We start from the raw sequence: 72,089 nt of genomic DNA, 5'->3' as shown, positions 1-72,089 counted from the left end.
TAAACTCAAAGAATCAATTTAACAAGATCATGCAAGCGAAAGACGGTGCCCAAAAGAAATATTGCAATAAAGTGATTATAAAAGCATGGGTCACAACACTTGGCATGGGATGCAAGAGGAAGTAAAGCATGCAATAAGGCATGAGAAGAATGATCTCAAGCATCCATAACAAAAAGCAAGTCATGTTCAATGAGTATCTAATTGGTAGGTAATAAGCAAAGTGCACTCAATACATTTATAAGAAAGCAAGTGAATAAGGAGAAGCACCAAATTGAAAGTACATGATAAAAATAAACCAAAACGGCATTCATGCATTTCCTCAAATACTTGGCGTGCAATTATCAAGCAATGGGCAATTATGAGATACTCAACCAATTTGGAGCCCAAAATGAAACATCAATCATCACATAAGCATCACATATTGACAAAGATAAGAGAAGATGACAAAAGATCTATTAAGGCAAATTAAGCTCAAATTCACATCCATGGAAAAATAAGGAAAAGTAAGCAAATAAAAAGTAAGTAGTATAATCATGCAACTAAAAAGAGAGACTAAGTAAATCAACAAGAACAAGAAGAATCTAACTAGAAGAAGAAATTATGCAAAGAAAGTAGTAGATGAGATGTGGAAGAAGTAGAACCTTGAGAAGTGGAAAAGAACAAGGTAGAATTTTCTTTTGTGAAGATGAGAAAGAAATAGAAGAGATGTAGTGCCACCAGAAGAGGTGGTGGTCGCCGGTGAATGGCCGGAGACGGTGGTGAAGTATGGAGGAAGAAAAGGAATAGAAGAGTGGTGATGGAGAAAGAAGAAGAAAAAAGAAGAAAAGAGATGAGAAAGGGGGGTAGAATAGGGCGCGCCAGTTTTTAAACTGGTTCGCGCGACTGACGCGCGCGTGCACAGTGCACTAGCGCGTCGGTGAAGGTTGAGCAAGGGACGCGTACGCGTCAATGGCGCTGACGCGCGAGATCAGTTGTGCCCCTGGCATGGAGTTGGCACAAAGTAGGCCCAACTCTCGGGTGAGTTGTACCAAGGTGGTCATGCAGCACAGGCGCATGGACGCGCACCTTGCGCAGACGCGTGCCTGAGTGGGTTGGTGACCGGCGCGGGCGCGCGCAGTGCACGGACGCGTCGGTGTGGGTACAAGTGTGGCATAAGTGTGGCACAACTCTCTAGTTTTTGTACCAGAGAGGTCAGATTGCACCATCGGCGTGCGCGCGCACAGTGCGCTTGCGCGTCAATGGCTAAATTACAAAGGGTGTGTACGCGGCAAGCACGCGGACGCGTGGGTGCCTGGCGTGAGATGGGCACAAAGTGGGCATGACTCTCGGGTGTTTGGCCCAGGAGTATAAAATCCACCACCGGCGCGCGCGCGCAAGGTGCGCTGGCGCGTCAGTGCCCTTTTTTCCTTTTTCCTCCTTTTTTTTTCATAGCAAAAGCTATTCTAACACATTCTTGGTAGGTGTTTAAGTTAGCAGTTAAAGAGAACACTTCACAATTTCATGCATTATTCAAAATATGGCATTCTCTCTACTTCAACAATTCATCCATACCAAAATGGTGAGAACTCTATGAACATCCTATCTATTCAACAGGAACAATAAAGGCTAGAAATCCTCTGTAATCAACAACATCAAAAAATCACAAAATTCACAAAAAAATCTAGAGCTAAAAGCAATAATGTACACAAGGAAGATCTTACCACGGTGGGGTGCCTCCCACCAAGCACTTTTCTTTAACGTCCTTAAGTTGGACGGTCCTTTGCTTAAGCTTCCTCTCTCTTTGGTGCATCCTCCAATAAGAACACCTCTAGCTCTTTTGGAAGCTTGTAGCCATGGTACTTCTTCACTCTATGTCCATTCACCTTGAAAGTTGCTTCACTTTTAGGATCAAACAACTCCACCACTCCATAGGGCTTTATCTCCTTCACCTTGAAAGGTCCTTCCCATCTAGAGCGGAGCTTGCCAGGCATGAATCGAAGCCTCGAGTTGTAGAAGAGAACCTCATCACCTTCTTGAAAGTCCTTCTTCCGGATGTGATGGTCATGAAATGCTTTAGTCTTTTTTTTGTAGATCCAGGCATTCTCATATGATTCGTTCCTCAAACACTCAAGCTCCTCTAGCTGTAATTTCCTAGCTTCACCCGCCTTGGTCAAATCCATGTTGTTCTACTGCTTTACCGTCTAATAGGCTCTATGCTCAATTTTCACCGGAAGGTGGCATGCCTTACCATAGACAATCCGGAAGGGACTCATCCCTAACGGAGTCTTGTAGGCCGTTCTATACGCCCAGAGTGCTTCTCCTAACCGGAGGCTCCAATCCTTCCTTTGTGGATTGACCACCTTCTCCAAGATTCTCTTAATCTCCCGGTTGGACACTTCCGCTTGTCCGTTGGTTTGTGGGTGATAAGCAATAGCAACCTTATGCAACACTCCATAGCGCTTGAGCAATGCCTCTACTTTCCTGTTACAAAAGTGGGATCCTTAGTCGCTTACGATTGCTCGTGGTAACCCATAACAGCATACAATATTATTCCTAACAAAAGAAATGACAGTATTGGCGTCGTCAAGGCGGGTAGGTATTGCTTCTACCCACTTTGACACGTAGTTAACCGCTAACAGAATATACAGATACACACTGGAGTTGGGAAACGGTCCCATAAATTCAATGCCCCATACATCAAATATCTCACAGAATAACATAGGTTGCTGAGGCATTTCATTCCTTTGGGATGTGTTTCCCGACTTTTGACACTGATGGCAAGACACACAGAACCAGTTAGCATCCTTGAATAAGGTTGGCCACCAGAATCCACAATCCAACATCTTTTTAGCGGTCCTTTGTGGGCCAAAGTGACCACCACATTCGGACGAATGGCAAGCTTCAAGAATGGGTTGGATTTCAGACTCTGGGACACATCTTCAAATTACTTGGTCCATTCCCCTCTTCCACAAATGAGGGTCATCCCAAATATAGTATTTGGAATCACTCCTCAACTTATCCCTTTGGTGTTTAGAAAAGTTGGGAGGGAAGAGTTTTGCAACCAAGTAGTTCGCCATTGGGGCAAATCAAGGAAAACTATCCGTTACAGCATGCAAACTATCCAATGGGAATGAGTCATTGATCGGAAATGGGTCAAATTTTAAATTCTCAATGCGGCTTAAATGATCTGCAACCAGGTTTTCAGATCCACTCCGGTCCCTAATCTCAATGTCGAATTCTTGAAAAAGCAAGATCCAACGTATGAGTCTAGGCTTTAACTCATTCTTTGTCAATAAGTACTTTAAAGCTGCATGATCTGTGTATACCACTATCTTTGATCCTACCAAAAAAGATCTGAATTTATCTAAAGCATGAACAATAGCTAGGAATTCTTTTTCAGTAGTGGTATAGTTGGATTGTGCTGCATCTAGTGTTTTAGAAGAGTAAGCAATGACATAAGAGAGTTTACCATCGTCCTGTGCAAGTGCGGCACCTACAGCATGGTTTGACACATCGCACATTATCTCGAATGGCAACGTTCAGTTGGGGCCTCGCACAATCGGTGCTGTGGTCAAAACTCTCCTTAGCTCTTCAAAAGCTTTCACACATTCACTGTCAAACTCAAAGTCCATATCTTTTTGGAGTAGGTGCGACAATGGCAAAGCAATCTTGCTGAAATCTTTGATAAAGCGCCTATAGAATCCTACATGTCCTAAAAACGAGCGAACCTCCCACACAGATGAGGGGTGAGGTAAAGTGGTGATAACATTGACCTTGGCTGGGTCTACAAAAATGCCTTCATGAGATACTACATGTCCCAACACTATACTTTTTCTTACCATAAAGTGACACTTTTCAAAATTCAAGACAAGGTTAGTGTCAATACATCTAGCTAAGACCTTGGCCAAGTTATCTAAGCAACAATTAAATGAAGTTCCATAAACACTGAAGTCATCCATAAAGACTTCCAGACAATTCTCCATTAGATCGGAAAAGACACTCGACATACACCGCTGAAAAGTAGCAGGTGCATTACATAGTCCAAATGGCATCCTTTTATAGGCAAAGGTGCCAAACGGACAAGTGAATGTGGTCTTTTCCTGATCTTCAGGAGCAATGTGAATCTGGAAGTAACCAGTGAATCCATCAAGAAAACAATAATGGGATTTACCCGCCAAACGGTCCAACATCTGATCGATAAAGGGCAAAGGGTAGTGGTCCTTTCTTGTAGCGGCGTTCAATCTTCTATAATCAATGCACACTCGCCACGCATTTTGTACTCTCTTGGTGACCACTTCACCATCATCCTTTTTAACCGCAGTGATGCCCGATTTCTTGGAAATAACCTGGACCGGGCTCACCCATTCACTGTCAGAAATTGGGTATATGATACCCGCATCAAGTAACCTAGTGACCTCCTTCTTTACCACATCGAGGATAGTTGGGTTGAGCCTTCTTTGCGGTTGCCTAACCGGTCTAGCTCCCTCTTAGAGAAATATACGATGCATGCACTTGCGAGGATCAATCCCCACAATATCGGCTAGGCTCCATCTAATTGCTTTCTTATACCTTCTTAGAACATCTAGGAGCTTTTCTTCTTCTTCACTCGAAAGCTCAGTAGCGATAATCACCTGAAACTTTTGGTTGTCCTCTAAGAAAGCATACTTCAAATGAGGTGGAAGAGGCTTCAATTCACTCTTTGCCTCAAGTTGAGGTTCCTTTTCATCAAGCTCACGGAGTTTATTCTCAACAACTTTCTCATGTTCATCCTCTTGGTCATCCGTCTCTTCAACAATAGGGTAGCATAGCTTGTTGTGGTCTTCTTCTTGCACTTCAACTACCACTTCATCAATTACATCACATCAGAGAATGGAATGCTCTTTGGGATGATGCTTCATGGCTTCTTCCAAATTGAACTTGATAGTCTTGTCTCCACCTCAAAAGAATATATGCCGGTGAAGGCATCTAACTTAAATTTAGAGGTCTTGAGGATGGGTCCACCAAGTAAGACGGAGGATGAGCTTCTATTTTCTGTTGGAGGCATTTCAAGGATGTAAAAGTCAACCGAAAAAACCAAATCCTCGATCGCCACAAGTACATCTTCGGCTATTCCTATCACCGTGATCATGCTTTTATCAGCTAAGGCAAACCTCGCCGCCGACTTTTTAATGGAGCTAAATTCAACCGCACAAAGATAGAAAGCGGCATGATGCTTACACAAGCTCCCAAGTCACACATACAATCATGAAAAGTGCACCCACCAATACAACAAGACACCAAACAAGGTCCAGGGTCACCACATTTCTTTGGAATAGGTTCCATCAAGGAAGAAATTGAACTACCCAAGGATAATGTCTCCAATTCTCCTATCATATCCTTGTGTGTACACAAGTCTTACAAAAATTTTGCATACTTTGAAATTTATTGGATAGCATCAAGAAGTAGTATGGTTACCTCAACCTTCTTGAACACTTGAAGCATGTTCAAATCAAATTCCAGCATTTTCTTTGCTTTCTTCACCATGGAAGGGAATGGAATAGGAATGGACTCATCCACTATAGCTTTCCTCTTGGGTTTCTTGAGGCTTACTCCTTCTTTCTCATGCCTTTTGTCTACCACCTCTTCTTCATGTGGAGCTTCAACAACCACTTCTTCCTCATGAATGTCTTCCATGACCCTTGGAGGTATCTCCTCCAATGTAGTCCCCGACCGTAGAGTGATGGCGTTGAGACCGCCCTTTGGGTTTAGTTGGGGTTGGGATGGAAGGTTAGAAGAGCTTGAGGGATGGTTGGTGTTGTTGTTAGGGGTTGAGGGTTGGTTTGACATGGCCATCTTTGAGAGCATGTTGGTGAGGTTAGCCAATTGAGCGCCCAAGGCATCAAATTGAGCCTTATTGCTCTCGTCCCGTTTCTCCATGGAGGCTCTAAGCTCATCAACTTAATTATTGAAAAATGGAGGAGTTTAGTTGGATTGTTGTCTATGGTGTGGTGCTTGGTACTTGGTGTAGTTGTTTTGGTTTTGGTTGGAGTGACCTTGGTTGGCTTGGTAGTTGGTGTTGTTATGGTGATATTGGGATGAAGATTGGTTGTTGTTATGATGAGAAGAAGAGTTGTTCCATTTTTAATTTTGATTGCTCCCTTGTGCATTATCCCTCCACCCTTGATGTTGATTACCACCATGAGGGTAATTGTTTTGACCTTGAGGAGGATAGGGTGGACGGTTGTTGTAATTCACATTGGCCACTACAAGAGCATGTTCCTCTTGAATTTGATGGCATTGATCGGTGTAATATGTGGTGCTAGAGCACAAACCATAAATCCTAGGAGGGCCTTCAAGTTGAGCAACTAGAGGTGGGGCTTAGACGGCTTGGATGGAGTAGTATTCCTTTTGGTCCTTTTGTATTTGCGTGAGGATGGTGGTCATATCCCCAAGTGCTTTGGTTAGGCTTGATTCAGAAGGGGATGGTTCTACCACACCTTTGAGAGGATTACTTCTCACCCTTGTATGTTGTGTAGCCTCGGCAACATCCTTTATCAAATTCCAAGCTTCTCCCTCCGTCTTGTTTTTCGAAAGAGAACCACCACTAGAAGCGGTGAGCAATCTTTTATCTTCCACACAAAGACCTCCGGTGAAGTAGCTAATGAGCAAGTAAGTGTTCATTTCATGAGTGGACAAGATTCTAATAGCCTCTTGAACCGAGACCAATACTCATACAAACTCTCTTGGTCTTTTTGCATTATACCCGAAATCTCCTTTCGGATGTAGTCGGTCTTCTCCGGTGGGAAGAATTTATCTAGAAACTCTCTTCTCAAGAAATCTCAATTAGTTGCAATCTCATCCGGTAGCGAATAAAAACATGTCTTTGCTTGCTGATGTGTATTTTTGGAAAACGAATTCCCAAACACACAAATCTAACCGGCAAGTATACCGGGTCGCATCAAGTAGTAAAACTCACTTAGAGTGAGGTCGATCCCACAGGGATTGATGGATCAAGCAACTTTAGTGAGTGATTAGTTTAGTCAAGCTATCATTGAGTGAATTGTGTGAATTTGTAGCCAACAGAATGTAAATGACAAGGAATTTAAAATTGCAGAAAGTAAATTGGACAAAAACTTAAAGAGCAAGAAATGTAAATTGGCAAAATCTTAAATGACAAGAAATATAAATTGCATGAAATGTAAATGGGAGTGGGTGCTGGAAATTAAATAAAGCAATAGATCAAGGCTTAGAGCAACTGCAGAAAGCTTAAATTGCTGGAAAGTAAACTGAGAGCAATGTAAATAGAGAAGCAAAATTGCAGTGAATCAGAATTTTGAGCAATTGCAGAGGAATTTAAAATTGTGCAGGAAATGTAAATGAGATTTGCAGCAAGCTTAATGTAAATTAAATTGAGGAACCAAACAGAAAGTGAAATGCAGCTCAATTGCAATAACTAAAGGAAAGTTGAAGATCTCGGGGGTTGGATGAGACTAGAGACCAAGTCTAGATCTCAATTCTTTCCTTGATCCAACAGAGAATAATTGCAGAAGAAAATAGAGAGGAAAGCAGTAAGACAATTTAGATCCAAATCACAATTCCTTGAAATTATGCAGACGAGTAAACAGAGAGAATTCTCAAGGTGAGATTAAAACAGAATTTCTTCAATTCTCAACCCAAGATTCAAAACAAAAATGAAAACTAAGAGAGGGAACTCTCAAATCCTAATGCTCCCTAGTGCTCTCTGATGGAGCTCGCCTCCTTCTAAAAATGAAAATGATGCCTTATATAGGTAAAATGAAAATGAAAATGAAATTGAAAACAAATTAAATTTCAAAAATGAAAAATCCTAATCTAACCGATCTTTGTGCCTATAAGTGATGTCAATTAGGCTTTGCTTGCTTTGGAGTGGAATTGGGTTGAAGATGGATTCGGATGGCCTTGGTCTTGAGGAGAAATCTGCGTGCAAATTGGATTGTTGAGCAATTCACGTTTGAGTCAACGTTTGAGGCAAACGTTGACTCAAACGTCTTCGTGAAACCCATTATGCAGATGGCCTTTCTCAAGTAGCTCTTCTAGCCAACGTTTGGCCTAACGTTTGAGGCAAATGTTGGCGCAAACGTGGCTCATTTAAATCATCAATCAGGGGTGCTCTTCCATGCTCAAAGGTGGCCAACGTTTGACCTCACGTTTTAGGCAAACGTTGGCGCAAACGTTGGGAACATTGCCAGTTTTGGAGGCTCGAACGTGCAGTCCACCCCATACTATTATATATCGTTGGAAAGTCCTGAATGTATACATTCCAATGCCATTATAAGCGCATCATTTGGAGCTCCACAGCTCGAGTTATACTCCATCGAAGGTGCAGAGGTCAGCTGGCCTTACTACAGGTTGGTGTCATGTCTGTTTATGCACTTTTCGAGGCAGTTTTCTCCCTCAATTTTTATGTCCACCATGTAGTGCCATATATGCTTGGAAAGCTCTTGATTCCTACTTTCCAATGGTTTTGGAATAACCTCATTTGGAGCTCTGTAGCTCAAGTTATTCTTGTTGGAAGTATACCCCTTCAGGCTGTGGGGAGCAACGTTTCTAGCAAACGTTGGCGCAAACGTTATTTGCCACTTGCATTAAACATTTTCATGCATGCATGCATATGGCATTGATGCATGTGCCAAGGCTTCATGGTCATGGGCCACGCTTTTAAAGGCGTGGCCTAAGGTTCCAAAGCGTGCTCAATCTTCAAAGCGTGCCCAAAATTCCTCTTTTCTTCTTTTTAGCTTATTTTATGCCCTTTTTGCTTCTTTTTCTTCTTATTTCCTACAAAATTTATCAAATCAAAAGATCAAGGAAATATACCATTTAAGCCCAAAAGAATGTAATAATTAAGCACTAATTATCAATTTCTTGCATGAAAAAGCATAGAAAAATATGACATGGTGACATGTCATCACTTGCCCTTCAAGAGAGAAAGGAACGGTAAAAACCACGATAGCCACCTCATCGGTTCCATGCCTTCGAGCCGTAGAACAAGGAACTTGAAAATCCTTTAGATTTTGGATGGGGTCTTGACCCGGCAACCCATGATATTTAGGAAGTAGATGTATCAAGCTACTCTTCAACTCAAAGTTTGGATCAAGGTTAGGATACCTTACTTGCAACGGTTGAAGTATGATATCCGGAGCTCCTTGCTCATGCAAAGTGATCCGACGTGGCTCCGTCATGTGTGGCTCACCTGTAGGATGCAAAGATGTATTATTAGTGCCAGCAGAAGAATAGGAAGTAGCGGACTCCAAGTCACTCTCGGTACCGCCTAGTGATTCGGTATGTTCCTCAAGAGAGGCCGAAGTACTAGCCGTATAATCCAACCGCCGTCTAGCTTGCCGAGTGTGTAACAAAGTTCTTTCAATCTCAGGGTCAAACTCGGCTAAGCTAGAATTCGGTTGAGACTGAGTCATCAAACTTGAGAGTCATAACACACAAACAAAAGAAATTTAAACTAAAGCTAAGTATTGAAAGAAAGTAAACTATCTACAATATTCACATATTCACATAACCAATATCAAGGCATATGTTGTAACCATTTCCCGGAAATGACGCCAAAAATTTGATGCGACTCGGGGGTTGCGTCGGTAAAGATTTTCTCAATAAAGTCGCGTTGCAAGTATAGCTCTACCAACAACAATCCTCGAGTATCAAATTTAGAAAGGGATTTGGTTGTCACAAGTTTAACCTCAATAGAAATAACCGAAGTATTCAAACCTCGGGTCGTCTCACAAGGAATGGGCAAACATGTGCTTCAACATTGGTTAGAAATCCGGGGTTGTGAGTCATGAGCAAGAAATTAAACTATGAATCTTAACAAGCAAGTAATCTTAAATTGCAAGAAACTAATTCAAATAACTAAGCAAGATGTGAGCAATTCTAAACTAATGAGATAACATCCAATGTAATTCTACACCAAACTAAACAATTAACGATAACTAAGACAAAGCAATCAAGAATTTTGGGTTTTCAAATAGGAATGATAAAAGCAACTCTTGGCTAGGCATGGGAATTGGGGTCACTATCCTTGTCTAATAACCATATCTTGACAATTATGAGGAACCAAACTCATTAAGTCTACTTCTAAACTTGAAGTACGTTAAATGGTTTGGTCAACATCAACCCATACGGTCTAACCTACCTACTAATTGACTTAGTAGTAGGTTAGTGTCAATGGCTATCAAATTAACCACTAAGGGTTCAAATCATCACATCTATTAGACCCAATGACTCAAGTTTACCCAATTCCCCTAGCCTAGGCCAAGAGTAAAGAGAACTACTCCATAATCAAAGTAAATAATTGATCAAACACATGGTAAGCATTAACAGAAGACATGTTCAAATCGTAATAAAATTGAAATCAACAAGTACCCACTAACAATTATCAACATACAATCATTCAAACAACACAATTAATCATAGAAATCATCAATGTAACATCAACAAGTCAAGATTCACAACATTCATGAAATGGGTATAAAATGACAATTGACAAGAATTCATAAAACTAACACAAGATCAAAGCAAATTATACTAAGGGATTCAAATTAAGCAATTAAAACTAGTAATTAACAAGATCCAATTCAAAATTCAACAAGGGAAGATCAAATTAAAGCTAGATCTAGAGAGGAACAAGGGTTTCTCTCTCTAGAAGAACAAAGAACCAAAAACTAGCTAAAAATTGTGTCTAAGTGTAAAATGAATGATCCCCCCCTTTCCCCCTAGCATCCTTGGGTCTTTTCCATGAAGAAACATCTTGAATTTGGGCCTGATGAGCCTCAGAAATCGCCAAGCACGATTTTCTTTAATGAGGTCACGTGCAGCTTTCCGCGCGTGCGTGCCATGCGTGCGTGCGCGCCGATTGCTTTTGTGATCCACGCGTGCGCGTCAGTGGATATTCTTTGGCCCGCACGGATGCGTCCATCCTTGCGCGTCGCTCCCAGCTATCCTCATCCACGCGTGCGCGTGGAGTGCACGTGCGCGCCACTGTTGAGTTTTCCAAAATCCAAATCTTCATGTTCCTTCCTCTTGTGTATACTTTCTTTCTCTCTTCTAGGCCATTCCTACCCTATTAATTCTGAAATCACTCAACAAATACATCACGGCATCGAATGGCAATAAAAGTGGATCAAAATATAGCATTTCTACGGCAAAATAAGCATGTTTTTCATCATGGAGCGATATTAGGAAGGGAACACAAAACCATGCATTTCTTGTGAATAAGTGTCAAAAATATTGACAAACCCCCCCCCCCAAATTCTACACAATATAAACCACAAAATTGGGGTTTATCACCTCGAACTAGAAAATGTAGAGATAGCATTTTTGTTGTGGTAGGCAAGTTTAGTAAAATGGCTCATTTCATTGCATGCCATAAAACTGATGATGCAACAAATATTCCTGATCTGTTCTTTAGAGAGGTTGTGTGGACATAAAATTTTTGAGTCATTTTTGGAAAGTATTATGGGGTAAATTGGGCAAAAAATTATTATACTCTACTACTTGTCATCCTCAGACTGATGGTCAAACTGAAATAGTAAATAGAATATTAGAGACCTTATTACGTGTTGTTGTTGGTAAGAATCTGAAAACTTGGGAAGCTTATTTCCCTTTTATTGAGTTTGCTTATAATACAACAATTCATTCTTCTACAACTTTTTTCCCTTTTGAACTTGTGTATAGTTTTAATCCTTTAACTGTTTTGAATTTATTACATTTGTCTTTGAGTGATCCTGTTAGTTTAGATGCTGATGAGCGGATATTTTATACGCTTTTTGGCATCATTTTCATATAGTTTTTAGTATGTTTTGTTTAAGTTTTATTAAGTTTTTATAGGTTTTAGTGTAAAATTCACATTTTTGGATTCTACTTTGAGTTTGTGTATTTTTGTGCAATTTTAGGTATTTTCTGACTGAAATTAAGGAGTTGGGGCAAAAGTCTGATTCAAAGATAGAGAAAGTGCTACAAATGCTGTCCGGATCTGATCTCCTTGCACTCGAAAGAGCTTTTCTGGAGCTACAGAGGTCCAAATGGAGCATTATCAACGGCTCTAGAAATCTAACATTCAGGGCTTTCTAGAAATATATAAAAGTTCATACTTTGCTTCAGAATTGAAGGCCCAAAACTGGCGTTCAACGCCAGCCTCCTACCTATTCTAGCGTCTAACACCCAAAAAAGACCCCCTAGCCAGCGTTCAACGCCCTAGAGGCCTCCTAGCACGTGGATATCAATCAAGCTCAATTCAAACACTCACCAAGTGGGCCCCAGAAGTGGATTTTAGCACTAAAAGACTGTTTTAACCTTCCTATGTAATCCTTAGTCATTAGCTTAGTATTTATTTGAGAACTTTTACAGTTTTAAGAGGAGGACTAGTCATATTTTGTTTTACACATTGTATTTTCTATCAGTATGAGTTTCTAAACCTCCTAGGTTGAAGGGAGGAGCTCTGCTGAGTTTTATGGATTAATAAGGTACTACTGTTCTATTTCAATTCGTCTTTGATTCTCTATTCTAAGATGTATTTTCGTTCTTCATCAATATGAATGTGTTGAACCGCACAAGGTTATCTCATTCTACATGGGTTTAGAGTGAGTCTTTCATCGGACAATGATGAACCACCAGCTTGATTATACATCTCTTAGACAGCTAATCCACGACTTCGTTGGGGACTTCTTGAAACATCAGTTCAGCCGAGGTATGGGGAGATTAGAGTCTTTGTGGTAGAGGCTAGAACCAAAGGCGCAGCATCCTCTAATCTGGAAGATTCGACCTTGTCTGTGACATTTTGAGTAGGATCACCAAGGAGAATGAACTGCAAGAGCTTCACCTTCAATCAAACTGGATTTGCACTAACCTTGGGGTTCAGATCTGGTGGAGTATTAGCGATCTCTTAAAAAAGACGTTAATCACATACAGCCTGTCATAGAAGAAATCATCCACAGTTGAAAAAGATAGTAAGACCGAAATTAATCCAGAAGAACAAAGCATCTCCAATCCTTAACCATCTTCTTATCACTGGTTATAATCAAACATAGTAATTCCATCTTATTCCAATTTTATGAGTTTAAACAAATCCAACAACTCTTCTATCCGCCTGACTAAGATCTACAAGATTCAAGATTACCATAGCTTGCTTCAAATCACAATCCTCATGGGATCGACCTTGACTCACTCAGGTATTACTTGGACAACCCAGTGCACTTGCTGGTTCAATAGTGTGAAGTGTAATTCTGCGCTACCAAGTTTTTGTCGTCGTTGCCAGGGATTGTTCAAGTTTGGACAACTAACGGATTATCTTGTTGCTTAGATTAGGTAATTTTCTTTTCTTTATAGGTTTAGTTTTATTCTATCTGAGTCTTTTATTTTCTTTTCAAAAATTTTTCAAAAACCTTTTCTTTATTTTATTTAATCTTTGTTTTTAATTTGAGTCTTTTGTTTTTTTCTTGTTGAATTTTCGAATTTCTTTGTGTCTTTTTCTAAATATTTTCAAAAATAGTCTCTTTTGTTTGAATCTTGTGTCAATCTTTAAGTTTGGTGTCTTCTTGTGTCTTTTCTTTAAATTTTTGAAAATTGTGTCTTTAGTTTTCAAAATTTTTAAGTTTGGTATCTTTTGCATGTTCTTGTTTTCTTTAAATTTTTTTATTTTTGTTCTTGGTGTTCTTCTTGATCTTCAAAGTGTTCTTGTTCTTCTTCTTATTTTGATCTTAAAATTTTTAAGTTTGGTGTCTCTTTGTGTTTTTCTTTGCAATTTTCGCACACTAGGTGTTCTTAGATCTAAAAATTTTAAGTTTGGTGTCTTTTTATTGTTTTTCTCTTTCTTCATTAAATTAAAAAATAAAAAAATAAAATATATTTTCTTATCTTTATCTCAATTTTCGAAAATTACAACAAGTTTTTCAAATTTTAATTTCAAAATCATTATCTTATCTTATCTCAGTTTTAAATTTCAAAATTCAAATCTTTTCAAAATCAAATCTTTTCAAAAATCATATCTTTTTCAAATCTTTATCTTATCTTGTTTCAAATTCAAAATTTAAAAATTTAAAATTCAAAATTCAAAAATCTTATCTTATCTTATTTCAAATTCAAAATTTAGAATTCAATTTCAAAATTTAAAATTTAAAATTTCAAATTTTAAAATCAAATCTTTTTCAAAAATCAAATTTCAAATCTTATCTTCTTCAAACTTCTTTTCAAATATTTTCTTGTAAAATTTGATTCTTTCTTATCTTATCTTCTTTTAAAATTTAAATTTCAAATCTTTTTAAATTAGAAACTAACTTTTTTATTTTGATTTCAAATCTTTTTATTAATTTAAAACTTATCCTTTCTTAACTTCCTTATCTTATCTTTCTTACCTAACTTATTTTATCTATAATTTAAAATCTTTTCTATCTTATCTTTCTTACCTAACTTATCTTCTTCTAAATTTAAAATCTTCTTCTATCTTATCTTATCTTCTTCTAAATCTTTTCTAAATTGGACAACTGACGAATTATCTTGTTGCTTAGATTGGGTAAATTTCCTTTTCTTTACAGGTTTAGTTTTATTTTATTTGAGTCTTTTATTTTCTATAAAAAAAAATAGTTTTCAAAAACCTTTTCTTTTCTTTATTTAATCTTTGTGTGTTGGTTTGAGTCTTTTGTTCTTGTTCTTGTTGTTGTTCGAATTTCTTTAAGTCTCTTTCTAAAAATTTTCAAAAATAGTGACTTTTATTTGAGTTTGTGTCAATTTTTATGTTTGGTGTCTTCTTGTGTCTTTTCTTTATAATTTTCAAAAATTGTGTCTTTAGTTTTCAAAATTTTTAAGTTTGGTGTCTTTTGTATGTTCTTGTTTTCTTTGAATTCTTTGAGTTTTGTTCTCGGTGTTCTTCTTGATCTTCAAAGTATTCTTATTTTTCTTCTTGTTTTGATCTTAAAATTTTTAAGTTTGGTGTCTCTTTGTGTTTTTATTTGCAATTTTCGCACACTAGGTGTCCTTAGATCTTAAAATTTTAAGTTATGTGTCTTTTTGCAGTTTTTCTCTTTCTTCATTAAATTCAAAAATAAAAGAATTATCTTCTTTATCTTTATTTTAATTAATTTTCAAAAATTTCAAATAAAATTTCAGATTTTTATTTCAAATTATTATCTTATCTTATCTTAATTTCAAATTTCAAATTCAAAAGTCAAAAATTTAAAATTCACTTTTCAAAATCTTATGTTATCTTATTTCAAATTTCAAAATCAAATCTTTTTCAAAAATCAAATTTCAAATCTTATCTTCTTCAACTTCTGTTCAAATCTTTTCTTTTAAAATTTGATTCTTTCTTATCTTATTTTTCTTTTAAAATTTAAATTTCAAATCTTTTTAAATTAGAAACTAACTTTTTTATTTTGATTTCAAATCTTTTTTATTTAAAACTTATCTTTTCTTAACTTCCTTATCTTAGCTTTCTTACCTAACTTATCTTATCTTTAATTTAAAATCTTTTCTATCGTATCTTCTTCTAAATTTTAAAATTAAATCTTTTTCAAATTTTTTCAATTCTTATCTTATCTTGTTGACTTTTTCAAATATTTTCAAAATCAAATCTTTTCTAATCTTCTATCTTATCTTGTTTTCAAATCCTTCTTAATTAGTTACTTGTTTTCTCTCTCTTCTTTTTCAAAACTTCCTAACTAATTCCTCTCTCTCTTCTAATTTTCGAAATTTCTTCTTATATTTCTCTCTCTTCTTTTTCGAAATTCGTCAATTAATTTTCAAATATTTTTAGTTAATTTACCTTTAATTTCGAATTTAATAAATAAATAAAACAAAAACAAAAATATTTTAATTCTTGCTTTTCTTTTACTTTTAATTTTCGAATTCTTCTTCTCTTTATTCGAATTATTCTTCTCCTTCTTCTATCTTTATTCTTCTTTCCTTTCTTCTTCACATTTCACAGGGAGTTCTTTGTTCTTGAACATAGAGCTCCCATTCTTCTTCTTTCTTTTTTTTCTTTTTCTTGTTTATGACCAAGAACAGAGATAAAGAGCCTATCTTTAAACCTAATCCTGATCCTGAGAAAACACTAAGGAGGCGTTTATAACAAGCTAAAGTACAACACTCCGGAAGAAACCTCTCAAAAAATTTCAAACAGGAAGTTGACAACATGGCAGTCGAGCCTAATCATGGAAGAGATGCAAGAAAGGTTCTTGGTGACTTCACCATGCCTACCTCTGATTTCTATGGCAGAAGCATCTCTGTACCTGCTATTGGAGTTAACAGCTTTGAGCTTAAGCCTCAGTTAGTCTCTCTTCTGTAACAGAATTGCAAGTTCCATGGACTTCCACTGGAAGATCCATACCAATTCCTGTCAGAATTCTTACAAATCTGTGACACTGTTAAGACCAATGGAGTGGATCCTGAGGTCTACAGACTTATGCTCTTTCCCTTTGCTGTTAGAGACAGAGCTAAAATATGGTTGGATTCTCAACCTAAAGAGAGCCTAGACTCTTGGGAGAAGCTGGGCAATACTTTCTTGGCCAAATTTTTTCCTCCTCAAAGGATGAGCAAAATCAGAGTGGAAGTTTAAACCTTCAGACAAAAAGAAGGTGAATCCCTTTATCAAGCTTGGGAAAGATATAAGTAATTGATCAGGAGGTGTCCTCCTGACATGCTCTCAGAATAGTCTATCTTAGGAATTTTCTATGATGGTCTGTCTGAGATGTCAAAAATATCATTGGACAGCTCTATAGGTAGATCACTCCACTTGAAGAAAATGCCTGCAGAAGCAAGAGAACTCATTGAGATGGTTGCAAACAACCAATTCATGTACACCTCCGAGAGAAACCCTGTGAATAGTGGGGTCCCTCAGAAGAAAGGAGTTCTTGAAGTTGACACTCTAAATGCCATATTGCCTCAGAACAAGATCTTGACCCAGTAGGTCAATATGATCTCTCAGCATTTGAAAGGAATGCAAGCTGCAGCTGGCAGCACTCAGGAAGCTTCCTCTGAGGTAAAAGCGTATGATCCTGATCGACCCACCATGCAGGAGGTGAATTACATGGGAGAACCCTATCGAAACACCTACAACCCCTCATGGAGGAATCATCCTAACCTTTCATGGAAGGATCAACAGAAGCCTCAGCAAGGCTTCAATAATAATCAAGGTGGAAGGAACCAAAATAGGTTCAACAATAGGCCACCATTCCCATCTTCTCAAGGGAATATGGAGACAACTAAGCAGAACCTTTCTGACTTAGCCATTCTAGTCTCCAGCCTCTCTAAGACCACTCATAGTTTCATAACTGAAACAAGGTCCTCCATCAGAAATTTGGAGGTACAAATTGGTCAACTGAGCAAGAGAATCCCTGAGACTCCTCCTAACACTCTTCCTAGTAACACTGAAGTAAACCCAAGAGAAGAGTGCAAGGCCATCACCACTGAGGATGAGGCCGAATCTGGAGAGAATGGGATGGCATTGAATGCCAGTGAGGAAGACCTCACTGGGTGTTCAACACCCAAACTGGCCAAGAGCCTAGCGCTGAACGGCTGAAGAGAGAACTTTTGCGTGGTCTAGAAATTCGCAGATAAATCCTCGTTGCAAGTATAGCTTCTAAACCAACAAAAATCCTTTCTTAGAAACGTTTTGGTTGTCACAAGTAACAAACCCCTTTAAAATTGATAACCGAAGTATTTAAACCTCGGGTCGTCTTCTCAAGGAATTACAGGGAGGTATGTTCTTATTATTGGTTATGAGTTTTGTTAATTGGGGGTTTTTGAAATAAGGAGCAAGTAATTTAAATGACAAGAAAAATAAATTAATAATAATAAAATCTCTTGGCAAGGTATTAGAATTTGGAATTTCTATCCTAGTTATCCTTATCAGGTGTGATGAGAATTGGGTTTTAATCCCACTTAGTTAAGTCAAGTGGACTAATTAGCTTGATCCTCAAGTCCTAGTCAATCACCGTGGGAAGACTAGCTTTAGAGCGATCTAGATCAATTAGTAATCTGCCAACTTCGACCACTGCTGAGTTTGACAACTCAAGTGTTACCAATTACTTAACCAAAACCAAAAGGAAGAAAATATCTAAATTAAATTAAAAGTATTCATAAATAGAATAAAACGATCATAAACTGAAATACCTCAAATAATATTAATTAAGAAAATCATAACATGAATGTAGCATAAGCTAAATTGGAAAGATAAATATCAATTAAAGTAATAAAATAAAAGTAAAAAAATAAATTAAAGGAACATTGAACCTTTGATGAAGAAGAAATTATCCTAAATCCTAAAACTAAATCCTAAGAGAGAGGAGAGAACCTCTTTCTCTAAAAACTACATCTAAATTCTGAAAAGTGAATAATTGGAGACTCTCTTTGAATGGATGCATTCCCCCACTTTATAACCTCTAATCTGTGCCTTCTGGACTTGGATCTGGGCCAAAAAGGTTTCAAAAATCGCTGGGAGCATTTTCTGTAATTTCTGGTGCATGATGTCTCTCACGCGTCCGCGTGGGTCACGCGGTCGCGTCATTTGGAGTTTTCCTTATCACGCGTTTGCTTCGCTCATGCGTCCGTGTCATCTGTGTTCTACTCATGGCGCGCGTCCGCATCAGTCACGCATTCGCGTCACTGTCTTTTCGCGCTAGGCATGCGGCCGCGTCGTCCATGCATTCGCGTTGCTGCCAGTTTCTTCAAAAACTCCATTTTGTGATTTCCTTCCATTTTTGTATGTTTTCTTTCCATCCTTTAAGTCATTCCTGCCTTAGAAGATCTGAAACTTCTCAACACACAAATCACGGCATCGAATGGTAATAAAGGGTAATTAAAATAAATAATTTCAAAGCATAGGAAACATGTATTTCACATATATCACATAATAAGGAAGGGAAAGTAAAACCATGCAATTTACATGAATAAGTGAGTGAAGGATTGAATAAATCACCTAAATTGAGCACAATATATATCATAAAATATGGGTTTATCAACCTCCCCACACTTAAACAATAGCATGTCCTCGTGCTAAGTCCAAGATAAAGAGTAAGGTAAGGTTAAAGTGGTGGAATCACATGCAATGCAATCTATCCTAAATGCAACTACCTAAATGAATCATGCAATTCTAATTGTTATTCACTTGTATATAAAACTTACATGTAGTAATTAATTCACATTCTCAAGGAATCATATATGCATAGCCAACCTTAGATAATGTTAAAGCACTTTTACAATTGAGATGGGTAAAAATATTTTTCAAACTTGCAAGACAATTAACAATTTAAGCAGAGATATATGGTGATGAGCTATTGAACCCTCACTGGATTTTGTGTTTACTCTCTAGTCACTCAGTGTTTATTGGGTTAATCACTCTATTCTTCTTTTTATCCTTACTTTTTATAACTTTGTTCTTTATCTAACCAATCAACAATTATAGAATACAGACATACAAAAATCATGAGGTCTATTTCAAGGTTGTAATGGGGCCAAGGTAAAGGTAAGGGTATTTGTATAAGGCTAAGTGAGCTAATAAGTGATCCTTGATTAGTCTAAGATCTCACCTAACTTACATATTTTGCAATTCAAAGTTTCTTAACCTATTTGCCCAACTTTTCTCACTTTGTACTGCAAGCTCATGCATTAACTTTAATTTTATCCCATGTGCATTGATTCTTTTTTATTTTGCAGTTGGGAAATTTTTTGTGTCCCCTTCGAAAATAAAATAATTTTTTTTAATGCACATGGTAATTCAATTGTTTTGATTTCACATGAGCATGCTTTCCAAATTTCTGAAATAATTAATTAATTTTTTTTAATTCCTACTTTGTTTCTATCATCCCATGTTCCCATAAAATACCCTACACTTAAATAATACACAATTTCTATCTTAAGCTAACCAAGGATTCAACTTGGGATTTTTATTTTGTTTTTCTGCTTAAGGCTAGTAATGTGGTTTATAGAACAAGATGGGATTAAAAAGCTCAAGGGGGGCTAACAAGGGTAATGTAAAAGGTAGGCTAATTTGGGATAAGTGAGGAAAATTCAAATGATGGCCTCAATCATCTCTTAGTATGCATCTATATTCTAAATTGGACATATAGATTAAAACAAAGCAAAGAACATCAGAATAAAAAGAAGGGCGAAACACACAGGAATAAAAATTATGGTTTGAATGTAACCATACAATTAAGCTCAAAACTCACAGGTTGTGTATTTTCTAGCTCAAAAATCATATATCAGTTATACATGTCATGCAAGTTGAATTTAAGAGTTCCCATTATTCTCAATGTAAAAATTTTTTGGGTGGCTTTAAAGTTTTAGTGTTCCTCCTTGATGAAATGTTGTTAACTAACTAACATGTTATGTTCTATATACAAGGTGTGTGGATTGTTTTTGATTATGTTAAAGTCTCTAGTTTACTTCCTTTTTATTTTCAATTTAAACCAAACTATCATATGCTAAAAGGGGTAAACTATACTAATTAATCCACATATTCTATAACTAATAAGTTTAGAATTACAACTAAACTAAATGGCAAAAATATAAACTTAAAGTGCAAAATGCAGAAATAAAAGTAAAAACACATGAAAAGAACAATGTATAAGTACTAAAAGATAAAAATAGAAATAAAGATAAAAATACAGAAAAATAACCAAAAAAAAATAAAAGAGTCTGTAGTGGTTCACCAAAAAGATACGCCAGAGATGGCGACTCCCCACACTTAAAATAAAGCATCGTCCTCGATGCTCACTCAAGTCGGGTGTGAATGAGTGTCATCACTGGAAGGATGGGCTGCTGGAGTCTCGGTGGTGGCCTGAGGATCTGCAGACTGGATAAGGGTAGGAGGATCTGTCTGCTGCAGCGGAGGCTCTGACTGAATAGGAATCTCGGGATCTGCGGCCTGTATCTGGTGTGGCTCCTCCTGCTGTGGCGCAGCCTGCTCCGGGCCTGCCTGCTCAGCCTGGGCATGTGTCTCCTCCTCATGAACACTCGCCTCCGCCTCAGATGTGTCAGAAGGGGTGTCAGGCTCGGAGGGGATGTCGCCGCCGGATCGGATCATCAACTTGAGGTGCTCATAGCGTCGCTTGTTGCGACGCTCCATACGGTCCAAGCAAGCGAAGAGTCGATGCACCAAATGGTAAATAGGCTCAGGAGTAGGTGGAGGTGCAGTGGGTGGGGCTGGTGCAGCAGTGGAAGAAGAGGGGGCAGCTGAAGGCGTGACTGTCTCAGCAGAAACGGTGAGGAATGGAGGTGTATAGCCTAAAGCCCAAAACTTCCTGCTGTGAGGGATAATCTTCTTGCAGTCCACAACAGGTGGCTTCTCATCAACATCCTCCCAAGGCACGTCAGCTCGACGGCCTAGCTGGGTAACCAGGTAAGGGAAAGGAAGGGTGCCTCTGATATTGACCCTGGCCATAAAGTACCGGATGAATCGTGGGAGGTACAGGTCCTTACCCTCCATCACACACCAGAGAAGGGTGATCATAGTGGCAGGCAGCTCCGTCTCATGAGTGCTCGGCATAAAAAAGTTGCTCTGGATCTGGTGCCAGAGCCGAGCCTCATCATTTAGATACATCAGCTTGATTCCCTTAGGCATGGTGGTGTTCTTACCCATGACCCATGGGACAGTAGGGTCAAGGGCTATCCTCTCCTTGATAGCATCCCAGTCGAATCTCAGAAACCTCATATCCTCTTCAGCCTTTTGGTAACCGTCAGGCTGATCTGACTTAGGCTGAAGGCGCAGAATATCCTCAATGGCCTCTTCAGTGACCAGTATCTGTTTCCCTCTGAGGTGCACTGCATCCAGGGAAGTCTTGAAATAATTGCAGTAAAACTCTCTTACCCAGGAAGCATTGACCTCAGTCAGATTTCTTTCCAAGAAGAATCAGCCTCTCTGTTTGATATGATCGGAGGTGTACTACTGTAGTTCCTCTGGTATTTTCAAAGTCCTCTCCAGGTACAGATTTCTGGAGGTAGCAAACACTGGATACTTCAGCTCACAGTATCGGTTTGCAAACTTAATTGGATCATTGGCAGGGAGGAGCTAGTCAGCCTTCTCCTGCGGGGTAAAGTGCTTTTCCCGCCAGGAGTCATCATGCATAATCTCCAGGATAGATATAGAGGATTCACCTCTTTTCCCTTTGCCAGTGGTAGCCTTGCCTTTTCCCTTTCTTTGAGGGTCAGACATCCTGAAAAACAGAAATCTAGGATATAATAAAAGCAAGAAAACAAGTAGGCAAATAACAAGATAAGCACATAGTGGCAAAGGAGCAGTAGAATTATGAAATGAGTTGAATAATTGTGTATTTTGGATTGTTTCAGAGTTAAAAATTGGGGATGAGAAATCACAATCCACAATATTTTATGAGTGGAATACTTGTTAAGTAGGAGCAACAATAATCATGCCATGAGTGAAAAAGTTGAAAGAGTTAGTTTAAAAGCAGAGGGGAAAGTTAGAAAGTTAAAAGTGGGTAAAATTGAAAAAGAGGTTAGAAAGCGAAAATCAGTGAGTTAGTAAAAAGAAAGTCAGAGTAAGTAGCATGATGATTGGTTTCTAAGTAACAAGAATTTCACAATTTTAAGCAACAGACAACTCATATTCAAGCAAGAAAATCAAGTTGTTGATGATTCATATAGATATAGAAATAGCGAAAAAGTGAAATCTAATCATCAATAATGTGATTTATTAACCGGGAAAACAGAGGAATAAGAATGCTGGCTCATGCACTCATGAATTGGTTTGGTAAAAGCTGAGGAGTGCCAAATTCAAATTGCCAAAACCAAAACATGAATGAAAATCAAAACAATGTTACAGAAAATTGGGCAGCATTCCGGCTAAAATTGGATGTTCCCGAAAAATAAACAGCAAGCAGAATAGTTCATATAAATTAAAATAAAGCTGTAATTACATATACAGAATATAAACATAAAAAAGCAGTGTAAAAAGCAGCATGAAACAGTAAAGAACAGCATGTGAACATGATTAACATCACAACAACAGTAAAATTGCGAAAATTATAAAACAAGTAGCACGAACAACGCAATTAATCAGGCCTAAATCCACTAACTACATCCTAGCTACCTAACCACCTAGAATCCACTACAACAATAATCTCTAACTATCCTAAATTTAAACATAACCGAAAAAAAATATATGCAAATAATTATGAATGAAAGAAAGGTAGCATTCGGCAGAACCTGGTAGGCGTATGAACTAAGATAGGGAATTGAGAAATGGCGGGGGTGTGGTTGCGGTGGTGCTGGGAGGGGCACGGTGGCGGAACAGAGCGGTTGGCGCGCCGGTCGGTGGCTGTTCGGTGGCAGGGTTAGTTTCGGGTAGGGTTTAGTAGTGGAGGGGGAGTGGTAATGGTGGGAGGCAGTGCTGGTGGCGCGGTGGGGGTGGCTAGCCGTAGTGGGGGCAGCGGTGGTGCAGGGAGGAAGAGAGAGAAAAAGGGGAAGGAAAGAAGAAGGAAAGAAAGGGGAGAGGGGGGTGGGTGTCGCGGTGGAAAGAAGGAAAAAAGACTAGCTTTAGAGCGATCTAGATCAATTAGTAATCTGCCAACTTCGACCACTATTGAGTTTGACAACTCAAGTGTTACCAATTACTTAACCAAAGCCAAAAGGAAGAAAATATCTAAATTAAATTAAAAGCATTCATAAATACCACATTACTAGCCTTAAGCAGAAAAACAAAATAAAAATCTCAAGTTGAATCCTTGGTTAGCTTAAGATAGAAATTGTGTATTATTTAAGTGTAGGGTATTTTATGGGAACATGGGATAATAGAAACAAAGTAGGAATTAAAAAAAATAATTAATTATTTCAGAAATTTGGGAAGCATGCTCATGTGAAATCAAAATAATTGAATTACCATGTGCATTAAAAAAAAGGCGTGTGACGCGATCGCATCGCTAAAGCATTCGTGTTAGTCGTGAAAAACCCTTCCCACGCGTCCGCGTCAATCATGCACACGCGTGATCTGGAAATCGGCGTAAAAATACAACGCCCAGAAATCTGGGCTGGAATCGTGCGGCTGTTGTGCGTTTAGCACAAAAGGGCCCACGCGTTCGCGTCCATCACGCGAACGCCTCACTTGCAAAACACCCATCCCACGCGAAAGCGTGTATGACGCGTTCGCATCGCGTGGATCGCACAACACCCCAAAGGAGATAGAGAGTTGCGCTGAAACGACGCTGGAATTGTGTGTTTAGCACAATTTCTAGCGACGCGGTCGCATGCCTCACGCGACCGCGTCATTCATCCAAATACCCATTCCATGCGATCGCATCACTCACGCAATCGCGTCAACCCCCATTCCACCCTAGCCACGCGATCGCATGCCACACGCGTTCGCGTGGATTCAAATTCATTAACCCCGAGTCACGCAAAACCCTACCCCATCGCACCCCCATTCCCTTTCCCCCCAACCACCCTCTGCTCCCTCTCTCCTTCCCACTCCAACCACTACCACTTAACCTCCACCACCACTGCACCACCAGCGACCGCCCAGAACTACCGCGACGCCCACCCCCCTCTCCCCTTTCTTTCCTTCTTCTTTCCCTCCCCTTCTTCTCTCTCTTCCTCCCTCCACCACCGCTGCCCCCACTGCGGCAGCCACCACCACCGCGCCACCAGCACCGCCTCCCACCATTACCACTCCCCCTCCACCACTAAACCCTACCCGAAACTAACCCTGCCACCGAACAGCCACCGACCGTCGCGCCAACCGCCCTGTTCCGCCACCGTGCCATCGTGCCCCCTCCCAGCACCACCGTAACCACACCCCCGCTATCTCTCAATTCCCTAGCTTAGTTCAAACGCCTACCAGGTTCTGCCGAACACTACCTTTATTTCATTCAAAATTATTTGCATATATTTTTTTTTAGTTATGTTTAAATTTAGGATAGTTAGAGATTTATGTTGTAGTGGATTCTAGGTGGTTAGGTAGCTAGGATGTGGTTAGTGGATTTAGGCCTGATTAATTGCGCTGTTCGTGTTACTTGTTTTATAATTTTCGTAATTCTGCTGTTGCTGTGATGTTAATCATGTTCACATGCTGTTCTTTACTATTTCATGCTGCTTTTTACACTGCTTTTTCATGTTCATATTCTGTATATGTAATTACAGCTTTATTTTAATTTATATGAACTATTCTGCTTGCTATTTATTTTCCGGGAACATCCAATTTTAGCCGGAATGCTGCCCAATTTTCTGTAACATTATTTTGATTTTCATTTATGTTTTGGTTTTGGCAATTTGAATTTGGCACTCCCCAGCTTTTACCAAACCAATTAATGAGTGCACAGGCCAGCATTCTTATTCCTCTGTTTTTCCGGTTAATAAATCACATTATTGATGATTAGATTTCACTTTTTCGCTATTTCTATATCTATATGAATCATCAACAACTTGATTTCCTTGCTTGAATATGAGTTGTCTGTTGCTTAAAATTGTGAAATTCTTGTTACTTAGAAACCAATCATCATGCCACTTACTCTGACTTTCTTTTTACTAACTCATTGATTTTCGCTTTCTAACCTCTTTTTCAATTTTACCTACTTTTAACTTTCTAACTTCCCCCTCTGCTTTTAAACTAACTCTTTCAACTTTTTCACTGATGGCATGGTTATTGTTGCTCCTACTTAACAAGTATTCCACTGATAAAATATTGTGGATTGTGATTTCTCATCCCCGATTTTTAACTCTAAAACAATCCAAAATACACAATTATTCAACTCATTTCATAATTCTATTGCTCCTTTGCCACTATGTGCTTATCTTGTTATTTGCCTACTTGTTTTCCTGCTTTTATTATATCCTCGTTTCTGTTTTTCAGGATGTCTGACCCTCAAAGAAAGGGAAAAGGCAAGGCTACCACTGGCAAATGGAAAAGAGGTGAATCCTCTATGTCTATCCTGGAGATTATGCATGATGACTCCTGGTGGGAAAAGCACTTTACCCCGCAGGAGAAGGCTGACCAGCTCCTCCCTGCCAATGATCCAATTAAGTTTGCAAACCGATACTGTGAGCTGAAATATCCAGTGTTTGCTACCTCCAGAAATCTGTACCTGGAGAGGACTTTGAAAATTCCAGAAGAACTACAGCAGTACACCTCCGATCAGATCAAACAGAGAGGCTGGTTCTTCTTGGAAAGAAATCTGACTGAGGTCAATGCTTCCTGGGTAAGAGAGTTTTACTGCAATTATTTCAAGACTTCCTTGGATGCAGTGCACCTCAGAGGGAAATAGATACTGGTCACTGAAGAGGCCATTGAGGATATTCTGCGCCTTCAGCCTAAGTCAGATCAGCCTGACGGTTACCAAAAGGCTGAAGAGGATATGAGGTTTCTGAGATTCGACTGGGATGCTGTCAAGGAGAGGATAACCCTTGACCCTACTGTCCCAAGGGTCATGGGTAAGAACACTACCATGCCTAAGGGAATCAAGCTGATGTATCTAAATGATGAGGCTCGGCTCTAGCACCAGATCCGGAGCAACTTTGTTATGCCGAGCACTCATGAGATGGAGCTACCTGCCACTATGATCACCCTTCTTTGGTGTGTGATGGAGGGTAAGGACCTGTACCTCCCACAATTCATCTGGCACTTTATGGCCAGGGTCCATATCAGAGGCACCCTTCCTTTCCCTTACCTGGTTACCCAGCTAGGCCGTCGAGCTGACGTGCTTTGGGAGGATGCTGATGAGAAGCCACCTGCTGCGGACTGCAAGAAGTTATCCCTCACAGCAGGAAGTTTTGGGCTTTCGGCTATACACCTCCATTCCTCACCGCTTCTGCTGAGACAGCCACGCCTTCAGCTGCCCCCTCTTCTTCCACTGCTGCACCAGCCCCACCCACTGCACCTCCACCTGCTCCTGAGCCTATTTACCATTTGGTGCATCGACTATTCGCCCGCTTGGACCGTATGGAGCGTCGCAACAAGCAACGCTATGAGCACCTCAAGTTGATGATCCGATCCGGCAGCGACATCCCCTCCGAGCCTGACACCCCTTCTGACACATCTGAGGCGGAGGCGAGCGCTCATGAGGAGGAGACACATGCCCAGGCTGAGCAGGTAGGCCCGGAGCAGGCTGCACCACAGCAGGAGGAGCCACACTAGATACAGACCACAGATTCCGAGATTCCTATTCAGTCAAAGCCTCCGCTGCAGCAGACAGATCCTCCTACCCTTATCTAGTCTGCAGATCCTCAGGCCACCACTGAGACTCCAGCAGCCCATCCTTCCAGTGATGACACTCCTTCACACCCAGCTTGAGTGAGCATCGAGGACGATGCTTTATTTTAAGTGTGGGGAGGTCGCCATCTCTGGCGTATCTTTTTGGTGAACCACTACAGACTCTTTTATTTTATTTTGGTTATTTTTCTATATTTTTATCTTTATTTCTATTTTTACCTTTCAGTACTTATACATTGTTCTTTTCATGTGTTTTTACTTTTATTTCTGCATTTTGCACTTTAAGTTTATATTTTAGCCATTTAGTTTAGTTGCAATTCTAAACTTATTAGTTATAGAATATGTCGATTAATTAGTATAGTTTACCCCTTTTAGCATATGATAGTTTGGTTTAAATTGAAAATAAAAAGGAAGTAAACTAGAGACTTTAACATAATCAAAAACAATCCACACACCTTGTATATAGAACATAACATGTTAGTTAGTTAACAACATTTCATCAAGGAGGAACACTAAAACTTTAAAGCCACCCAAAAAAATTTTTACATTGAGAATAATGGGAACTCTTAAATTCTACTTGCATGACATGTAAAACTGATATATGATTTTTGAGCTAGAGAACACACAGCCTGTGAGTTTTGAGCTTAATTGTATGGTTACATTCAAACCATAATTTTTATTCCTGTGTGTTTCGCCCTTCTTTTTATTCTGATGTTCTTTGCTTTGTTTTAATCTATATGTCCAATATAGAATATAGATGCATACTAAGAGATGATTGAGGCCATCATTTGAATTTTCCTCACTTATCCCAAATTAGCCTACCTTTTACATTACCCTTGTTAGCCCCCCTTGAGCTTTTTAATCCCCTCTTATTCTATAAACTGCATTACTAGCCTTAAGTAGAAAACAAAATAAAAATTCCAAGTTGAATCCTTGATTAGCTTAACATAGAAATTGTGTATTATTTAAGTGTAGGGTATTTTATGGGAACATGGGATGATAGAAACAAAGTAGGAATTTAAAAAAATTAATTAATTATTTCAGAAATTTGGGAAGCATGCTCATGTGAAATCAATACAATTGAATTACCATGTACATTAAAAAATTATTTTATTTTCTAAGGGGACACAAAAAATTCCCCAATTGCAAAATAAAAAAGAATCAATGCACATGGGACAAAATTAAAGTTAATGCATGAGCTTACAGTACAAAGTGAGAAAAGTTGGGCAAATAGGTTAAGAAACTTTGAATTGCAAAATATGTATGTTAGGTGAGATCTTAGACTAATCAAGGATTCACTTATTAGCTCACTTAGCCTTATACATATACCCTTACCTTTACCTTGGCCCCATTACAACCTTGAAAAAGACATCATGATTTTTGTATGTCTGTATTCTATAATTGTTGATTGGTTAGATGAAGAACAAAGTTATAGAAAGTAAGGATAAAAAGAAGAATAGAGTGATTAACCCAATAAACACTGAGTGACTAGAGAGTAAACACAAAATCCTGTGAGGGTTCAATAGCTCATCACCATATATCTCTGCTTAAATTGTTAATTATCTTGCAAGTTTGAAAAATATTTTTACCCATCTCAATTGTAAAAGTGCTTTAACATTATCAAAGGTTGGCTATGCATATATGATTCCTTGAGAATGTGAATTAATTTAACTACATGTAAGTTTTATATACAAGTGAATAACAATTAGAATTGCATGATTCATTTAGGTAGTTGCATTTAGGATAGATTGCATTGCATGTGATTCCACCACTTTAACCTTACCTTACTCTTTATCTTGGACTTAGCATGAGGACATGCTATTGTTTAAGTGTGGGGAGGTTGATAAACCCATATTTTATGATATATATTGTGCTCAATTTAGGTGATTTATTCAATCTATCACTCACTTATTCATGTAAATTGCATGGTTTTACTTTCCCTTCCTTATTATGTGATATATGTGAAATACATGTTTCCTATGCTTTGAAATTATTTATTTTAATTACCCTTTATTACCATTCGATACCGTGATTTGTGTGTTGAGAAGTTTCAGATCTTCTAAGGCAGGAATGACCTAAAGGATGGAAAGGAAACATACAAAAATGGAAGAAAAGCACAAAATAGAGTTTTTGAAGAAACTGGCAGCGACGCGAACGCATGGACGACGCGGCCGCATGCCTAGCGCGAAAAGACAGTGACGCGAACGCGTGACTGACGCGGACACGTGCCATGAGCAGAACACAGATGACGCGGACGTATGACCGAAGCGAACGCGTGATAAGGAAAACTGCAGATGACGCGACCGCGTGACCCACGCGGAGGCGTGACAGACGCCACGCACCAGAAATTACAGAAAACGCTCCCAGCAATTTCTGAAACCCTTTTTGGCCCAGATCCAAGTCCAGAAGGCACAGATTAGAGGTTATAAAGTGGGGGAATGCATCCATTTAAAGAGAGTCTCCAATTTTTCACTTTTCATAGTTTAGATGTAGTTTTTAGAGAGAGAGGTTCTCTCCTCTCTCCTCTCTCTTAGGATTTAGTTTTAGGATTTAGAATTATTTCTTCTTCATCAAAGGTTCAATGTTCCTTTAATTTATTTTTTTACTTTTATTTTATTACTTTAATTGATATTTATCTTTCCAATTTAGCTTATGCTACATTCATGTTATGATTTTCTTAATTAATATTATTTGAGGTATTTCAGTTTATGATCGTTTTATTCTATTTATGAATGCTTTTAATTTAATTTAGATATTTTCTTCCTTTTGGCTTTGGTTAAGTAATTGGTAACACTTGAGTTGTCAAACCCAGCAGTGGTCGAAGTTGGCAGATTACTAATTGATCTAGATCGCTCTAAAGCTAGTCTTCCCACGGGGATTGACTAGGACTTGAGGATCAAGCTAATTAGTCCACTTGACTTAACTAAGTGGGATTAAAACCCAATTCTCATCACACCTGATAAGGATAACTAGGATAGAAATTCCAAATTCTAATACCTTGCCAAGAGATTTTATTATTATTAATTTATTTTTCTTGTCATTTAAATTACTTGCTCCTTATTTCAAAAACCCCCCAATTTACAAAACTCATAACCAATAATAAGAACATTCTCCCTGCAATTCCTTGAGAAGACAACCCGAGGTTTAAATACTTCGGTTATCAATTTTAAAGGGGTTTGTTACTTGTGACAACCAAAACATTTGTAAGAAAGGATTTTTGTTGGTTTAGAAGCTATACTTGCAACGAGGATTTATCTGCGAATTTCTAGACCACGCAAAAGTTCTCTCTTCAAAATGGCGCCGTTGCCGGGAAATTGTAAACGTGTGCCTTATTATTGGTTATTGTAAATATTTTTCTTTTACTTGTTTATTTATTTTTGTTTTTCTCTTTTATATTTTTAGCCACTATGAATTCTCACCCCTCTTGCTTTGAGTTTGGTTCTAATATTGTTGAAAGGAGTGAAAGCTATAACAGGAATATGCATCAAGGTCTAAGCAATCAAAGATGGATGGAGCCAAGAGGATCTGATCAACCCTTTTTGCAACAACACCCTCCAAGATATCATGGACAAAGACCATTCAACAATGTATACCAAGCTGATAGATATGGTGGACAACCTTGTAACTACCAACAAGCCCCACCATGTGCCTATAGACCATCCTCTCAATATAACTTTGAACCACCACACTCACAAGCTCCTTTTCACCATTCACCATCATATGATCCTTATTTACCCCAATCCCAATTCCAATTTTTGTCTTACCACGCGTGCGCGTCGTCCACGTCTTCGCGTCACTTGTGCAGTTTCCAATCCGCGTGGTCGCGTGAGCCATGCGTCCGCGTCACTGCAATTTCCTCTATGTCGTGTGGTCGCGTGAGCCATGCGTCCGCGTCACTTCTCGCTGGTCATCTCCTTAATTTCTTGTGTTCCTTCCGTTTTTTTGCAAGCTTCCTTTCTAATCTCCAAGTCATTTATGCCCTATAAAGCCTGAAACAATTAACACACAGATCACGACATCGAATGGAATGAAGAAGAATTAAAATACAAAATTAAAAGTCTCTAGGAAGTAAGTTTTCAACCATAAAGTATTTTTAGGAAGGAATTATAAATGCATGCTTATTTAATGAATAAGTGGGTAAAGATTTGATAAAACCACACAATTAAGCACAATATAAACCATAAAATAGTGGTTTATCAACCTCCCCACACTTAGTCATTAGCATGTCCTCATGCTTAGTTGAAGGAGATAAAATAAATGAGTAGGAACAAGTAAAACTCATGCAATGCAACGTAAACTATATATGTGAGTGCAACTATATGATTGTTGTCCACTTGGTCAAAAGTAAATAAGCTCTTCAAGACAATCACAAATCAAATTCCACTAATTCAATTCTTATACAGTAAAAACAGATAAAAATGCGAGAAGGTGGCTCATGAAAGCAGGGAACATAGAACTCAAGCATTGAACCCTCACTGATGATGTATGTATGCTCTAATCTCTCTAGTGTATAGGGTAATCACTCTATCCTTCTCTAATCATGCTTTCTAATTTTTGTTTTTCACCTAACCAATCAACAATATTTAATATACCAATGCAAACATCATGAGGTCTTTTCAAGGTTGTAATGGGGCCAAGGTAAGGGTACGGGTATATATATGGCTAAGTAAGCTTATAAATTGAATCTTTAATTAACCCAAGCTTTCACCCACACATATGTACATTCTATATAACTTAAATTTCATACCTAGCTACCTAAAATTTTTCTTTCACATTCCTTACTCATGTATTAACTTTTATTTTAATTTTATCATACATGCATTGATCTTTGAATTCTTAAATTAACATTGGGGTAATTTTGTTCTCTTATTTAATTATTGAATATTTTTGGATTTTTTTTAACATAAATATAAAAATAAACATAGCTTATCAATGCACATAGATTTTTAATTATTATAATTTCACATGAGTAGGTACCCAAATTCCCATTATATCATCATGACACATTCCCTTATTATCTTTTGTTCCCACAATTTTTCCCATACTTAATTAACACACAATTCTATCTTAAGCTAACCAAAGATTCAATTGGGATATAAGATTGTTTTTCTGCTTAAGGCTAGTGATGTGGTAAAATAAAGAACAAATAAGATTTAAAAGCTCAAAGTGGCTAACAAAGGTAACTTGAGGGGTAGGCTTAATTTGGATAAGTGAGCTAAACAAATAATGGCCTCAATCATATGCAAGCATATAAATATATTAAACATTGGACATATAGGATGAAACAAAATATAAATTACAATCATAGAGAAGTAAACACAAAAGAACAAAATAATTATGGTTAAATAATGTAACCATGTATAAAGGCTCAAATCTCACAGGTTGTGTGTTCTTTAGCTCAAAAACCATGTTCCAAATACAACTTCAAGCAAATTTAACATAAAATTTTTAATTAAAATTAGTGAAATTTTGTAAAATAGGGTCCTAGAAGAAACTTATTGTCTTTTCAATCAAGTGGAACATGCATGCAACTAATCTATTACTATGCAATTTATCCTATTCTACAAAAGAGAAAAAAATACTAACTAAATATCCTACTTTATTGGTGTTAGGGAAGAGAAATTACCTCCAGAAGTCAGGTACTGACCGACCTCCCCACACTTAAGGCTTTGCACCGTCTTCGGTGCCATCTGTCAGCAACAAGGGTGGGCTGGTAGCAGTATCTCCACAGTCAGGACCGTCATGGCTCCCTGTGCTGGTAAAGGAAGTGGAGTCCGGGGTGTCTGAGTCCTTGAATTTTCCCATAATCAGCTCCTTGAGGTATGTGAATCGGCGCTTGTTACGGCGCTCTCTAAGCTTTGCTTTGTGTTCCTGCCGATCCAACCTTTGAAGTATCTGATGGAGCAGTTGAGTGGGTGTAGGTGCTTGTGGTGTTGAAGGAGGAATGTCTTCAGCCGATTCAGTAGGTTGGCTTGTAGTGGCTGCTGGAGGTCTGATATATTTCCCGTTAGGGACGTACTGATAATCCCGTGGAAGCATGGCTTTGGTGTCCCCAGCTCTGTATGAGACTCCAGCTGCTGAGACAAGATTTGAGACCTGGGCGGGAAAAGGTAAGTTGGCCGCGATTTGTACGTGTCCTATAGCACTCCGGATGTGTCGTGGTAGGTTCAGAGGCTGGTCTGTAAGGCTACACCATAGTAGAACGGCCATGTCTGCAGTGAAGGAGGACTCGTGGGTGCTCGAAAAGACGTAATGGGAGATAATCTGTGCCCATACTCGAGCCTCCAAGGTAAGTGTGGAAGCCGATATTCCCTTAGGACGGGAATGATGGTATCCGTAGTTCCATCTGCTGCCAGGCAGTGCGATAACTCTGGGAACAGCGTCCCAGTCAAATTGGTACATCTGGCGCTTGAGTGTGGCTTCCTGAAATGCATCCAGTCCCTCTGGAGTAGGGGGAAGATCTAAAGCTCGTTGAATGGCCTCTTCTGTGATGGGGATTTGCTTCTGACGGACATAGACAGACTGCAGGGTCGGCAGGTGGATGTTGGAGTAGAACTCGACAACCCAGGAAAGATTAACCTGCCGTGGCTATCTCTGTAGGAAACCCCATTGTCTTCGTGCAATTTGTGGCTCAACAAATTCAGCAATATGGTTTGGGAGGATAAGAAGGTATTCGTTGTTGTAACTCCTTTCTGCCAGGATGGAGAACATCTGCTCACAGTAGCGATTGGTAAATCGCGCAGTGTCCTTTGCTGGGAAGGCTTTCTCTTTTTCATCAACCTTTATAATCCTCTTGATTCTTTTTGTTGAGGTTTTAACTGCAGTTGAAGATGGCTCTGCCACTAATGCTCGTTTTGTTCCTCTCCTTGCTGTTAATTTGGGAGCAGCTTTTTCCTTGCCTTTCTTGGTGGCCATCCTAAAAGAAAGAAAGGAAAAGTATGTTAAAATGTCAAGGGTTGGAGCAAGGAAGAGAGCGGAAAAATGTGGTAATCAATGCACATTAAAAAAATGAATGATGTTAACACATGGTCATGACAACATGTGGAAAATCATCAAGAGAAATATAATGAGTGCATATGGGGACAATTAAATGCAAGGTGTTTATTGGCATGCAGGCAAAGGCATGAGTAGCATAGAACAAGCATTCAATGTCTAAGTTAGATTACCAAGTCTTTCATACTAACAATCTGTTTGTAATGACAATTATACTAAATTAATATGATATGAAAAATGGTTTTGTGAAAAGCAAGCATTTAAGAGTAGTAGGATAAAAGATATCGCAAACAGTGCATAATGCCATACGGGCATTTTTACAAACACATAACATGCATGGTAAATAAGCTTATGAAAATAATAAATTGAACATGCAAGCAACCCTTAAAAATTAATATATAATTGCCAAACAATCCACAAGCATATAATAAGAAACAATAACTCAAATAAATTTTTAACACCAATTAAAAGAAAAAGAAAGAAAAAAAAACATAGATAATGAAAGTAAAAAGAAAAGAAAAGAAGAAAACATAAAAATAAGAAAGGTAATAGAAAAGTAAGGAGGGAAGAAGAAAAGAAAAACCTTGAAAATAGTGGTGAAAGAGAAAGTAGAAAGTGAGAAAGAAGGAAGAAGAAGAAATGGAAAGAAAGAAATAAGGAGGGAAAAGGAAAAAAAATAGGATTTGGGGAAGAGAAAGATAAGATAGTTGGCAAATTAGGATAAGCTGTGCGGCGCAAGCGACGCGGACGCGTGGGGTACGCGTTCGCGTGGATGGCGCTTAAATGAATATCGTTTTGTGCTACTGGTGCGAGGGCAGCCTCGCGCTCTCACAACTCTCTGTTCAAAATTCATTATTGCCAAATACCAGGGTGATGCGGTCGCGTGGTTGACGCGATCGCGTGAGTGGCCATTATTGGGATATGACGCGGATGCGTGACCTAAAATTTGACGTAAGAAAGGGTGCCAAAAATTAACGTGGCGGAAATTGGCGAGTTAAGAAATTGTTATAAGAGATACGTTGCAAGTACAGTTCTTAACCAACCAAAAATCCACTTATCAATTTAGAAGGGTTGTCACAAAATTTAAAATTAAAATACTGGGAGTATGAATCCCATGTCGTCTCCCAATGAGTTGCAGAAAGGTGTGCTATTTTATTAATCAGATGTTTTCTAAAATGGTTTGAGTTGATAAACAGGAAATTAAATTAGAGAATTTATGTAATTTTAAATAAAAACCTTGACTGGGAGTAGATTAGTTGGAAGCCCTATTCTTGTTGGAGTACTCTCAAGATTAATTGATAATTGAAGGTTGTTCTGCTTAGTCATCCCTTACTAGGTAGAGGAAAGTCAAGCAAGTTGGAAAGGATTAGTGTCAGTGACTAGAGGACAATCCAACAATAAACCCAATTATAATTTTTCTCTTGAGCATTCCAACTCAAGGTCCTCCTTTCAATCAACTCCCAATCATGTTATGGAACTACTCGCTCATTATGAATGTAAACTTCACAACATAAGAAAGGGAAATAAAGAAAGACATGATAAATAACAATAAAAAAGATCAATTAAAAATAAAAGTAGTTCTTGTATTAATAAATTCTAAAAATAATCCAATAGTAATTCTGAATAAATTGAAAACATGGAAGAGTAAGAGACAAGTAAGGAAACAAACTAGAATGATGAAGTTCTGACAGAGGTAATAACTCTTCTCAATATCCCAATCCAAAAAGCAAAATAAAATCAAAATCCTAAGAACTATGAAGGTGTAGAGAGCAAACCTAGAGGAGGAGTAAAATCAGATCTAAAACTAAAATTATGCGGAATGAATGTTGTCTTTCGTCTCTGCATGTTCCCTAGCTCTAATCTGCTTTTCTGGGCTGAAAACTGGGTCAAAATAGGGCCCAAAATTGCGCCCAGCGAATGCTGCAGATTCTGTAGATCGCGCATGTCACGCGATCGCGTCATCCAAGCGTTCGCGTCATCCAGCGTTTTGCCTTGCCACGCGTGCGCGTCGTCCACGCCTTCGCATCACTTGTGCAGTTTCCAATCCGCGCGGTCGCGTGAGCCATGCGTCCGCGTCACTGCAATTTCCTCTATATCGTGCGGTCGCGTGAGCCATGCATCCGCGTCACTTCTCGCTGGTCATCTCCTTAATTTCTTGTGTTCCTTCCATTTTTTTGCAAGCTTCCTTTCTAATCTCCAAGTCATTTATGCCCTATAAAGCCTGAAACACTTAACACACAGATCACGGCATCGAATAGAATGAAGAAGAATTAAACTACAAAATTAAAAGTCTCTACGAAACAAGTTTTCAACCATAAAGTATTTTTAGGAAGGAATTATAAATGCATGCTTATTTAATGAATAAGTGGGTAAAGATTTGATAAAACCACACAATTAAGCACAATATAAACCATAAAATAGTGGTTTATCAACCTCCCCACACTTAGTCATTAGCATGTCCTCATGCTTAGTTGAAGGAGATAAAATAAATTATTAGGAACATGTAAAACTCATGCAATGCAATGCAACCTATATATGTGAGTGCAACTATATGATTGTTGTCCACTTGGTCAAAAGTAAATAAGCTCTTCAAGACAATCACAAATCAAATTCCATTAATTCAATTCTTATACAGTAAAAACAGATAAAAATGCGAGAAGGTAGCTCATGAAAGCAGGGAACATAGAACTCAAGCATTGAACCCTCACTGATGATGTATGTATGCTCTAATCTCTCTAGGGTATAGGGTAATCACTCTATCCTTCTCTAATCATGCTTTCTAATTTTTGTTTTTCACCTAACCAATCAACAACATTTAATATACCAATGCAAACATCATGAGGTCTTTTCAAGGTTGTAATGGGGCCAAGGTAAGGGTACGGGTATATATATGGCTAAGTAAGCTTATAAATTGAATTTTTAATTAACCCAAGCTTTAACATAACCTATATATATTCTATGTAACTTTAGAATTCATACCTAACTACCCAGAAATCTCTTTCATATCCATACTCATGTATCACCTTTTTTTTTTATTTTATCATACATGCATTGATCTTTGAATGCTTGACTTAGCATTGGGGTAATTTTGTCCCCTTATTTATTTATGGAATATTTTTGGATTTTTTTTTATAAAAATGGAAACATAAAAATAACATAACTTATCAATGCACATAGAGTTTTAATTCTTATAGTTTCACATGAGTAGGTATCCAAATTCCCATTGTATTATCATGACTCATTCCCTTATTATCTTTTGTTTCCACAATTTCCCATACTTAAATAACACATACAATTCTATCTTAAGCTAACCAAAGATTCAATTTGGGATATATAATTGTTTTTCCACTTAAGGCTAGTGATGTGGTAAAATGTAGAACAAATGGGATTTAAAGGCTCAAAGTGGCTAACAAAGGTAATTGAAAGGGTAGGCTTTATTTGGATAAGTGAGCTAAACATATAATGGCCTCAATCATATGCAAACATATAAATATAATAAACATTGGACATATAGGATGAAACAAAATATAGATTACAATCATAGAGAAGTAAACACACAAGAATAAAATAATGATGGTTAAATAATGTAACCATTCATAAAGGCTCAAATCTCACTGGTTGTGTGTTCTGCTCAAAAATCATGTTCCAAATACAACTTCAAGCAAATTTAACATAAAAGTTTTAATTAAAATTAGTGAAATTTTGTTCCAAAGATAGGGTCTTAGAAGAAACTTATTGTCTTTTCAATCAAGCAGAACATGCATGCAACTAATCTATTACTATGCAATTTATCCTATTCTACAACATAAAAAAATCTAACTAAATATCCTAATTTATTGGTGCTAGGGAAGAGAAATTACTTTCGGAAGTCAGGTACTGACCGACCTCCCCACACTTAAGGCTTTGCACCGTCCTCGGTGCCATCTGTCAAGAACAAAGGTGGGCTGGTAGCAGTATCTCCACAGTCAGGACCATTATGGCTCCCTGTGCTGGTAAAGGAAGTGGAGTCCGGGGTGTCTGAGTCTCTGAATTTTCCCATGATCAGTTCCTTGAGGTATGTGAATCGGCGCTTGTTACGGCACTCTCTCATCTTAGCTTTTTGTTCCTGCCGATCCAACTTTTCAAGTATCTGCTGGAGCAGTTGGGCTGTTGTAGGTGCTTGTGGTGTTGAAGAAGGAATATCTTCAACTGGTTCAGTAGGTTGGCTGGTAGTGGCTGCTGGAAGTCTGAGGTACTTCCCGTTGGGGACATATTGATCACCCCGTGGAAGCATGGCTTTGGTGTCCCCAGCTCTGTAGGAGACTCCGGCTGCTGAGACAAGATTTGAGACCAGGGCTAGAAAAGATAAGTTGCCAGCAATTTGTACGTGTCCCATGGCATTCCGGATATGTCTTGGTAGATTTAGAGGTTGGTCTGTACGGATGCACCATAGTAGAACGGCCATGTCCGCAGTGAAGGAGGACTCGTGAGTGCTCGGAAAGACGTAATGGGACATGATTTGTGCCCATACGCGAGCCTCCAAGGTAAGTGCTGAAGCCGAAATTTCCTTAGGGCGGGTACGATGGTATCCGTAGATCCATCTGCTGCCAGGTAGTGCGATAACTCTGAGAACGGCGTCCCAGTCAAATTGGTACAGCTGGCGCTTGAGTGCGGCTTCTTGAAAGGCATCCAATCCTTCTGGAATAGGGGGAATACTTAGAACTTTTTGAATGGCTTCTTCAGTAATGGGGACTTGTTTCTGACGGACAAAGACAGACTGCAGGGTTGGCAGGTGGAAGTTGGAGTAGAACTCGACTACCCAAGAAAGATTGACCTGCCTTGGCTGTCTCTGTAGGAAACTCCATTGTCTTCGGGCAATTTGCGGCTCAACAAAGGTAGCAATATTAGGCAGAAGGAGAAGAAGGTATTCGTTGTTGTAACTCCTTTCAGCCAGGATGGGGAACATCTGCTTACAGTAGCGATTAGGGAATTGTGTAGTGTCCTTTGCTGGGAAGTCTCTTTCTTTATCATCAACCTTTATAATCCTCTTAATTTTCTTTATTGAGGGCTTTACCGCAGTTAAAAAGGGTTCTGCCACTAATGCTCTTTTTGTACCTCTTCTTGCTGGTTGTTTGGGAGTGGCTTTCTCTTTTCCTTTCTTGGTGGCCATCCTGAAAAAGGGAAGAGAAAGTAAATTAAATTTAAAGAGATAGAGCAAGGAAGAGAACGGAAAGGATGGTTATAAATGCACATAAAAAGGTAAATGATATTAACACACGCTCATTAGTACATGTGAAAACTCATTAATGGAAAATAACTAGTGCATATGATGACAAGTGAATGCAAGGTGTTTATTGGCATGCCGGCAAAGGGCATGAGTAGCATAGATCAAGCATCACTCGTAACAAACCATCACATTTGTATTGACAATTAAATTCAATGAATAAAATAGTAAAGGAAATTTGTGAAAAGCAAGCATTGAAAAAAATGTAGAGAAGTTCATAATGCCATATGGGCTTTTTCACAAACACATAGCATGCATGTAGAAGAAGTTCTTGAAAATAAGAATTTGAACATGCAAGTAATCCCTTAAAAAGCAATATATAATTGTCAAACAAATTTATAATAATCCACAAGAATATAAATAATGACTCACATAAATTGATAACACCAAGTAAAAAGGAGAAAGAAAGAAAAATAAAATATGAACAACAAAGGTAAAAAGAAAAGAAAAGAGGATAACATATAAAAATAAGAAGAATAATAGAAAAGTAAGGAGGGAAGGAGAAAGAAAAACCTTGTTAATGGGGGTGAGAGAGAGTAAAAAGTGAGAAAGAAGGAAGAAGGGATGAAGGGAGGGAGAAGAAATAAGGAGGGAAAAGAGAAAATAGGATTTGGGGGGGGGGGGGAAAGATATGATAATTGGCAAAATTAGGGAGGCTGTGCGGCGCAAGCAACGCGGTAGCATGGGGCACGCGGTCGCACGACTTGCGCTTAAACTCAATGATGCGATCGCGTCGGTCACGCGGTCGCGTGACCCGTTTTAGGCTAATGGCGCGAGGGTAGCCTCGCACTTGCACAACTCTCTGTTCAAAATCATATTAGTGCCAAATTTTGGGTGACGCGATCGCATGGGGCATGCGATCGCGTGAGTGGGCTATCAGAGGGATATGACGCGGTCACGTGGGCACGCGATCGCGTGACAGGGACTGTGCGTCCAGCGCCAGTTTAGCACCACTCTAGCACAATTTTTGGCTGTGCACCGTTATTACGTCGAAATCCAGGTCACGCGGTCGCGTGGGGCACGCGGTCGCGTGAGAGGCCATTATTCCCATATGGCGCGGTCGCATCAGCGACGCGATCGCGTGGGGTGATTTGTGCCATTGGCACGGCTCCAGCCCTGCTCCTGCGTAACTCTCTGTTCATATTATTATTGTCTCCCAGCTCCCTGCGACGCGGACGCGTCAATGAGGCGGTCGCGTCGCGTGTTATTTTTTTTTAATAAAGGTATGTAAATGCAGATGCACAAAATGTACTAATGAAGAGAAGAGTTATTGAACAAGAAAATTAAAAATAAGGAAAAGAACGATCATACCATGGTGGGTTGTCTCCCACCTAGCACTTTGCTTTAACGTCCGTAAGTTGGACGTTCCACTAGCTCAGTCTTCAGATATGTGGGGATCTTCCAAGAGGAAGATCTCGAGCTCCTTGTTTTTCTTCAGCTTCTCGCCATGGTACAGCTTTAAACGATGTCTATTAACTTTGATAGGTTTAGAGCTTGAAGGATGACTTAGGTGATAAACTCCGTACGGTTCAGCCTTCTCTACTCTGTATGGACCTTCCCATCTTGATCTCAACTTGCCTGGCATGAGCCTTAGTCGAAATTTTTAAAGAAGGACTAAGTCCCCAGGTTGGAACTCTTTCCTCTTGATGTGCTGATCATGTACAGCCTTCATCTTCTCCTTGTATAGTCTTGAGTTCTCATAAGCTTCTAGGCGAAGGCTTTCCAGTTCCTGCAGTTGCAACTTCCTTTCAGCTCCAGCTTTTCCAATTCCCATGTTGCATTCCTTTACTGCCCAGAAGGCTTTGTGCTCTATTTCAACAGGGAGATGACAAGCTTTTCCATAAACTAAGCGGAAAGGACTCATCCCAATGGGTGTTTTGTATGCTGTTCTATATGCCCAGAGTGCATCTTGTAGCCTGGTGCTCCAGTCTCTTCTATGAGGTTTGACTATCTTTTGCAAGATATGCTTTATCTCTCTATTTGACACCTTGGCTTGCCCATTAGTCTGAGGATGGTAGGCTGTTGCAACTTTATGAATTATCCCATGCTTCTTCATTAGTCCTGTTAGTCTCCTGTTACAAAAATGGGTGCCTTGATTGCTCACGATTGCTCGTAGTGATCCATAGCGACAAATAATATGGTTTCTCACAAAGAAAACAACAGTGTTAGCATCATCATTGCGGGTAAGAATTGCTTCTACCCATTTGGAAACATAATCCACAGCTAACAAAATATAAAAATAACCATTAGAATTTGGAAATGGACCCATGAAGTCAATGCCCCAAACATCAAAAATTTCACAGAAAAGCATAATTTGTTGAGGCATCTCATCCCTCCTGGATATATTACCAAATTTCTGGCATGGGAAACAAGATTTACAAAATTCAGCAGCGTCCTTAAAAAGAGTAGGCCACCAGAATCCACAGTCTAAGATTTTTCTAGCAATTGTTTGAGGGCCAAAATATCCTCCACTCTCAGATGAGTGACAGGCCTCTAAGATGGACTGGAATTCTGATTGAGGCACACACCATCTAATTATCTGGTCAGCGCCACATCTCCATAAATATGGGTCATCCCATATATAATATTTAGACTCGCTTTTCAGCTTGTCTCTTTGATGCTTAGAAAAGTTTGGAGGAAAAGTGCGGCTAACTAGATAATTAGCTACAGGTGCATACCAAGGGACTATCTCAGATACTGCTTGCAGGTTATCAAATGGGAAATTATGAGCTATAGGAGTGGAGTCATCTGTAATATGTTCAAGGCGACTCAAGTGGTCTGCCACTAAATTCTGGTTACCACTCCTGTCCTTAATTTCTAAATCAAATTCTTGTAATAGCAGTATCCAATGTATAAGCCTTGGTTTGGACTCCTTTTTAGATAATAAACACTACAAAAAAAAGGCCTATGGCCACGGTAAAAAACTGTGACCATAGCTAGTAAAAAGGGTGACCATAGATCTATGGTCACGGTTTTGGACCTATGGTCACGGTTTTTTACCATGGCCTATTCTCTCGTGGCCATAGGTCTATGGTCACGATTTTTTGGGCTATGGTCACGGTTTTTATGGTCACGGTTTTAATTTTCAAAATCTGACACTTTAGGCCACGTTTTTTTACCGTGACCATAGGTTTTTTTACCGTGACCATAGGTTAATCTATGGTCACGGTAAAAAACCGTGACCATAGCCTTATCTATGGTCACGGTTTTCACCGTGGCCATAGCCACTATGGTCACCCCTCCTTAAAACCGTGACTATAGATAAGGCTATGGTCACGGTTTTCACCGTGGCCATAGCCTCTATGGTCACCCTTCCTTAAAACCGTGACCATAGCCCTATCTATGGTCACGGTTTTCACTGTGGCCATAGACTCTATGGTCACCCCACCTAAAACTGTGACCATAGCCCTATCTATGGTCACGGTTTTTCACCGTGGCCATAGACTCTATGGTCACCCCACCTAAAACCGTGACCATAGCCCTATCTATGGTCACGGTTTTTCACCGCGGCCATAGACTCTATGGTCACCCTATGAAAAACCGTGACCATAGCCTATCTATGGTCACGGTTTTTCACCGTGGCCAAAGCCTCTATGGTCACCCCTCCTTAAAACCGTGACCATAGCCCTATCTATGGTCACGGTTTTTTACCGTGGCCATAGACTCTATGGTCACCCTCCTTAAAACCGTGACCGTAGCCCTATCTATGGTCACAGTTTTTCACGATGGCTATAGCCTCTATGGTCACGGTTTTTTAAAACGGTGACTATAGCCTGTTGTTGTTTATGAGATTCAATTTTTTTAAATTATAATCACATATCTCAAAATGATAATAATAACAAAATAAATCTAAAAATAAGAAATTCAAGAAATCTAAATCACAAAAGTTTCATTATAAGATACATATGTTTAATTTTTAGTCTAAACAACACAAATCAAAATAGAGTGGAATTTTTCCAATTACATGTAATTCCTCAAAAAGTACATAACACATCAAAATATTACATTTACATAACTAAGGTAGTAAGACCCATCTCATGTGATATTTGTATGGAACATATTTTCTTCATCACATCATGTCTTCCTGCACGTAAAAGAAATAAACATGTTAGATATCTTGCAAAAATGCTTTTGATGATGCAATACATATGCAGCAAAAGAAGGGAAACATTCATCCATAGCAACACTCAAGAATTATTCACAACCATCATTCACTTCAAATAGCAGCTATTGCAAGAATGCAGCAGTAGTGATAGCTTAGACTCAGAAATTCATCAAAGTTATCACTACTGCACAAATAATTCAGAATCTGTTCATTCCAGCAGCAGCCAACACAAAAATAAGGTAGCAATAATACTATGCAGCAGCATCATATAAACCAGTTTAGCACAAAAGTAAAACAATGAAACAGCAACATAGGATCAATAACAGTTTAAACCTAATCAACAGCACCAAAGAAACTAATTTAGCATAGGGCAGATCAATGAAGCAGCAGCATGAAGCTAAATTAGAACATGGCAAGTCATTACGAGCACAGGAAAACCAATTTCAGAAAGAATAAACATCAGAGTTCAAACCTAAATCCACTACAAAATCAGTTGACTACCTAACCACCTAATTCAACTAAGCTAACCTAATCAAACAGCAACCAAAAGCATACTATTAATTTAACTAGAAGTTTCGAACAGTACTTACTTTCATATCCTTTTATACATGGTTCGATCCAAGTGAAGGAGGAATGCTTCGCCGCGCATCATTTGGTGCACTACTCGCGTCAGGCGGAGATTGTTGGGCAGCTTCTATCATTACTTGCACTTGTTCTGCACTCATACCAGGATTGACTTGTTGCAACAACGTTTTAATCAAGTTTGTTAAACCATCCAACTTGGAAGTTAAGTTATTTTGATTTTTCTCCATAGTTGAAACCACTTCATTATGTTGTTGCTGCATTTGTCGGATTTCCTTCTCCTTTTTAAGAGAGGATTTTGTGACTGATCGACCATAAAAACGAACTCTTCCATGTCTCTCCTTCCCGAAAACTGTTTGAACTGCTTCATCATCATTGTATCCTGCTTCTTTCAAATTTTGAAGATGTTCCTATTACACACAAATAGGATCAAAATAAATGCATACACCCGACAGCTTTAGAATAAATAAAAATAGCCAACACATTTCTTGTTTTGTGTACTTTTCTAAGAGACCAGAAAACTAACAATTGTCTCTTGTGTTCCCGAATCAGTCTCTCCTTTTTTGCTCGTACGAGTTACAACAAACATCTCAGATTGTGATGGATCTTCATTGTCCTCCTTCTTTGCTCGCTACCAAGAAACCACCAACATGTGACTAAGCAAACACACATAACATGAAAGATAAAAAAATACTTAAAATAAAAAGTACAAAAAAATACCAATTCAGCGCGCACTAATTCAAAACTAACTGGACCCATTCGATGATTCCATTTTTGCTTGGATCTATTTTCACGATTTTTGTCAGAAATAACCTACATTTGTTGCAATATAAAATTAGATAGAGTTAGTTAAATACATGATACCATCATTAAAGCCAAGAGAGTTGTGAAAATCACTTACTTTGATGATATCAAGCCTCCAAAATTGAACTAATTTTCGAAAATGCAGTTCAGGTACAGTCATTGGACGATTTTTCATCATCTCTCTAAATGAGTTGTACGGTGTATAGTGATATTTCTTTATGCGTTTATTAAATTGCTTCCATGCCTCTCCAATGGTATCTATCACCCAAGGCTCAGCATCACTAGGAATGTTATATTTAGACTACAAACAAACAACGAATAATGTTATTTTACCATACATGCTAAGCCTATTTGTAAACAATTTAAAAAGGAGAATGATCGACTCACCTTTGCATAATCCAACATTGAAGTTTTAGTCTCAATGGACACAGCTTGCCAATTAGTATATAACAATGTGACCAAATTAGAGTTTCTTGCAAGTGTTCCCAAGAATCGACTAAACAATTGAACCTGTGTCTTTGTTGGGCCTATGGGTTTGCCATTGTACCATGTTAACTCTATTTGTGTCTCCAAAGCATGAATATGCTTGAGTTGGGTGGGACCACGAACTTTTTTCTTTTTGGTACCTATTTCCAATGTCGTTACTAGAAAATGTTAACAAGATTACGAATCTAATGAATAAAAGAGTAATCTATTAAATACAATAGTCAGGTTAGTGCATTTCACTATTTGCTATTAAAGAAAGGGATAAAGGCATTACCGAGTTGAGTGTCACTACTATCACTAACGGTTGGATTGAGCTCATCACAATCATATTCATATTCTTCATCATTTTCATCTAATGATATCCCATATTTTTCAAAAAATTCGTCTAAAGTCATAGCAGGGATAAGAGACTCAATCTTATGTTCTTCTTCGTTGGCATCTTGTTCATTCGATTCCTTCAGCAGCATCTTATTGGTCAGCTTCTTGACTTTATCACCCTCCACCTTTGATTTCTTCATTGGCACCTTCTTCCTAGATGGCTTCTTCCCACCTTGATCCTCATGTTCAATGGCTTTCATCTTGACTAGATGATTTTCTTCGTTGGAATTCTTTGTTGGCATCTTGATTTGATCCTCACCGTCTCCGATGTTTGTTATCTTCTTGGTTACCATTTTGCTTTGACCTTCATCGTCACCTCTTCTCAGCACCTTTTCCGGCATCTTGCCCTTTTTCCTTGTCTCATGTTTACTACTATTAGCCCCACATGCAGCTAAAACATGTTCCCTTTTTATTTGAAATTGTTTTAGCAAGGAATAAGCACTTGTGAATTGAATTTTTCCTAAACTTTTTACCAGACTCCTTATCTTCAAGGGACTTCTTTGTGACTCTATTTGTGATAGGGTTCTTAACCTTTTTCTTTTGGAATTTCCTTCATTGTTCATCCTGTATAAAAAAAAGTCAAACAAAGCATCAATACTAACATTGCCAAAATTAAAAGAAAGAAGAAACATTGTAACGCATTAGAAAATAAAGTAAACAAACATGGTAATGCATTAGAAAATAAAGTAAACAAACACGGTAATGCATTAGAAAATAAAATAAACAAACATGGTAATGCATTAGAAAATAAACATGATAATGCATTAGAAAATAAGTTAAAAAATAAAGCATCAACGTTACAATTTGTGCACTACCTCAAATTCAGCATCACTGTCTAAATCATCAGATACTATTTCTTTGTCTTTAGGTTTGATCTTGTTCGGTGTCACATCAACAATAGTAGGTCGCATACCCTGTCTAACCAAGTCTACCTCACCAATATCACTTAAGGGTATCGGACTATTCGCCGATTCATGTGGCCCTCTTATGTTAGGGTCAAACTGTAATTGGACACCAACATTAAACAAATCTCTGGGAACCGTTTTCATCACATAATGCTTTTGGGGAATATATGGATCTTTCACATAAAAGCACTGGTGTGCTTGGCTTGCCAACACAAATGGTTCGTCTTGGTAACATCTTTTGTTGAAATGAACGTATGTCAAACCATAATTATCTTCCTCAGCCATAAACCACTCACACTTAAATAACATAACTTTAAATTGGCTATAATAGTCTAACTCGATAATATCCATGATTCTACCATAATATCTTATATTGGCCTTTATTGGTTTTTTGTCCTTAACACTCGCAAAGCTTGTAGTTTCAGCCACCACAGTGACACCACTATTTTGCGTTTTTCGCATCACTTCTCGTCGCTTAGTATGAAATCTGTACCCGTTGACAACATAAGCAGAAAATGATTTTGCAACTTTATTTAGACCCTTAGACAGCTGTCGTAACCAACCGGGAACATCATCCTTCATGGCACGTCTCGTAAACCACTCGATAAAGTCTTCATTCTGATCTTTAACGATGTTCCACTTCCGCTTCCGCTTGTCTTGCTTTTGTTGCTCACAATGTTCTCTACAAGGAGTGTATATTATTATGTTATATTACCAAGATTAGTCTAAGGAATAGAACTAATGAGAAGTGCAAATTTACCTCATGTAAGGCTCCACGTTATCGCAATTATTCACTACATATGCATTAGCTTGATGGAGTGACTTTTCGTCCAAAATAATTAGTTGCCCTTTTTTCCACCCAATGGACTTCCCTTGTTTGCGAACAAATTTGAATCAGGATCTTCGGTTGAAGTGCCTGCATCATTATTCCGAGATACTCTGTTGAATCTTGTTTTCACTCCCTCATGCAAATATCTTGAACAAAAAGTTAAACACTCTTCAGCCAAATAACCCTCCGCAATTGATCCTTCTGGACAACTTCTGTTATGTACATACCCTTTTAGTGTGCACATATATCTCTCAATCGGATACATCCATCGAAACTGGACGGGACCACCTAACCTTAGTTCATTAGCTAAATGAATAGGCAAATGAACCATTATATCAAAAAAGGTCGGCGGAAAAATCCTCTCCAACTGGCACAAAGTCTCTACAATCTCCGACTCCAAACCATTAATCTCTTCTAACGAGATTTCTTTTTGACATAGCCGACGAAAAAAGGAACACAAACGCACTAGAGGAATAGCAACATGATCTAGAAGAATGCTCTTGATTGGTATCTGCAACAGGTAATGCAACATGAAGTGAGCATCATGAGTCTTGTAACCGTAAAGCTTTCTCTCTTCTTGTTGTACACAACGAGAAATGTTTGAAGCACTTCCATCAGGCAATTTTGTTTTCTTCAAAACACCACAAAAAATAGATCTCTCCCCTTTGGTCATGGAGAAGCATGCTCTAGCAAGTTTAGTTCTTTTGCCATCCTTAGTATTTATTGGGTGAAGATTCTTTCGAATGCCCATCTCCTTAAGATCATAACGAGCTTTTGCATGATCCTTTGTCTTTCCAGGGATATCCAATAAGGTACCAATTATACTGTCAACTATGTTTTTTTCAATATGCATTACATCAAGGTTGTGCCTGATCATACAGTGCTGCCAATATGGTAACTCAAAAAAGATTGATCTTTTTTTCCATTGGCCTTTACTTTTGTTTTGCGTCTTCCCAGAGGCATTATCTACTGACTTTAGCATATCTAGAACCTCTTCACCCGTTAACATTCGTGGTGGACCCCTGAATTCTATTTTTCCATTAAAAGATCTCTTGTTAGACCTCCATGCATGATCAACTGGCAAAAATCTCCTATGGTCCATGTAAACTATCTTTTGGCTATGTTTCAAGTAACAAAAAGAAGTATCATGATTACAACAAGGGCAAGCTAACTTTCCTTTCGTACTCCAACCTGACAACATCGCATACGCTGGAAAATCATTGATTGTCCAAAGAAGTGCATCATGCATTTGAAAAGTTTCATTCTTAAAAGAATCATAAGTATCTATCCCTGACACCCATAGCTCCTTCAGCTCTTCGATCAATGGTTGCAAAAAAATATCAATATTATTTCCTGGTGAACAAGGTCCAGGAATGATTAAAGAGAGCATGCAATATTCTGACTTCATGGACATCCAAGGGGGAAAGTTGTACATCATTAAGACAACTGGCCATATGCTATGTGACACATTCATAGTTCAAAAAGGATTAAAACCGTCACTTGCCAAACCAAGCCTCAAGTTACGCAGTTCTTTTGAAAAGTTCGGGTACCGACTGTCCAAGTTCTTCCATGCTTGGCCATCAGCAGGGTGCCTTATGCAACCGTCTTTCAAACGCTGCTCATCATGCCACCTCAACGCCTCTGCTGTGTTTGGGCACATAAAAAGCCTTTTAAGCCTTGGTATTAAAGGAAAGTATCTTAAGGTTTTCGCAGCAACCTTATGAACTTTATTCGGAAGCGCAAAGTCCTCTTCATTGCCATCCGTAGTAGGAGTCTGATTATATCGAGACTCTCCACAGATACGGCAAACTGAGTCATTTATGTACTCATTCCGGTACAGCATGCAGTCATTAGGACATGCATCAATCTTTTCATAGTCAAGACCCAACTCTTTAACCATATTCTTAGCTTTATTAAAAGAAGTGGGAATGTTCAAATCAGGTATGGCTTCTTTCAATAACTCCAAGAGGGAGGTAAAAGATGTGTTACTCCACCCATGTAGACACTTCAAGTGGTAAAGACGAATGATGAACGATAATCTCGAAAATCCAGTTGTACAATTCGGATATAATTCCAGACCTGCTTCGTCTACTAGCTTATAAAATCTCTTCGCATCTTCATTCAACCCATTGTTCCCCTCCTCAAGATTTGCCATATTTTCGAATGCGTCACGCAGCAACCCGTTCATATCATCAAGGCCGCCTCAATCATCCATGTCAGTATCTATTACTGTTGGGATTACTGATTCTCCATGATTTGTCCATCGTTTATAACCTTCGACAAACCCATAGCAAATAAGATGCTCATATACGGCGTCTCGTTCACGCCAATAAGTGTTTCTACACTTTGCACACGGACATTGAATTTCTTTTGCAACTGGTTTTCCCTTTACGAAGGCAAACTCTAAAAAACTATTTACACCAACTATGTACTCGTTCTCAAATCTTGGTGAATCCATCCAATCTTTTGACAAAACATGATTAAACCTAATAATGCAAATATCTGAACTTACTAAACATGGTCTAATAGGTCAATTATAGTGACAATCTAGCTACCATATACACACTACCTAAATAACTAGAAGATCAAATTATAATATATATCAAGTATGATATAAACTTACTGCTTAGTTCCTTCATTTTGAGATGCCATTTGAAGTTGTTATACACTGGTGCCACAACAACTACTCAACTCCTTTTGTCTTTACCAGTCCAAAAACAACATCCTATATACAAAACAAAACAAAAAAATTCAGGAGAAGATAAATCTATATGAAGAATTAAGTTATTAAACCTCCCTTCCCTGCCTCTAAATTTTATTTGAAAAAAGGAAAACTATATTTTTTAATTTTATTTTTTCCCATTGGAAAGAGCATGCTATGAACAGATCGCTGATCAGGTAATGAAAAGACAGAGCATGGAATACACACACAAACTACAAAAAATCAGTCCTCTAATATATTTACCAAATCAGCAAATGGAAATGTAAATTTGTAAAGGGAAGTAATAATGAATAATTGAAGGAAGTACATCTCAATACATGCTCACACAGACCAAGCAAAATAAAACTCATAATTTTGTATTATACATACACACATACATGCAGTGGAGGGATATTTACACTTATATATTATACACGCCCTGTTATTAGTTGGAGTTGGAGTATAATCTTTTTATTATGCGCGCAATAAACCACACCTAAAGAGAAAGTTTTAATTTAATGCAAGCTCTAGAACACACTCGGCGCCTCCATAAGTTGACAAATCAAATCCATACTTAAAAAAAAATATGCCCTTATATTAGGTTCCTGTGACCTAAACACTTAGCTGCTCTTAAAATATATATTATTAAATCCATAAGTTGACAAATCAAATCCATATTATTATTATATTTTTTATAATAAAAATTTGATAAAAAATAATAAAATATATATTTTTTATTTTTTATTTTTTATTATTTTTTATCAAAAAATATATAATATATTAATTTAATATTTTTAAATATATTATTTTTATTCATATATTATCTGTTAAATATAATTTTATTTTTTTATATCTCTCTCTTAGAATCACGTGTCTGTATAAGGGAATACAACCTTAGATTACATGAAACCAAGTTCCCAAGTCCCAAGTACTTTGAGCCAATAGCTGATAACAATACTTAATTGATTAGTTTTTTTTGTTGTTGGATAATGTCGCATTACTTTCAAATAACTAGACGACAAATCTCACACACAACAAAATAAACAAATAAAAAAGACCAGGTTAATTTAAAATATTTTATTTTGTGTGGAGAATTCTCATCTTACCCAACTAATATCTGGGGCCAGAAACAAATAGTGTCAACTTTTATAATCCAGATGCAATAGTAGTTTCTATTATGCTCTCTAATATACTCTATTATGCTCTCTAATATACTCTGACCATAGTCAAAATGGTTAGTATTTTTGATAATCCATAATTGCATATTTGGAAGGGTTATTGCTGGGATCTAGCCCATCATCAATGTTGGTTAGAAGGACAGGTGTGAAACAGAATTTTAGTTAGCTATAAACAAATTTCATCCATTAAAATATATTCTAATAAAGTCATATTAATTAGCTATTTAAAACAAATATATGTATGTATTGCATGTGAGTTAGAATCTAAAGGTGAATACTTTTTAACTTTTGAATGTCCAAACTCAATGTACGCATGTTGTCCATGCTGTAAATTAATATTACTCACACAAACCAAATCAAAATGGGAAGAATGAGAAGCCAGAATCTTAGTCAAATAAAGTAGTCATATATCAAAGGCAACAAAACAAAGCCTTTCCTTTAACACCAGCCAAGGCAAACAAACAAATAAACAAACACAATCTAACATATATCATATTTAAACACCCTTCCTTGTCAGAAAAATTCAAAAGGGAAACAAAAACTGCATATGTTATGTTGTTTTCATGTTAAGCACTAAGCAGTAACAGAGAGTAAAAAGAATAATAATCCATTTTATAATAATAATAATAATAATAATAATAATAATAATAATAAAAAAGTTATGAGTTTTTGTTTTGATGTTTGCATATTTTTGTGCCCATTTCACAATAAAAACAAAGAGATATCCCAATGATATCTTCCACCGAGTGTATAGGAAACACACATAATTGCACCCAACACCAAACCATAGAAACCTGAGCTCCAAAAACCTTTCTTTTCTTTAATTTCATTGCTTTTTGCTGCTTCTTTCAGCTACCCTTTTTTCCATTATATATACCCATCAATCTCCAAAAACCTTTCAGATAGAAAGAGTTCAAACCTAAATTCACTACGAAATCAATTGACTACCTAACCACCTAATTCAACTAAGCTAACCTAATCAAACAACAACCTAATCAACTAACACTAACATGGAGTTTAAACCAAATTTTGAGTTAACTAAAATTAAGTTTTTTGGTACAAGAACATTAGAAGGGGGAAACAATTAAACAGAAAAAGCTGGAATCAAAGGAAAGAAGAATAATTGGAAGTTTGTGCTTTTAGAAACTCACAGCAATGCCTTTTAAATTGAACAACTTCTCTTTTTTGTTGAATTCTAGCATAAGCTCAGCAAGTTGAGGAACATAGTGTCCTGAAGATAAATTGCAAACATGTTTTAATATAAATATAATCAATTATGCAGGAACTAATTTACATAAAGAACAAATGGGAGGAAAATTTACCAGCATAGCTTTCTCCTACTATGAACAAACTTCTGTTTCTGTAGTGTGGGAACTTTACAAACCAGTTTTGCAAGAATATTAAGTTATCCCTACTATAAAGTGAAAGAATAAATCAGAAAACAAAGCAATCTTTAAAGGTAAAAATTCTCTGTAAATTTTGTAAAGTAACATTTGATACTATCTCAAGATGTAGGCATGGCATAACTGTAAAGTATAACAGAATATAATGCAATACACATTACAGGGAACTTTGAGCAAAAGGGACATGGCAGAGTTTTGCAAAATTAGAATAATGGAAACACTACTTCTTCTTTTTTTTCCTTTTAAATTATAAACTTACACTTCATTCCCTTTCAGATAAAAACCTATTTTATTTTGTCCAATCGTTACTTAGAAGATACTTCAACCTAAAGTAGAAGATTGAATGTTACCTAGAGGATTTTGCTGTGAATCAGACTTGCTCTTGTGACAGGAAGCTCGCGGTGAAACTGAACGGGGCACAGCTCAACGGCGGACTCCACCCGTCGTAACGGCGGCAGGGGCTTCCCCTGGCGGTGGCTCAGACGGCAGCAGCAGCCGTAGCAGAGCTTCAACGGTGGCGGTGACGGCACTGGAGGCGGTGACGGACGGACACGAGCTCAGCTATTGACCCCTCTCTCTCTCTCATCTTCGTGCACTTTCTCTCTCTCTCTTCGAAGTTCCATGGTGGCTGGATAGCGGAGGAGCGCGACACCTACTCTTCTTCCTCGCGGTGACAAGAAGCTCGCGGTGAGACGCGCTAGAGGAGCTCAGTGACGCTAGGGTTTCTACCTTCTTCGATCATGGGGGCTGTGACGAAATAGGGGTTGGGAGGAAGGTGAACGACAATGGTAGGGGCTGGGAGGAAGGGTAACGACGTATGATGGAGAGGGTTGGGAGGAGCTCGGCGAAGGTGGGGGCTGGCTTGAAGGAAAATGGTGAGAATAGGGTGGGGGGGCTGTCACGAAGTGATGATAGGGTTTTTTTTTTCTAAGTTACTAATTAGGAGGGAATGGGGATTTGGTTGGGAGGGAGGGGAATTTTGGGATTTTGGGGGGGGGGGGGCTAAAACGACGGCGTTTATGGAGGGAAGAGTATCTATGGTCACCTCCAAAAACCGTGACCATAGATATCTTTAGGCCACTTTCTAAAACCGTGACCATAGACACTTTTAGGTCACCCTTTCGAAAAACCGTGACCATAGACCCTTTTTGGTCACTGTAAAAAACCGTGACCATAGACCCCTTTAGGTCACTTCTAAAACCGTGACCATAGACCCTTTTAGGCCACCCAACAAAATCGTGACCATAGACCACTTTAGGCCACCTCCCAAAATCGTGACCATAGACCCCTTTAAGTCACCCTTTCTTGAAAAACCGTGACCATAGACCCTTTTTGGTCACCGTAAAAAACCGTGGCCATAGACGCTTTTAGGTCACCCCTAAAACCGTGACCATAGACCCTTTTAGGCCACCCCACAAAACCGTGACCATAGACTACTTTAGGTCACCTCCAAAACCGTGACCATAGGTACGCTATGGTCACCCTTTTTGTGAAAACCGTGACCATAGACCCTTTTTGGTCACTGTAAAAAACCGTGACCATAGACCCCTTTAGGTCACCCCTCAAAACCGTGACCATAGACCCTTTTAGGCCACCCTTTTTTAGAAAACCGTGACCATAGGTACCCTATGGTCACCATTTCTGTAAAAACCGTGACCATAGCTTTTTTTTTGGTCACGGTAAAAAACCGTGACCATAGACCCTCTATGGTCACGGTTTTTTACCGTGACCAAAAAAACCGTGGCCATAGACCCAAAATGTTGTAGTGAAATACTTTAGAGCTGCGTGGTCTGAATACACTACTACCTTCGTACCAAGTAAATAGGCTCAGAATTTATCCAGAGCGAAAACAATAGCAAGAAGCTCTTTCTCAGTAGTAGTGTAATTCGACTGAGCGGCATCTAAAGTTTTAGACGCGTAAGCAATAACAAAAGGATCCTTACCTTCACGCTGAGCCAGTGCTGCTCCTACTGCATGGTTGGAAGCATCACACATTATTTCAAATGGTTGGCTCCAGTCTGGTCCTCTTACAATTGGAGCTTGAGTCAGTGCGGTCTTCAGCTTATCAAACGCTTGTTTGCTATTTTCACTGAACTCGAACTCAATATCTTTTTATAGTAGCCTGGATAAGGGAAGTGCTACCTTACTGAAGTCCTTAATGAACCTCCTGTAAAAACTTGCATGGCCAAGGAAAGAACGGACCTCCCCCACAGAAGAGGGGTAAGGTAAACTAGAAATAGCATCCACCTTTGCTGGATCTACAGAAATACCAGTATTAGATACAACATGTCCTAGTACAATCCCTTGTTTAACCATAAAGTAGCATTTTTCAAAATTTAATACCAAGTTTGTACTGACACATCTATCTAACACTCTAGATAATCCATCTAAGCAAAGGCTAAAGGAATTGCCATAAACACTAAAATCATCCATAAAAACCTCCATACAGTCCTCAATAAGATCAGAGAAAAGACTCATCATGCACCCTGAAAAGTAGCTGGTGCATTGCACAAGTCAAAGGGCATTCTCTTGTAAGCATAAGTCCCAAAAAGACATGTAAAAGTGGTCTTTTCCTGATCCTCAGGAGCTATGTGAATCTGGAAATAACTTGTGTAACCATCTAAAAAGCAATAATGCGATTTACCTGACAGGCAATCCAGCATTTGATCAATGAATGGAAGAGGGTAGTGATCCTTACGGGTTGCTTGGTTGAGGCGTCTGTAATCAATGCAGACCCTCCAGGCGTTCTGAACTCTGGTTGTCTGGAGCTCTCCATGCTCATTCTTCACTACAGTGACTCTAGACTTCTTTGGCACCACTTGTACTGGGCTTACCCATTCACTATCTGAGATGGGATAGATGATATCTGCCTCTAGTAGTCTGGTCACTTCCTTTTTGACAACCTCTAGGATAGTGGGGTTCAGTCTTCTCTGGAGTTGACAGACAGGTCTTGCTCCCTCTTCTAAAAATATTCTATGCTCACAGACTTGAGGGTTGATGCCTACTATGTCTGCCAAACTCCACCCAATTGCCTTCTTGTGCCTCCTCAGCACACCAAGTAGCTGCTCTTCCTGTTGAGAAGTGAGTTCCCTTGCAATGATAACCGGAAACTTCTGCCCGTCTTCAGGGTAAGCATATTTCAGGTGTGGAGGAAGGGGTTTTAATTCTAACTTCTGATAATGTTCAGGCTATGGGTTGTCTGGAGCTGGTAACAATGGTAAGGCACTGTCATTGTCCTCTGAGAATGTCCCCACACTTGGACCTTGTCCTGTGTGCTTCTCTTCAAATTCCTCCTGATGGACTTCAGCCACGGTTTTATCTATAATGTCACACTTGAGGATAGAGTGATCCTCTGGAGGATGCTTCATAACTCCATTCAGATTGAAGATTACTACTCGGCCATCTATTTCAAAAGAGTATGTTCCTGAAAAAGCATCTAATTTAAACTTTGAGGTCTTCAAGAATGGCCTTCCGAGTAGGATTGATTATGGCTTATCTGAGTCATTTTAGGACATTTCCAGGATATAAAAATCAGTGGGGAACGTGAGTCCCTTAATGCCTACTAGTACATCTTCAGCAACTCCAACCACTGTAATAATGCTTTTATCTGCTAACACAAAACGAGCTACCGACCTTTTTAAGGGAGGGAACCTCAAAACATCATATATAAACAAAGGCATTATACTCACACATGCTCCTAAACCACACATGCAATCATAAATTATCACACCACCAATAGTACAATTAACTATACAAGGACCTGGATCACTACACTTTTCAGGTAAACCTCCCATTAAAGCAGATATGGAACTTCCTAAAGTAATAGTTTCTAATTCATTAATTTTGTCTTTATGTATACATAAATCTTTTAGAAACTTTGCATATTTAGGTACCTGTTGAATAACATCAAAAAGGGGAACAGTTACCTCAACTTTTTTGAATATCTCTACCATTTTTAGATCAGGTTCCAGCTTCTTCTTGGGCTTCCTTGCAAGTTGTGGAAATGGAATGGGAGTGGCATTTTCTGCAGTGTCTGCGCCTTTTAGTGCTTCCTCATGTGGTTGCACTTCTTCTTCTTCAACCACATCCTAAATGTCTTCTTCTTCTTCAACATCTTCTATTTCCACTACCTCTTCAGCTGAGGCGTATTCTGGTGGGTTTGGCTCCTCTTGATTCCTCTCCTGCAATGTGGTTCTGGACCTCAGGGTGATGGCATTAATACCACCCTTGAGATTGGGTAATAGTTGAGAGGGAATACCACTGGAGCTCAAAGGTTGGTTATTGGAGTTATTCATTGATCCTATCTGGGAGACAAGAGCTTGCAAAGTTGCGTTCAGACCATTCAGAGTGGCATTAATGTTGTTTTCCATGGTCTGCTGTCTCCGATCAATAGATTGTAGTAAGTCATCATTAGAAGATGCAGAAGGATGGGTAAATTGAGAGGTCTGCTGTTGGGTATTCTGAGGCCCTTGGGATTGCCTTAGGTGAGGTGCTCTGTAAGGCTGATTCTGATTCTGCTGCCTGTTGTTGTTGTTATTCCACCTCTGATTTCTCTGATTATCTCTGCCTCCTCTGTTATTGTTGTTGTCCCTCCAATTCTGGTTAGAATTGTCTTGCCACCCGTGGTTGTAATTGCCACCTTGATTGTACCCTTGGTTGGGGCGGTCATAGAAGTTATGTGTGGCTGCCACGGTGTTGTCTTCTTGCTGGAGCTGCGGACATTCATCAGTATAATGGCTATAATCAGCAGAGATTTTGCAAACTCTCTGTGGGACTAACTGTTGATTTTGCTGTGGTGGAGAAGGTTGAGCTTGCTGAACTTGTTGTTGATTCAATTGCATTTGCTTCAGCAAGTTGGTCATTTCACAGATACTCTAAGTTAAAGCAGCAGTCTCTCTGCTAGAGGATACTTCTGCCACAGCTTTTGCACGGCCTTGTTTCTGCCTGTGATTCCTAGTAGATTCAGCTAAATCGCTGATCAATTGCCATGCCTCATCAGTGGTCTTGTACTTTTTCATAGACCCATTGCTAGCACTTTCCAATGTGGTCTTATCTTGGGGCCTCATGCCCTGTGTGACATAACCGAGTAACACTATCTTGTCAATCATATGGTGGGGGCAAGCTTCCAGAAGATTATTGAAGCGATCCCAATATTCATAAAGTGTCTCGGATTTATCCTGAACAATCATGGAAATATCTTTCCTCAGTTTATTAGTAACTTCAGCTGGAAAGAACTTTTCTAAGAATTCTCTTCTCAGTGTATCCCAGTTGGATACAATTGCTGCTGGTTGAGTGTAGTACCACTCTCTTGCCTTCCCCTCAAGAGAAAACGGGAAGGCTTTCAGCAAAATTGAAGTTGCATCTACACCATCACGCTTAACAGTAGAACAGGCTGCCTGAAAATTTCTCAGGTGCTTGATAGGCTCTTGAGCAGGTAAGCCATGAAACTTGGGCATCAAATTGAGCAGTGCGGTCCTTATCTCAAAGTCTGTAGCTACCGCTGGGTGATGCGCTTGAAATGGTTGCATTGTAAAATCAGGGGCTCCAGCCTCCTGGATAGTAACTCTCCTGGCTGCTGCCATGTTACCTGCGCATGAAACAACCAAATCAGTAGAACAGGGGCTGGTTTCTTTCTCAAATGACATTTCAGATCCGCCCTCAGAGAGGATTAACCGACGCCGAGCTTGCCTTATTCGTGAAATAGTTCTTTCAATCTCAGGATCGAATATTAGGAAGCTTGGATCAGGAAGCGAACGTGTCATCTAACGAAAGAAACAAGCAACTCATAGTAGCAAAATAAAATAAAATTCAAATAAATAAATTCCAATTAATAACTTTAGCACTTTATTGCAACTCCCCGGCAACGGTGCCAAAAATTGATGCGAGCGAAAATTGGCGAGTTAAGAATGTTTATAAAATATGCGTTGCAAGTATAGTCCTCAACCAACCAGAAATCCGCTTATCAATTTAGAAGGGTGTCACAAAAATTAAAATTAAAATACTGGGAGTATGAATCCCAGGTCGTCTCCCAACGAGTTGCAGAAAAGTGTGCTATTTTATTAATCAGATGTTTTCAAAAAAGTTTCAGTTGAATGAAAGAAAATTAAATTAGAGAATTTATATAAATTTAAATAAAAGTCTTGACTGGGAGTTGATTAGCTGGAAGCCCTATTCTTGTTGCAGTACTCTCAAGATTAATTGATAATTGGGGGTTATTCTGTTTAGTTGTCCCTTACTAAGTAAGGGGAAGTCAAACAAGTTGGAATGTTGTTCTATCCATAAGTTCCAATCCGCTCTTGGGAGGATTGGTGTTAGTGACTAGAGAGCAATCCAACAATAAACCCAATTACAATCTTTCTCTTGAGCATCCCAACTCAAGGGTTTCTTTCAATCAACTCCCCATCAAGTTAGGGAACTACTCGCTCATTGTAAATGAAGAATTCATAACATAAGAAAGGGAATTAAAGAAAGACATGATAAATAACGATCAAAGGATTAATTAAAAATAAAAAGTAATTCTTGTATTTAATAAATGCTAAAATAATCCAATAGTAAAATTAAGTAAATTAAGGAACATGGAAGAGTAAGAGACAAGTAAAGAAGATGAACTAGAGTGTCGAAGTCTTGATGAGGCAATAACTCTTCTCAATATCCCAATGCAAAAACAATGAAAAATAACGAATCCTAAAAACTATGAATGTGTAGAGAGAAAACCTAGAGAAGAGGAAAACTAGATCTCAAAACTAAAACTATGCGGAATGAATGTTGTTGTTAGTTTCTGCATGTTCTCTGGCTCTAGTCTGCTTTTCTAGGCCAAAAACTGGATCAAAATAAGGCCCGAAATCGCCCCCCAGCGATTCTGCAGATTATGCAGATCGCGCATGTCACGCGGTCGTGTCATCCATGCGGCCGCGTCATTCGGCTTTCTGCTTTGCCACGCGATCGCGTCATCCATGCGGCCGCGTCATTCGTGCTATTCCATGCCGCGCGATCGCGTAATCCATGCGGCCGCGTCACTTCTCGCTGGTCATCTCCTCAATTCCTTGTGTTCCTTCCATTTTTGCAAGCTTCCTTTCCAATCTCTGACTCATTCATGCCCTATAAAGCCTGAAACACTTAACATACAAATCACGGCATTGAATGGAATAAGAGAGAAATAAAATACATAATTAAAAGTCTCTAGGAAGCAAGTTTTCAATCATGCAATAACTTTAGGAAGGAATTATAAATGCATGCTTATTTAATGAATAAGTGGGTAAGGATCATGATAAAACCACATAAATAAACACAATATAAACCATAAAATAGTGGTTTATCACTATGGCAGCCGAAAATAACAACAATGGTGGAGATGCAAGGAAGGTACTTGGTGACTTTACTGCACTAACTTCTGACTTCTATGGAAGAAGCATCTCAATTCCTGCAATTGGAGCAAACAACTTTGAGCTTAAGCCTCAATTAGTTTCTCTAATGCAGCAGAATTGCAAGTTTCATGGACTTTCATTGGAAGATCCTCATCAGTTCTTAGCTGAATTCTTGCAAATCTGTGACACTGTTAAGACCAATGGGGTTAATCCTGAGGTCTACAAACGTAAACTTTTCCCTTTTGCTATAAGAGACAGAGCTAGGATATGGTTGGACTCACAACCTAAAGAAAGGCTGAACTCTTGGGAAAAGTTGGTCAATGCCTTCTTGGCCAAATTCTTTCCACCTCAAAAGTTGAGCAAGCTTAGAGTGGAAGACCAAACTTTCAAACAGAAGGAAGGTGAATCCCTCTATGAAGCTTGGGAAAGATACAAGTAATTAATTAGAAGGTGTCCTTCTGACATGCTTTCAGAATGCAGCATCTTATGTATATTCTATGATGGTCTGTCTGAATTGTCCAAGATGTCATTGGACCACTCTGCTGGTGGATCTCTTCATCTGAAGAAGACGCCTACAGAAGCCCAGAAACTCATTGAAATGGTTGCAAATAACCAGTTCATGTACACTTCTGAAAGAAATCCTATGAATAATGGGACAACTCAGAAGAAAGGAGTTCTTGTGATTGATACTCTGAATGCCATATTGGCTCAGAACAAAATATTGACTCAGCAAGTCAATATGATTTCTCAGAGTCTGATTGGAATGTGATGAGCGGATAATTTATACGCTTTTTGACATTGTTTTTAGTATGTTTTTAGTAGGATCTAGTTACTTTTAGGGATGTTTTTAATAGATTTTGTGTTAAATTCACATTTCTGGACTTTACTATGAGTTTGTGTGTTTTTCTGTGATTTCAGGTATTTTCTGGCTGAAATTGAGGGACTTAAGCAGAAATCAGATTCAGAGGTTGAAAAAGGACTGCTGATGCTGTTGGATTCTGACCTCCCTGCATTCAAAGTGGATTTTCTGGAGCTATAGAACTCCAAATGGCGCGCTTCCAATTGCGTTGGAAAGTAGACATCCAGGGCTTTCTAGCAATATATAATAGTCCATACTTTGGCCAAGAATAGATGACGTAAACTGGCGTTCAACGCCAGCTTTCTACCCAAATCTGGCGTCCAGCGCCAGAAAAGGATCCAAAACCAGAGTTGAACGCCCAAACTGGCACAAAAACTGGCGTTCAACTCCACAAATGGCCTCTGCACGTGCAACACTTAAGCTCAGCCCAAACACACACCAAGTGGGCCCCGGAAGTGGATTTATACATCAAATACTTACTCATGTAAACCCTAGTAGCTAGTTTATTATAAATAGGACCTCTTACTATTGTATTAGGCATCTTTGGATTACCTTATGATCCTTTGATCACGTTTTAGGGGGCTGGCCATCTCGGCCATGCCTGGACCTTCACTTATGTATTTTCAACGGTAGAGTTTCTACACTCCATAGATTAAGGTGTGGAGCTCTGCTGTTCCTCAAAGATTAATGCAAAGTACTACTGTTTTCTATTCAATTCTTCTTATTTCGCTTCTAAGATATCCATTCGCACCCAAGAACGTGATGAAGGTGATGATTATGTGTGACGCTCATCATCCTTCTCCCTTATGAACGCGTGCCTGACAAACACTTCTGTTCTACATGAATTAAGCTAGAATGAATATCTCTTAGATCTCCTAACCAGAATCTTCGTGGCATAAGCTAGAATGATGGCGGCATTCAAGAGAATCCGGAAGGTCTAAACCTTGTCTGTGGTATTCTGAGTAGGATTCAATGATTGAATGACTGTGACGAGCTTCAAACTCGCGATTGTTGGGCGTTAGTGACAGACGCAAAAGGAGGGTGAATCCTATTCCAGCATGATCGAGAACCGACAGATGAATAGCCGTGCCGTGACAGGGTGCGTGAGCATATTATTCACTGAGAGGAGGGGATGTAGCCACTGACAACGGTGATGCCCTTGCATACAGCCAGCCATGGAAAGGAGTAAGACTGATTGGATGAAGATAGCAGGAAAGCAGAGGTTCAGAGGAACGAAAAGCATCTCCATTCGCTTATCTGAAATTCCTACCAATGATTTACATAAGTACCTCTATCCCTATCTTATTATATAATATTCGAAAACACCATTATCACTTTATATCTGCCTGACTGAGATTTACAAGGTGACCATAGCTTGCTTCATACCAACAATCTCCGTGGGATTCGACCCTTACTCACGTAAGGTATTACTTGGACGACCCAGTGCACTTGCTGGTTAGTTGTATCGAAGTTGTGACAATTATGAATTAAGATCAGAGCACCAAGCTTTGAAGCCATTACCAGGATTTGTTCGAGCCTGGAGATCACAATTTCGTGCACCAAGTTTTTGGCGCCGTTGCCGGGGATTGTTCGAGTTTGGACAACTGACGGTTCATCTTGTTGCTCAGATTAGGTAATTTTCTTTTTGTTTTCTTTTCAAAAAATTTTCAAAAATATTTTCAAAAATCTCTCATCTGTTTTCGAAAAAAATAAAAATGTTTTCAAAAATTTTATTCAAGATTTTTAAGAATGAATTCTAGTGTTTCATGAAGCATGTTGAAGCCTGACTGGCTGTAAAGCCATGTCTCAATTCTTATACTCAAGAGAAGAGCTTCTTTATCTTTCTTAGCCAATTGGCTGTTGAATGTAAGGAATGTCAGGCGTGTCATGTCTGAGTTACATACTAAAGCTTGGCTGGCTATTAAGCCATGCCTGACCCTTTGATTGGAGCTTTAGAGCATAAGATTCCTGGAATTCATATTAAAAATTTTGAATCCTTATTTTTCCTTTTTTTAAAATGTTTTTTGAAAAATATAAAATAAAAATCCAAAAAAATTTAGAAAATCACAAAAATAAAAAATATTTCATGTTCTTGTTTGAGTCTTGAGTCATATCATAAGTTTGGTGTCAATTGCATGTGCATCTTGCATTTTTTGAAAATTTCATGCATTCATGGTGTTCTTCATGATCTTCAAGTTGTTCTTGGTAAGTCTTCTTGTTTGATCTTGATGATTTTTTGTTTTGTGTCTTTTCATGTTTATCATATGCATTCTTGAATTCTTAGTGCGTAAGCATTAAAGAATTCTAAGTTTGGTGTCTTGCATGTTTTCTTTGCATTAAAATTTTTTCAAAATTGTGTCTATGATGTTCATCTTGACATTCATGGTGTTCTTGGTGTTCATCTTGACATTCATAGCATTCTTGCATGCATTCATTGTTTTGATCTAAAAATTTCATGCATTGCATAATTTTCATGTTTTCACAAAAATTTCAAAAATCAAAAAAATATCTTTCCCTTTTTCTCTCATCAAATTCGAAAATTTGAGTTGAATTTTTCAAAAATTTTTAAAATCAAATTGTTTCTTGAGTCAAATCAAATTTTCAATTTGAAAATCTTATCTTTTTCAAAATCTTTTTCAAAAATCAAATTTTTTTTCAAAATTCTTAGTTATTTTTGAAAATTCCAAAAATATTTTTCAAAAATCTTTTTCTTATTTTTATATCAAATTTTCGAAAATAACATAATCAATTAATGTTTTGATTCAAAAATTTGAAGTTTGTTACTTGCTTGTTAAGAAAGATTCAAACTTTAAGTTCTAGAATCATATCTTGTGATTTCTTGTGAATCAAGTCATTAATTGAGATTTTAAAAATCAAATCTTTTTCAAAACTAATTTCTATCATATCTTTTCAAAAATATCTTCTTATCTTATCTTTTTCAAAAATATCTTTTCTAACTTCCTAACTTCTTATCTTTTCAAAATTTGTTTCAACTAACTAACTAACTTTTTGTTTGTTTCTTAACTTTTTCAAAACTACCTAACTAACTCTCTCTCTCTAATTTTCGAAAATATCTTCCCTCTTTTTCAAAAATTTCTTTTAATTAACTAATTATTCTTATTTTTATTTTTGATTTTAAAAATTTTCGAAAAATACTAACATTTTTCAAAAACTATTTTCAAAAATCACAAACTCTTTTTCAAAAATTATTTTCGAAAATTCTCCCTCCCCCATCTTATTCTATTTATTCATTCATATCCTAACATCTCATCTCACATCTCTGCCATCCTCACAGTTGTGTTTCTTCTATTATATTACATTCTTTGTCTCCCCCTCTTCTTCTACTCACACAGGGATCCCTATACTGTGGTATAAAGGATCTCTATTATTATTATTATTTTTCTGTGCCTTCTTCTTTGTCATATGAGCAGGAGCAAGGATAAGAACATTCTTGTGGAAGCAGATCCAGAACCTGAAAGGACTCTGAAGAGAAAATTAAGAGAAGCTAAAATACAACAATCCAGAGATAACCTTTCAGAAATTTTCGAACAGGAAGAGGAGATGGCAGCCAAAAATAATAATAATGTAAGGAAGATGCTTGGTGACTTTACTGCACCTAATTCCAATTTACATGGAAGAAGCATCTCCATTCCTGCTATTGGAGCAAACAACTTTGAGCTAAAACCTCAATTAGTTTCTCTGATGCAGCAGAACTGCAAGTTTCATGGACTTCCATCTGAAGATCCTTTTCAGTTCTTAACTGAATTCTTGCAGATATGTGATACTGTTAAGACTAATGGAGTAGATCCTGAAGTCTACAGGCTCATGCTTTTCCCTTTTGCTGTAAGAGACAGAGCTAGATTATGGTTGGATTCTCAACCCAAAGACAGCCTGAACTCTTGGGATAAGCTGGTCACGGCTTTCTTAGCCAAGTACTTTCCTCCTCAAAAGCTGAGCAAGCTTAGAGCTGATGTTCAAACCTTCAGACAGAAAGAAGGTGAATCCCTCTATGAAGCTTGGGAAAGATACAAACAGTTGACCAAAAAGTGTCCTTCTGACATGCTTTCAGAATGGACCATCCTGGATATATTCTATGATGGTTTATCTGAGCTATCAAAGATGTCACTGGATACTTCTGCAGGTGGATCCATTCACCTAAAGAAAACGCCTGCAGAAGCTCAAGAACTCATTGACATGGTTGCTAATAACCAGTTCATGTACACTTCTAAAAGGAATCCTATGAGTAATGGGACGCCTATGAAGAAGGGAGTTCTTGAAGTTGATACTCTGAATGCCATATTGGCTCAGAATAAAATATTGACTCAGCAAGTCAATATGATCTCTCAGAGTCTGCATGGAATGCAAGCTGCATCCAACAGTACTCAAGAGGCTTCTTATGAAGAAGAAGCTTATGATCCTGAGAACCCTGCAATAGCAGATGTGAATTATTTAGGTGAACCTTATGGAAACACCTATAACTCATCATGGAGAAATCATCCAAATCTCTCATGGAAGGATCAAAAGCCTCAACAAGGCTTTAATAATGGTGGAAGAAACAGGTTTAGCAATAGCAAGCCTTTTCCATCATCCACTCAGCAACAGACAGAGAACTCTGAACAAAATACTTCTAATTTAGCAAACTTAGTCTCTGATCTATCTAAGGCCACTGTAAGTTTCATGAATGAAACAAGATCTTCCATTAGAAATCTGGAAGCACAAGTGGGCCAGCTGAGTAAAAGGATCACTGAAATCCCTCCTAGTACTCTCCCAAGCAATACAGAAGAGAATCTAAAAGGAGAGTGCAAGGCCATTGACATAAGCGCCATGGCCGAACCTATGAGGAGAGGAGAGGACGTGAATCCCAAGGAGGAAGACCTCCTGGGACGTCCAGTGGTCAATAAGGAGCTTCCCTCTGAGGAACCAAAGGACTCTGAGGCTCATCTAGAGACCATAGAGATTCCATTGAACCTCCTTATGCCCTTCATGAGCTCTGATGAGTATTCCTCTTCTGAAGAGAATGAGGATGTTACTGAAGAGCAAACTGCCAAGTTTCTTGGTGCAATCATGAAGCTGAATGCCAAACTATTTGGCATTGATACTTGGGAAGTTGAACCTCCCTTGTTCATCAATGAACTAAGTGATCTAGATCAACTAATATTGCCTCAGAAGAGACAGGATCTTGGAAAGTTCATAATACCCTGCACCATAGGCACCATGGTCTTTAAGGCTCTGTGTGACCTTGGTTCAGGAATAAACCTCATGCCCCTCTCTGTAATAGAGAAACTGGGAATCTATGGGGTGCAAGCTGCTAAAATCTCATTAGAGATGGCAAACAGCTCTAGAAAACAGGCTTATGGACAAGTAGAGGACATGTTAGTAAAGGTTGAAGGCCTTTACATCCCTGCTGATTTCATAGTCCTGGATACTGGAAAGGAAAAGGATGAATCCATCATCCTAGGAAGACCTTTCCTGGCCACAGCAAGAGCTGTGATTGATGTTGACAGAGGTGAAATATTCCTTCAATGGAATGAGAACTCCCTTGTATTTAAAACTCAAGGATCTCCCTCTGCAACCATGGGGAGGAAGCAGAAAAAGCTTCTCTCCAAGCAGAGTCAACCAGAGCCCCCACAGTCAAACTCTAAGTTTGGTGTTGGGAGGCCACAACCAAACTCTAAGTTTGGTGTTGAACTCCCATATCCAAACTCTAAGTTTGGTGTTGGAGAGTCTCAATAAAGCTCTGCACATCTGTGAGGCTCCATAAGAGCCCACTGTCAAGCTATTGACATTAAAGAAGCGCTTGTTAGTAGGCAACCCAATGTTTATCTAATTCTTATTTTTATTGTTTTTTATGTTTTCTTAGGTTCATGATCATGTGGAGTCACAAAATAAACAAAAAATTCAAAAACGGAATCAAAAACAGCAGAAGAAAAATCACACCCTGGAGGAGCATCTGTCTGGCGTTCAAACGCCAGAACAGAGCATAGTTCTGGTGCTGAACGCCCATAATGGGAGCATCCTGGCGCTGAACGCCCAGAACAAGCATGGTTCTGGCGTTCAACGCCAGAAATGGCAGCAAATGGGCGTTGAACGCCCAAAATGGGCACCAACCTGGCGCTGAACGCCCAGAGTTGTGTGCAAGGGCATTTTGCATGCCTAAATTGGTGCAGGGATGTAAATGCCTTGACACCTCAAGATCTGTGGACCTCACAGGATCACCTCAGGATCTGTGGACCCCACAGGATCCCCACCTACCTCCACTCACTCTCTTCTCTCTTCTCAATCATCCTCTATTCCCAATAAACACTCTTCCCTATTAACTCTTTACCACTCACATCCAAACACCCACTTTCCTTCAAAATTCAACATCTCTTTCCCACCCAATCCCACCCATATGGCCGAATACACATCTCCCTCCATCTCCTCCATATCTTCTTCTTAGTCTTCTATTCTTTCTTCTTTTGCTCGAGGGCGAGCAACATTCTAAGTTTGGTGTGGTAAAAAGCATAGCTTTTTTGTTTTTTTCCATAACCATTGATGGCACCTAAGGCCAGAGAAGCCTCTAGAAAGAGGAAAGGGAAGACAAAAGCTTCCATCAAGGGTCTATAGCTCAGTGGTAGAACATTTGACTGCAAATCAAGAGATCCCTGAGATACCTCAGGGGATACATTTTCTTCCACACAATTATTGGAAGCAACTAAGGGTGGAACATCAAGAGCACTCCTTCATCCTTCATGAAATCAGAGAAGATCTAAAAGCAATGAAGGAGGAGCAGCAAAGACAAGGAAGAGACATAGAAGAGCTCAAGGACATCACTAAGGTGGACTCATTCCTTGTTCTTACTTTCTCAGTTTTTTCGTTTTATATGTTATGTGCTTATCCATGTTTGTGTCTTCATTACATGATCATTAGTAGTTAGTAACTTTGTCTTAAAGTTATGAATGTCCTATGAATCCATCACCTCTCTAAAAAAAAGGTTTTAAATCAAAAGAACAAGAAATACATGAGTTTTGAATTTATCCTTGAACTTAGTTTAATTATATTGATGTGGTGACAATGCTTCTTGTTTTCTGAATGTATGCTTGAACAGTGCATATGTCTTTTGAAGTTGTTGTTTAAGAATGTTAAATATGTTGGCTCTTGAAAGAATGATGACTAGGAGACATGTTATTTGATAATCTGAAAAATCATAAAAATGATTCTTGAAGCAAGAAAAAGCAGCAAAGAACAAAGCTTGCAGAAAAAAAAAAATAGGCGAAAAAAATAGAAAGAAAAAGAAAAAGCAAGCAGAAAAAGCCAAAGCTCTTAAAACCAAGAGGCAAGAGCAAAAAGCCAATAACCCTTAAAACCAAAAGGCAAGGGCAATTAAAAAGGATCCCAAGACTTTGAGCATCAGTGGATAGGAGGGCCTAAAGGAATAAAATCCTGGTCTAAGCGGCTAAACCAAGCTGTCCCTAACCATGTGCTTGTGGCGTGTAGGTGTCAAGTGAAAACTTGAGACTGAGCGGTTAAAGTCAAGGTCCAAAGCAAAAAAAAAAAAAAAGAGTGTGCTTAAGAACCCTGGACACCTCTAATTGGGGACTTTAGCAAAGCTGAGTCACAATCTGAAAAGGTTCACCCAATTATGCGTCTGTGGCATTTATGTATCCGGTGGTAATACTGGAAAACAAAATGCTTAGGGCCACGGCCAAGACTCATAAAGAAGCTGTGTTCAAGAATCATCATACTGAACTAAGAGAGTCAATAACACTATTCGAAATCTGAAGTTCCTATAGATGCCAATCATTCTGAACCTCAATGGATAAAGTGAGATGCCAAAACTATTCAAGAGGCAAAAAGCTATAAGTCCCGCTCATATGATTGAAGCTCTGTTTCATTGATAGTTTGGAATTTATAGTATATTCTATTCTTTTTATCCTATTTTGATTTTCAGTTGCTTGGGGACAAGCAACAATTTAAGTTTGGTGTTGTGATGAGCGGATAATTTATACGCTTTTTGACATTGTTTTTAGTATGTTTTTAGTAGGATCTAGTTACTTTTAGGGATGTTTTTAATAGATTTTGTGTTAAATTCACATTTCTGGACTTTACTATGAGTTTGTGTGTTTTTCTGTGATTTCAGGTATTTTCTGGCTGAAATTGAGGGACTTAAGCAAAAATCAGATTCAGAGGTTGAAAAAGGACTGCTGATGCTGTTGGATTCTGACCTCCCTGCATTCAAAGTGGATTTTCTGGAGCTATAGAACTCCAAATGGCGCGCTTCCAATTGCGTTGGAAAGTAGACATCCAGGGCTTTCTAGCAATATATAATAGTCCATACTTTGGCCAAGAATAGATGACGTAAACTGGAGTTCAACGCCAGCTTTCTACCCAAATCTGGCGTCCAGCGCCAGAAAAGGATCCAAAACCAGAGTTGAACGCCCAAACTGGCACAAAAACTGGCGTTCAACTCCACAAATGGCCTCTGCACGTGCAACACTTAAGCTCAGCCCAAACACACACCAAGTGGGCCCCGGAAGTGGATTTATACATCAAATACTTACTCATGTAAACCCTAGTAGCTAGTTTATTATAAATAGGACCTCTTACTATTGTATTAGGCATCTTTGGATTACCTTATGATCCTTTGATCACGTTTTAGGGGGCTGGCCATCTCGGCCATGCCTGGACCTTCACTTATGTATTTTCAACGGTAGAGTTTCTACACTCCATAGATTAAGGTGTGGAGCTCTGCTGTTCCTCAAAGATTAATGCAAAGTACTACTATTTTCTATTCAATTCTTCTTATTTCGCTTCTAAGATATCCATTCGCACCCAAGAACGTGATGAAGGTGATGATTATGTGTGACGCTCATCATCCTTCTCCCTTATGAACGCGTGCCTGACAAACACTTCTGTTCTACATGAATTAAGCTAGAATGAATATCTCTTAGATCTCCTAACCAGAATCTTCGTGGCGTAAGCTAGAATGATGGCGGCATTCAAGAGAATCCGGAAGGTCTAAACCTTGTCTGTGGTATTCTGAGTAGGATTAAATGATTAAATGACTGTGACGAGCTTCAAACTCGCGATTGTTGGGCGTTAGTGACAGACGCAAAAGGAGGGTGAATACTATTCCAGCATGATCGAGAACCGACAGATGAATAGCCGTGCCGTGACAGGGTGCGTGAGCATATTATTCACTGAGAGGAGGGGATGTAGCCACTGACAACGGTGATGCCCTTGCATACAGCCAGCCATGGAAAGGAGTAAGACTGATTGGATGAAGATAGCAGGAAAGCAGAGGTTCAGAGGAACGAAAAGCATCTCCATTCGCTTATCTGAAATTCCTACCAATGATTTACATAAGTACCTCTATCCCTATCTTATTATATAATATTCGAAAACACCATTATCACTTTATATCTGCCTGACTGAGATTTACAAGGTGACCATAGCTTGCTTCATACCAACAATCTCCGTGGGATTCGACCCTTACTCACGTAAGGTATTACTTGGACGACCCAGTGCACTTGCTGGTTAGTTGTATCGAAGTTGTGACAATTATGAATTAAGATCAGAGCACCAAGCTTTGAAGCCATTACCAGGATTTGTTCGAGCCTAGAGATCACAATTTCATGCACCAGAATGCAAGTTGCATCTGGCAGTAATAAAGAAGCCTCCCCTGAAGGAGAAGCTTATGACCTTGAGAATCCTGCAATGAAAGAGGTGAATTACATGGGAGAATCCTATGGAAACACCTATAATCCTTCATGGAGAAATCATCCTAATTTCTTATGGAAGGACCAACAGAAGCTTCAACAAGGCTTCAATAATAATGGTGGGAGAAATAAGTTTAGCAATAGCAAGCCTTTTCCATCATCTTTTGAGCAACAGACAGAGAATTCCAAGCAGAGCCTCTCTGACTTAGCAACCATAGTCTCTGATTTATCTAAGACCACTCTCAGTTTTATGACTGAAATAAAGTCCTCCATCAGAAATTTGGAGGCACAAGTGGGTCAGCTGAGTAAAAGAGTCACTGAAATCCCTCCTAGTACTCTCCCAAGCAATACAGAAGAGAATCCAAAGAGAGAGTGCAAGGCCATCAATATACCCCACACGGCCGAACCTAGAGAGAGTCAAAAGGTAGTGATTTCCAATAAGGAAGACCTCAATGGACGTCCACTGGCCACCAAGGAGTTCCCTATTGAGGAACCAAAGGAATCTGAGGCTCATACAGAGACCATAGAGATTCTACTGAACTTACTGTTGCCATTCATGAGCTCTGATGAGTATTCTTCCTCTGAAGAGGATGAAGATATTATTGAAGGGCAAGTTACTCAGTATCTAGGAGCAATCCTGAAGCTGAATGCCAAGTTATTGGGTAATGAGACTTGGGAGAATGAACTTCCATTGCTCATTAATCAACTGAATACCTTGGTTCAACAGAAGTTACCTCAGAAGAAACCGGATCCTGGAAAGTTCTTAATACCTTGCATCATAGGCACCATGACCTTTAAAAAGGCTCTGTGTGACCTTGGTTCAAGTATAAACCTCATGCCACTCTCTGTAATGGAGAAACTAGGGATCTTTGAGGTACAAGCTGTTAGATTCTCACTAGAATTGGCAGACAAATCAAGGAAACAGGCTTATGGACTTGTAGAGGATGTCTTAGTGAAGGTTGAAGGCCTGTACATCCCTGTTGACTTCATAATCCTAGACACTGGAAAGGATGAGGATGAATCCATCATCTTTGGAAGACCCTTCCTAGCCACAGCAAGAGCTGTGATTGATGTGGACAGAGGAGAGTTAGTCCTTCAATTGAATGAGGACTACCTTGTGTTTAAGGCTCAAGGATCTTCTTCTGTAACCATGGGGAGAAAGCATGAAAAGCTTCTCTCAATACAGATTCAAACAAAGCCCCCACACTCAACTTCTAAGTTTGGTGTTGGGAGGCCACCATTAAAGCTCTGAGTCTCTGTGAAGCTCACTAAGAGCTCACTGTCAAGCTATTGACATTAAAGAAGCACTTATTGGGAGGCAACCCAATGTTATTTAATTATATTTATATATTTGTTTTCCATTGTTATTTTATATTTTCTTTAGGTT

The 72,089-nt window shown here is 38.7% G+C and overlaps 2 protein-coding genes and 3 non-coding genes across 5 annotated transcripts; all 5 read right to left on the bottom strand.

Moving 5' to 3' along the window:
* Positions 1–16,531: 16,531 nt before the first annotated feature.
* On the bottom strand, positions 16,532–16,640 carry LOC148555163 (small nucleolar RNA R71). The gene has a single exon (XR_015887420.1). It is a non-coding gene; the product is annotated as a small nucleolar RNA R71 (small nucleolar RNA).
* A 27,477-nt stretch (positions 16,641–44,117) lies between these two features.
* On the bottom strand, positions 44,118–50,151 carry LOC107648639 (uncharacterized). The gene is made up of 7 exons (XM_021104400.2): positions 50,123–50,151; positions 45,662–46,329; positions 45,289–45,527; positions 44,999–45,202; positions 44,818–44,910; positions 44,624–44,728; positions 44,118–44,507 (listed from the first exon to the last, which is right to left on the bottom strand). The coding sequence occupies exons 1-7, from the start codon at positions 50,149–50,151 to the stop codon at positions 44,118–44,120; spliced, it is 1,728 nt and encodes a 575-aa protein (XP_020960059.1).
* On the bottom strand, positions 46,563–49,654 carry LOC110263291 (uncharacterized). Its single transcript, XM_088489676.1, has 5 exons — positions 48,994–49,654; positions 48,708–48,852; positions 48,474–48,617; positions 47,556–48,368; positions 46,563–47,352 (listed from the first exon to the last, which is right to left on the bottom strand). The coding sequence occupies exons 1-5, from the start codon at positions 49,652–49,654 to the stop codon at positions 46,563–46,565; spliced, it is 2,553 nt and encodes an 850-aa protein (XP_088345802.1).
* A 10,355-nt stretch (positions 50,152–60,506) lies between the features above and the next one.
* LOC148555162 (small nucleolar RNA R71) lies at positions 60,507–60,614 on the bottom strand. The gene has a single exon (XR_015887979.1). It is a non-coding gene; the product is annotated as a small nucleolar RNA R71 (small nucleolar RNA).
* Positions 60,615–64,961: 4,347 nt separating this feature from the next.
* On the bottom strand, positions 64,962–65,069 carry LOC148555161 (small nucleolar RNA R71). The gene has a single exon (XR_015887276.1). It is a non-coding gene; the product is annotated as a small nucleolar RNA R71 (small nucleolar RNA).
* Positions 65,070–72,089: the final 7,020 nt, after the last annotated feature.

The sequence above is a fragment of the Arachis ipaensis genome, chromosome B6 (genome assembly GCF_059453495.1).
Source record: "Arachis ipaensis isolate K30076 ecotype BB chromosome B6, ASM5945349v1, whole genome shotgun sequence".
NCBI lineage: Eukaryota > Viridiplantae > Streptophyta > Magnoliopsida > Fabales > Fabaceae > Arachis > Arachis ipaensis.
This window is presented reverse-complemented; position numbering and strand designations above follow the sequence as displayed.

Bases quoted from the DNA above. Each gene is read 5' to 3' on its own strand.
- LOC110263291 (XM_088489676.1), bottom strand. From the start codon at position 49,654: ATGGCAAATCTTGAGGAGGGGAACAATGGGTTGAATGAAGATGCGAAG. The intron at 48,853-48,993 runs GTTTTAATCCTT...CTTGTTCACCAG, and splicing joins GCTTGGTTTGGCAAGTGACG to GAAATAATATTGATATTTTT. The intron at 47,353-47,555 runs GTTCGCAAACAA...CACTCCTTGTAG, and splicing joins GAAGATCCTGATTCAAATTT to AGAACATTGTGAGCAACAAA.
- LOC107648639 (XM_021104400.2), bottom strand. From the start codon at position 50,151: ATGGCATCTCAAAATGAAGGAACTAAGCA. The intron at 45,528-45,661 runs GTAATGCCTTTA...CATTGGAAATAG, and splicing joins TAGTAGTGACACTCAACTCG to GTACCAAAAAGAAAAAAGTT. The intron at 45,203-45,288 runs GTGAGTCGATCA...GTTTGTTTGTAG, and splicing joins CAATGTTGGATTATGCAAAG to TCTAAATATAACATTCCTAG.